The sequence below is a fragment of the Rhododendron vialii genome, chromosome 7a (genome assembly GCF_030253575.1).
Source record: "Rhododendron vialii isolate Sample 1 chromosome 7a, ASM3025357v1".
Classification (NCBI taxonomy): Eukaryota; Viridiplantae; Streptophyta; class Magnoliopsida; order Ericales; family Ericaceae; genus Rhododendron; species Rhododendron vialii.
The window spans coordinates 2344127-2415441 of NC_080563.1; the positions used below are offsets into that span (position 1 = coordinate 2344127).

The 71315-nt window shown below is 37.7% G+C and overlaps 4 protein-coding genes and 1 non-coding gene across 8 annotated transcripts; 3 read left to right on the plus strand and 2 right to left on the minus strand.

The window, feature by feature from the left end:
- Positions 1 to 5178: 5178 nt before the first annotated feature.
- LOC131334156 (MADS-box protein SOC1) lies at positions 5179 to 17152 on the plus strand. Of its 2 annotated transcripts, none has more exons than XM_058369042.1 (8): positions 5179 to 5283; positions 5870 to 6084; positions 14926 to 15007; positions 15302 to 15363; positions 15480 to 15579; positions 15720 to 15761; positions 15956 to 15997; positions 16607 to 17152. In XM_058369042.1, the coding sequence occupies exons 2-8, from the start codon at positions 5903 to 5905 to the stop codon at positions 16748 to 16750; spliced, it is 654 nt and encodes a 217-aa protein (XP_058225025.1). In that variant the 5' UTR covers positions 5179 to 5283; positions 5870 to 5902; the 3' UTR covers positions 16751 to 17152. The 2 variants fall into 2 exon arrangements, with proteins under 2 accessions (XP_058225025.1, XP_058225026.1); XM_058369043.1 differs by having other exon boundaries at positions 5270 to 5637.
- LOC131334157 (histone deacetylase complex subunit SAP18) lies at positions 8181 to 48551 on the plus strand. Of its 3 annotated transcripts, none has more exons than XM_058369045.1 (6): positions 8181 to 8193; positions 43163 to 43311; positions 44660 to 44692; positions 46310 to 46420; positions 46957 to 47052; positions 48026 to 48551. In XM_058369045.1, exons 2-6 carry the CDS (start codon positions 43183 to 43185, stop codon positions 48269 to 48271), a joined length of 615 nt encoding a protein of 204 aa, XP_058225028.1. In that variant the 5' UTR covers positions 8181 to 8193; positions 43163 to 43182; the 3' UTR covers positions 48272 to 48551. The 3 variants fall into 3 exon arrangements, with proteins under 3 accessions (XP_058225028.1, XP_058225027.1, XP_058225030.1); XM_058369047.1 differs by lacking the exon at positions 8181 to 8193 and having other exon boundaries at positions 43093 to 43311; positions 48026 to 48103; positions 48186 to 48551; XM_058369044.1 differs by lacking the exon at positions 8181 to 8193 and having other exon boundaries at positions 43090 to 43311.
- LOC131334154 (agamous-like MADS-box protein MADS3) lies at positions 27818 to 35600 on the minus strand. The gene is made up of 8 exons (XM_058369041.1): positions 35016 to 35600; positions 31944 to 32019; positions 31786 to 31847; positions 31161 to 31260; positions 30498 to 30539; positions 29882 to 29944; positions 29349 to 29494; positions 27818 to 28237 (listed from the first exon to the last, which is right to left on the minus strand). The coding sequence occupies exons 1-8, from the start codon at positions 35195 to 35197 to the stop codon at positions 28156 to 28158; spliced, it is 753 nt and encodes a 250-aa protein (XP_058225024.1). The 5' UTR covers positions 35198 to 35600; the 3' UTR covers positions 27818 to 28155.
- A 1412-nt stretch (positions 48552 to 49963) lies between the features above and the next one.
- Positions 49964 to 56800, plus strand: LOC131334152 (polygalacturonate 4-alpha-galacturonosyltransferase). The gene is made up of 11 exons (XM_058369039.1): positions 49964 to 50101; positions 50192 to 50342; positions 52204 to 52238; positions 52318 to 52377; positions 52510 to 52647; positions 52774 to 52837; positions 52926 to 52972; positions 53114 to 53448; positions 53773 to 54130; positions 54574 to 55161; positions 56180 to 56800. The coding sequence occupies exons 2-11, from the start codon at positions 50207 to 50209 to the stop codon at positions 56453 to 56455; spliced, it is 2037 nt and encodes a 678-aa protein (XP_058225022.1). The 5' UTR covers positions 49964 to 50101; positions 50192 to 50206; the 3' UTR covers positions 56456 to 56800.
- Positions 53573 to 53679, minus strand: LOC131334957 (small nucleolar RNA snoR100). Its single transcript, XR_009202357.1, has one exon. It is a non-coding gene; the product is annotated as a small nucleolar RNA snoR100 (small nucleolar RNA).
- Positions 56801 to 71315: the final 14515 nt, after the last annotated feature.

Consider the following 71315-nt stretch of genomic DNA (forward strand, 5'->3'; position numbering starts at 1 on the left):
GTTGGGTCTTTTCGTTTTCCTTTTGGTTTTGTAGCGGATGCTAAGTGAGTATGGCTGTACTAATTTCATATTATACTCTTTTTGTCTCGATTTGTTTGTCCCTTTTTACTATTTGAGATCTCTTACAAAATTGTCTCTATGTTTTAATTTATAATATTTTTTATATGCAATGTGGATCTTGTTTGATAGATCTCAATTAGAGCTAAAATATGATGTTTTCGAAATTATGTAAAACATTATAGATTGTGAGATATAGATAATTTTTTAAAAGACACGTATGTCGAAATTGGACAAACAAACTGGGACGGAGGAAGTATATATGTGTGTGTGTGTGAATTTTATTGTTGGTCAAAAAAAAATTAAAGGGGGTGTTTGGGAGCCTACTTTTTGGTTTTTCATTTTTAACTTTTTGGTTTTTTGACTTTTTGGATTATGGTCAAAATGTATTTTGAATTTAGTAGAGTATTTGGATGATATGTGCTGAAAGTCTTCACTATAATTTCTTTTGGCTAGTTAGAAAAAAAAATTACCTACCAACTAATTAAAGGCCCCCAAAAAACAATTAACTAAGTTACAATAACTATTAACTCAAATCCATAAAGGCAAAGAAAGAAATAAAGAAAAGACTATGAAATACAATATGTAATGTAAAAAGTTGTCAAGAAACGAAATTAATGGAGAAATTAAACATTAGGAACCAAATTAATGTTTTCAAACTGGAAGCATGCACTTGCACTTAATGTATCAAGCACAAATTAAATGGAGGGTGAAATGGTCTTTCAAGAAATGGAGTACAATGAGCAAGAATGGGAAAATGCAAAAAGGACCTCCTGAGCATAGTTGTCAATCTCGTACCATACCAGCCGGTACGTATCGGATTTGAGGAAAATCGGTACTCTAACACCTCATTACCGTTCCAAACTGCATACCGGCCGAGACAAGGTTACCGGAAATCCCGTCTGGTATTTTGCAGACTGAAATTTTTTTATGGGTATGATGTAATGTATTAACCAAAAAAAACAAACTTTCAGATTTTAGCAAAACGTGGGCTTAATTATAGTACGTGCGCGAGGCTCAAATCCCGGATTTGCACCTCCTACGCACGAATAACCCGTGACGCATACCCGGTTAATTAGTTTCCGAATCAGTTTTTACAAATTACCTTCGGCCACGGCCCATTTTCTTGAGCGCGCTAGACCTCTTATTGGGTCCTCATTCACAAGTCCACTATGCAAAGTCATTTAAGATGGAAAAGAATTTTGTAACTAGGCAATGTGGGACAAAAGACAAATACATAGGTGTTTTATGATGAATTGCATGGTATGAGGGATTTTTTTTAATTATAATTATATATAATTATTATATATATTATAGTTGCGGTAAATTTGAAACGGTACCCGATATTTGACCGGTACTGATACGTATTGTACCAATAAAAAAATCGGTACCCTGACCGGTATAGTATTCAGAACATTGCTCCTGAGCTAGTTTTCTTCTCTTAGAGCATCTCCAATCCAATACTCTATTTGAGAGTATCAAAATACTCTATTTTATTCATAAAGCGATTTTAGAGGAAATCACTATTCCTATTTACTCCAACCACAAACCTTCTATTTATTCATAAAGTGATTTTAGAGGAGATCTTCCATATTTTCTCCCATTCCTCTAAATATGGAGGATCAAAATTCCATCCTCTCAAATAGAGGAAGCTTGAGAGGATGGGTTGGAAGAGTTCTTTACTCTCAAATGAAGAAATAGAGCATGAGTTGGAGATGCTCTAAAGCTGAGTTTTGAGAAGTCGTTCTCCAAAATGGGTTCTTTAATGTGCCAGCTAAACAACAAAAATGAAAAAAGTTGAAAAAGAAAAGATGAAAAAGAAGGTGCCAAACACCCTAGTCCCTTTCTCAACTTAGTAATAGAGAAACCTGCAGCCACCAATTGGGTGGCTATCGATTCTGCACCAACGGATTAGCGGGGCCTACTTCGGGTCTCGCACGATAATTTGAATAAAAAATGAGAAGAATGGATCGATCATCTACACATATCGGAATGAACTGATTTGCAGTGGGCCCATAGTTTTAAAAAAAAAATTTATTGAACTGTTTGGATTTTTCGTGTGGGACCCGAAGTGGGCCCCGCAAGACCTTTGATGCAGAATTGGTAGCCACCCCGTCCTCGTTGGTGGCCATAGCAAAGTTGCTTTTCGAAAACTCTAAGGACACCGACGGAGGGAAACAGACCGTACCCACCGATAGCATGCGGGGCCCGAAGATGATCCGAGTCGTTCAATAATTTTTTGAAAAAAAAAATCCAAGCGGGCATGTGAAAAATCAGCTCAATCTGATATATGTAGGTACTCGATCTAATCTTTTATTTTTCCATTCAAATTTTAGGATCCGAAATCTGAATGAAAAAATATAAAATTGCGTCGAAAATCTACACATGCGCACTTTTTTTTTTTAAATTATTGAACGGTTCGGATTATCCGTGTGGGAACCGAAGTGGGTCCCACGTGCCATCGGTACGTACAGACTGTTTCCCTCCGTCGAATCCGCAGTGAACCCTACAAGACCGTCAGTGCAGAATCGATAGCCACCCGATTGGTGGCCGTAGCAAAGGTGCACGTAGAGCATCTCCAACCCATGACTTCATATTGGAGATATCAAATATTTTTTGAAGGTTTACGTAGCATTTTGGCATCTTCAATTTAACATCAAACCCTTCCTTTCCAACTCTTATACCAAATTCTTTTTATTTGATATCAAATTATCCCTCTTCAACCCTTAATGTCAATCCTTATATCAATCCAAACGATCATTTTTTGAAATTTGGCATGAAGGAGGGTGGTTGTCAACTTTGACAACTTTGCCATTCCCTTCAAAGCCACGTAGATTTTGACATCAAAAAAAGCTGTTAGATTGGATTGAATTTTAATGTCAATTGTTACCGTTAACATGTCCACGTAGAAATTGATCTCCCATTGGAGATGCTCTTAAGTTAAGTAATGGTTAAATTGGGAAGGGTGATGCCTGACGCGCCATTGTGGGAGGGTGGGGATGGAATATGAATATGCTTTAGAGAGAAAGCGACGGGAGAGAGAGGAGAGAGAGAGAGAGTGTGATGTGGGGTGTTCCCTTTTCCAGTCCAGAATCAAAAGAGTCGACGAGGAGATCGGAGAATCAATCAAATTACAGCTACGGAGTTATGTGTTTTCGATCTCTGATTGGGCAATTGGTGTACGAGGATGTACGACCCAATATTGGACATCTTGCTACCCCTGTACGGACAACTCCATTTCAAGGTCCCCCTTTTTTTGACACCACTACTATTCTTTTTTTTTTTTTTTGTCAAGCGGAAAATCAACACCACTACTATTCGGTCCTTCTCTTTCCCCCCTCTCTCTCTTCGGGGTAAAATTTTCCCTTTCTTCCTGGGACTTGGATACTGTTCTCCATGATTTTTGAGAATTGATTTTGACACTCCTCAAATTTATAACCACATCTTATAAGGGGGTGCCAAAATCAATTCCATATAGAGATTGGTTTTGGCACTGTCCTTTGGAAGTGCGATTATCAATTTGGGGAGTGCCAAAATCATTACCCTAACTTTTCCTCTTTACAATTACGGTCTTGCTAATCTTCGCCCACTGGGCAAAGAATAATATGCATATAATGACAAACAAGTTCAAATATTAATATACATTTTACGGATATCAATACACTCTTTTTGAATGTCGATACGTTTTTTATCCATTATCCTACTCTAATGGGCGGAGGTTAGCATTTTCCTTACAACTATGGCAGTACTACTACTTTTATTTTCCATCATTTTAAATTCGCGTTATATTGTTGGATTAATCATCCGTTTTCGACAAGATGAATCTAAGAAGTGATCAATGAGCTCTTAGCTTAGTTGGTATGCCTCCCTCGGTGGAGGCATGGTTCGAGCCCCATGAGGGGCAGTTTGGGGTTTAGGCCTATGGACATCCTGTGAACCCCCTGCAAACTAATATACTAACACCTTACTAACCCCCGCTAATGTATACAATACTGGCAAAAAATATAATCTAAGTGAAAAATATAACCAAAAGAAAAAAAAAACTATAGATGAAGAAAATACTAAAAACTGTAATTTTTTTTTTGGTCTGTAATGTCTTCTTATGTGAATTTTTTAATTTTGGTCTGTCTTTTTTTTACTTTTTTTATTCCTCTTATGGGTATGAATGATTAATCACAAAGGAAAGGTAAACCAAAAATAATGAAAAGTAAAAATAGAGAAAAAAATGATAGACACAAAATTAGGATGAATGATGCCAGAGAAAATTTTAATAGTAATACTCTAGTTGATCGTGCATTGGCTTATGCGATTTTAATAAGTTTATCTCAGAAAGAAGATGAGAACAATTCGAAACCTATTTTTCTTAATATAAATCATGAATTTGGAAACATGTTTGACGATATTTAAGTTAACAAAATTTTCGACATGATTGATGTTTGCTATAAATTTTAAAAATAAGTAATTTATTATATTACCGTAGTACCTAGGCCCTTTCGAGAAGGGCTCGATAAGACCGTCTAATCTCAAAATGAGTATTCCAAGGGTCTTTTTTTTAAACCACCCAAACACCTCAAAAATAACCAAAACAGATATAATAAATAAGAATGATTATCGAAATTTCCCCCCTAAGTATACGTACTTTTTTCAATTGACTATTGTTAGCTTTTAATGTGTAAATTAAAGAGATAAAAGAATAACATTGATAACAACAAAAGGAGTAATTATTCCAAACCCTTAGGGCATCAAATGACGGTATCCCGAATTTTTCTCTGTCACACATCTGTGTGGATTTCGCATATTTTATGACGGAGGCTATACAAATTAATGCATAGTGTAAAAAGAATTTAGGTCACCGCACGAAAGTGCCTAATGGGCATTAAATAATGGATTTTGATTTCCACGCGCTCCATTTTGTTTATTTAAAAATGGAGCTCCGTTAGTAAAAAATGGTTTGCGAAAATTAGTTTCGTAAATAATTTTCCCAACAAAAGAATCTGCGGATGAGAGAAATACTACTATAAAAATCACTGTCCAATAAAAGAATAGAAAGGAAAGCTATATGCTTTCACCCTCTCTCTTTCTATATCTATTTTTATCAACTTGGTAGACTTTTTCCATCCACTCTGGCCACTTGCCCCAAATTCCTTCATTTTTTTTTCCTTTTCCATCTAATTTTTTCTCTTTTAGGTTTGTTCTCTGGGTTTTCCAAATCAAGCAAAGGATTAGGTATTCCTCACAAATATTTTATTATTGTTGTCCCTTGGTGGAGGTTTTGAGGAAGTTAAGAAAGGGAAAAAAAAAGAAAAAGGAGAGAGAGAGAGAGAGTGAGAGATGAAAAAGGAAAGTTGGGTGTTTTTATCAGGTTTGTGACCCCTTTTCCCTTCCATTAATGATAATAACCCAAATAAAGGAGAGACTCTCAGAATCAAATCAATCCACCATCTCTACTTCTAAACACCTACCTGCCCTACCCCTCCTTCATCCCAAACCCCCCTCTCTCTCTGAATTTGTTGCTTCCTATATTTGGCCTTCTTGTTCCCCTCTGCAACCATAAGCTTTTTCTGGGTTCTTGCCTATTTGGTATAATTTATTTCCCTCACTTCACGCACTCTTTTTTTTTTTTGGTTTTGGGGGGTGGGGGGGGGGGGGGGGTGGGCAAATTACTTGAAACTCTTGTACACACATAGTTACATGTAGAAAGTATATATTAATTGGACGAAATTTTGGCTGTGTTGTTTTGATAGAAGAAAGTTCATTCTTTTTTTTTGGTGGGTTCAGTATTTGATGTGGTGGGCTGTTATTTTGGTTGAAGATTTCATAGGGGAGTAAGTACTATTTGGAGAAGATGGTGAGAGGGAAGACCCAGCTGAGGCGTATAGAGAACGCCACAAGCAGGCAAGTGACCTTCTCCAAGAGGAGGAATGGGCTTCTCAAGAAGGCCTTCGAGCTATCGGTCCTCTGCGATGCCGAGGTCGCGCTCATCGTCTTCTCTCCCCGAGGGAAGCTCTACGAATTCGCTAGCTCAAGGTATGATTTTTTTCCAAGTATATGTTGTACTTGTATTTACTAGGCCTGGTTTTTGGTGGTTGTTTTTGGTCTTTCATGGGATTTGGGGGTATTAGTTGGAATTACAAATGGTGTTCTGGGTATATTTGTTTTTTTCCATTTTTCTTGATTCTGATCATGTGATATGCAGTTGAGGGTATGGGTATTTACACTCACAGTAGGGCTCTAAATATGATCTAGGACTAAAACTTTCTATCAGAAAATCAAGGGTCTGTTTCTTCGATCTTTTCACGACTCCAATCAGATCTCTCCTATAGTTTTTTTCCCCCCCTCGGCCACAGAAAGATTTTATTAGAGCTCGGCAAGGGTACATCGAGAAAGGATCGAAGATGCATCGATCGTTACCGTAGAAACACATCCCAACTAAGTCGACATCTACTACATATAGCGAATCGTACGCATAAACAACCCAAAAGATCTCCCACAGGTTTTTATCTTGGGTTATATTTGCTTCCACCCCATCTCTCTCTCTCTCTCTCTCTCTCTCTCTCTCCGTTCCTCCTTCCCTTCCTTCCGTGGGGATTTGTCTGTATCGAGAAAGAAGACTCGATCTAGAAAAGAAGGAAACAATGAATTGACAAGATGGCTTGGTGGTACATACTGTTTTTTTTTCTTTTGATTATTCTTTTGCCGTCCTGAGATCAAATGGGGAAACGAATTAATGGGTCCAGTTCGGTACTCAGGTACTGTGTTAAACTGTTATTTCTTCTTGTATTTTTCTTCTTTTTAATAGTTTTGGAGGTACAATTTTGTTTGGTAGAGATTGACATTATTATTACCCAAAAGAAGAAGAAAAACAATATATTTCCACTAACTTCAGCCTTATAGATCTGTTGAGTCATCTTCCCATGATAGCAAGTTTTGTCTTTTGTTTTTTGTTTTTTGTTTTTGAACAGCTCCCATGGTAACATGAATTCTTGAATCGTTTTGAAATCATAAAATTCGGCATAGAAACACATAGTATTTGCTTAAAAATTCATGACATCAAGACAATAATTCGAAACATTAATGAATCTATGTCCGAATGTTAAGAATTTCTGTGCAAATTGTAAACGCAAGATTGATGTTATGAAAAGATGCACAAATGAATTAGGGCAATTCAAGGGTGCATATGGTACAATCCAAAATAAGCGAAGGTATCGTACCAACTCTTTGATGCTACATATAACCTAAAAAGAACATCAAATTACTTCACATTTGCTTTGTGGATGGATAGGCAGATGATGATGTCCGGGCATATTAGACAACACCTTGAAATTCGATCTAGGAGGTGCCTTTTAGGCTTTAGAGCCAATTTGGGGGACCAACTTACGATGAGTCGTGCGTTTTACATGGTATCATACTTTAAATATGTCCGTAGGAGATGCATTTGGAGTTAGAACCCATGTTCGGATGGAGACTAGGTCTGCGCATCTTGAAATTAATATTGAGCTTCTAGATGAGAAGGGCGAACCAAGGTGGGGCAGGTGGGAGTTGGGGCTCCCCAAGTTTTAAAGAATAATCTTAAAAACATCCTGTGACCTCCACTGATTACGAATAATCTTATTATCCTACCCCTATATAGTAGGAGTATCCGATTCCCTAACGAAATTTTTTTAATTTCATCGACTCAAAATTAATTTTGCGACCGCCACTGATCGAGCTACTTATTAGGTGCATAGATTTTGTTTCTTAAAAATGTCCTGGGATCAGACTATATGGTGGAGCAAAGTATGAATAAAGTGGGACACTGCCTGACACATATAGATTATTGGGAGTACTGTTAATCGAGCCATTAATTATTTAGTACAAATTTCTAGTAATTGAATATTAGTAATTATATATATTCACTTTTATGCTGTCAAAAAGTGTCTCGTTAATTAATTACTCGATCTTGAACAAATTAGGATCTCCAAAAACACCCAAAGAATCTTTCGATCAGTGAAGCAAACTATATGTCCAAACGTACACTTCCCAAATTATTTTTTCGCCTCTACTTACATTTTTTTCACCTTGGTTAGCGAAGAGATTCTCAATTCTGCACAAAACTATATGAAATAGTCTTCAAGAACTAGAGAGAGAGAGAAATCTCATTTCATTTCATTCTGATCGATCATTACAAAGCTAAGTCTCAAAGCTTTATATATATATCTATTGATTACAGACTAATTACAGAGATTAAACTCTAAGTAATCTTAACAGACTAACTGACAATTAGCTAATCAACTAATCAAGCTGACGTGGAGAGAGCTTGAGTTGCTTGAGCTGAGCCTGACGTGCTTGAGCTGAGATGCTGAGCTGAGCTTGAGGCAGCTGAGCTGCACATGCCTTTCCAATCCTTTACAGTTAGTTTTTCTTAATTTTTTTTTATGAAATATTAGTTTGCCTCAATGAGAGATATCGGAATATATATATATATATATATGAACCAAACTAAAAAATTTTGACTAAAGACAAAAATATCCAAAAAGTTTTTAGTTTCTGTTTTTGATCGTAGTGTTTTTTTTTAAATCTTTAGTGATCTTTTTTTAAAGCTGAGCCCCCCACCTCAACCCTGCAAGCAAACCACCACCCCCAGAAGTCGGAGAAACAGCAGCAAGTCTTTGTGGATGTATTATCTAGGCTTAGTTTTTGTGTTGTCTCTCTTGATGGTAGAATAGTCTTTCTGCTATTTAGGGCTACCTTATGTTTTCTATATATTGATACTGATACATGAAGCAGAATGCTTAACCAACAGAACCAACCAGCAAAGATTTGACTGGAAAAGAAAAGAAATACAATTAATAGTCCAAAAACACAAACCTCAAAGGACTTCCATATACAAGCATAGTCTTTCAATCTTTCAGATAACAACATCGATCAACAGCAGTAATTAAGTATGATCAAAACTGATCAACTCACCGGAAATAATTCTTATTGGAACACACACGATGGTGTCCGTATTTTCTCTATAGGAATGCATCATCAATCCCCTTCCTTGATGTATCCTTTCGAGTTTTGAATAAATATCTTTTTCGCCAATTATTAAAAAAAAAAAAGAGGCTAGCTAGCCAAGGAACTTGCTGAAAACAGCTTGCTGCGGGATTGCCAATTTGGATTTACTATAAATACTAATCTATATAATATCACCAATGTATACTTCAGCAAATGAAGCCAACCATCTTTGTTTTGTGTCTAAAGATTCTCCACTTCTAAATATCTTTAGGTATTGCATCTGCATTACAAATGCATCTCTAGGATAACTAGTTCTTTTGATGGAAAGAAGCACAGATGTGAAGTTTTTTTTTTTTTTTTCCCTTTTGCGTTTGACGGTCAGACGTGACCTGGCTAACTTACGCATACATCAACTAATCATCTTTCCAGTCCCATCAAAGACAGGTCATCCATGGCGGGACTAGAGAATTGAACCCAAAAACTGAACTTTGGTCCGTTATTGTGAATCGAACCATGGTCCTATTAAAAGTAGGGAGGTAGTTGTCCCCTTCCCTTCTCAAGGCTAACTACAATTCTTTCTCTCAAGGTTGTAGGCAATTGCAAGATCTCCCATATACTATACAGTTGGTGAAAGTCCCTTCGGGAACATCTAATAAAATTGGAATGATACAGTTCGTGAAACTATCGCGCCTTTCCTTAAGCTTAGTGCCCTTCGATTATTTCTCCAAAGTAATATTCAATTCCTGTTTGATCAAAAAAAAAAAAAAATCCATAACCTCGCTATGCCACATACCAAAGTTGTTCGTCCCATCAAATTTTCATCTTTAAATTTGGCATTCGAAACCAAAGTCTTCAACGAAGATTTGGTGAATGACCTGTTGCCAATTTTGTGGACGACTCCTAAGACATCTTGGATCCGATTTTCATAGACCACCAAGTGAAAAAAAGTGAAATCAACAGAACAAAACAATATATACCTAGGTCGAAAACCTCAAAGGCTTCCCCATTAATGCAAAGGCAAATGAATGCTTGTAAGGGTTACAAAGGAGAGGTTTTGCAGCAACCCCCTGTCATATCTCATCAAGCCCAAAAAGCAAGTTCTTCTCTTTCCCCAAACCCTAGTTTAGAGTACTATGTTTTCCTCATATGCAAATAATGAATCTCAATACAAGTACTTTACCGAAAAGTACTTCCAAAATTCTCAATATTTTGAAGGTGCCGAAACACTAAATTTAATTATAAATACCGCAAACACATAAGATAAATAAGATTATGTCAAAATTTGGGGAGACAGCAGCCGGTTTAGTGGGCATGGTTCTAGTTGATGCGAATTAGAGAGGTAGGTTTAGTTTTTGCGAAGAGCAGGAGTAGTCAGTAGAACAGTAATCGTGCTCTTCAAGGCTCTCTCATGCATTGTTTCTTCTATTGTATAGATTTCATCTTTTCAACGTATATTAATCAACAGTTCAAGTGTTTCTTTTCCTTATTGGATAGAAATTTTCAACACAGGAAAAAATAGCAAACATCCATGATAGCATACAATTTCTAGAGCTCAAATTGAGCTATGTAAGAGTAGGTCAATAACATTTAGGAATGGGACATTATTATACAAGTACAACAAGCAAATCTCTGGTTTCCTGGCGGCGGAATGGGGTGGTGTGGTAGGCGTGCTGGTGTTGCTGTGGTCAACGTTGGCGATGGCACCTCCTGCTCCGGTGGCGGCAGCAATTGAATAGGTTTAGGGTTTTTTGGTTTCTCTAGGTATGGGCTCAACCCATCAGGTGTTCGGGCTTCAACCCTTTAGGTGTGGGCTTTGGCTCTTAGGTGTGCCTTGTGGATGTTTTCGGTTGGTTCCTCGCCAATCGAGGACTAGGTCTCGGACTGACAAATGATTATTCTTAGCTTTGTTAGAAATACGATGCCGTTCTTTTTGTCCTATCGGTCTTTGTAATAATTTCAAGGATTAATAAAACATTTTTGCCTTCCAAAAAAAATAAATACAAGCCAAGAAAGGGAAAAAAAGAAAAGAAAAACCTATAAAGTAGAATAGATAGATTTGATCTCTCATATGAGTTGGATTAAAGTCAGTGAGCATGCACAACTTTTGATGCAGAACCGTGCTGGATAAAGGGGAAAAAACAGTAGTAATATAGAAGTAGAGAAATAAACTAATGATTGTACGGATACAATATTGGTATAATGATGAGATGATGTGTGTTCTGCCAAGTAAATGGGAGTAAGAACAGAAACCAAAGCCAGAGAGATTTGGAGTTCCCCTCTCCATATGGGGAACATAGTACTCCACAGTGCCCCCCCTCTCTCATGCATGAAAAGATGCATTTTCTTGGGGAAACAAGTACTGGGGGAAACTAAAAAGCCTCCACTTAAATAACAGAGAATTTGATTCTGCTAGGCTGTGGTTGTGATGTTTTGATTGGATGATATATATAACAACACAATGATAGTACTTGTTTACAATAATCAAAACCAAACTAGAGCAGCATGATTCCCACCCGGAATGAAAGTGCTGTTGGACACCTTGAGGTTTATCTTTTTTGAGAGTAGAAAAGTTGAATTAGCCAGATAATATATTGAGTTGTTTTTTATGAGACAAAAAGATTTTGTGAACTTGAGTGAAATAAAACGAGTTAGCTACAAAGAAAAATGAAAGTTATCGTTGTCGAAGAAGTCGTCGTGACATACCATCCGCAAATCAAGTGCTATGTAATCCCAAATACACCCATCGAAAAAGAAACGACTAAAAACGTCAAACCAACCATAACCATACGTAACTAATTATATGCGTTGGACATGCAACATGTTAGGAAAAATGCAGGTCGGATGATCCAGGGTACAAATTCTATTAACGATAAAATTGAATTATAGATTATAAGTTTCACAAACAGAAATCGAAAAAGAACTGAAGTACATAAAACGTACCGAGCCCTGAATCAGTCTCCTTAAAACATATTCACTGCATCACCGTTTGGTGTTGGAGGTGGAGTGAATTTTTCCATAACCTCTATTTATGGGGTAATAACCAGCTGGAACTTGTAGAGCCATGTCTAGATACAATGAACTACCGGGAGGCCTTTCGGTTGCCTCGGGAGACCTTCCAAATGCCCCAATATTCATTCGCAAAATCTGAAAAATTTCCAACACATCTGACGTCCAAAAGGAACACAACTATCTTTCAAATGGACCTCAAGATCTTCATCCATTTAAGCACCAAAATAAAAGGACCCATTGTACATAATTATGATGAACAATATACCCAGCAAAAGACAGGACCACCCATCATATTCACCAAATGATCTTGATGTGGACACTTCATAATCTTCTTTTTGGTCAAGTTTTTTTTTTTTTTTTGGTCAAGACACTTCATAATCTTTTTTTTTTTTTGCTCGGCAAAAAAGAACCAGCAAGCATATGGTGAGGTTCCATCAGCTGTAGCTATGTCCTGACAAAACAAAGTACACTTTGAACCTTTTGCAGTACTTAACACTGAAGTATTAGTTAACCAAGTCTCATTCTTGTTAGGAATTCTCCTTTACCTCCACAACCACCAAACCTCAGTAGCTCAACACCATGACCAACTGTTGGTTCGTCAAAGGTTGTCATCAACCTCATAATTTGCTTACTTGCTCTTTACACTTATTTTCCTCGTTACCATCTGGCGACAACTGCTATTCATCTCCACTCTTAGAGACTGAATACTACTACATTTGAGGAGCTCTCATAGGCTTTAGTTAGCAATGTAACTGTTTCCATCTGTCTCCGCTCTCATATATTGCAAAAAGTTATCGCTCGGGTAGAGCTCTCAAAAGCTAGGGTTAGCCGTGCAAGTTTTAAGTGGCCAATCATCCCAAAAGCTTAAGCTTGGCCCAATTATGTATATCAAGTTATCTGACACCATATTGTCTTGCACATGAAAAGGCAGACATTTTTCATACATATTACGAAAGAATGCAAAGGAAACAAACATAATGCATACATGGAAAAGATGCTAAAAGAGATACGCGAAGTCAAGACCTCTCCCAACATGAGCTTTAATATCATGTTAAGATACCAAATGTTCCAAAAGTTTAACCTGTTAGAAAATGAGTCTGAAATTGTATATTAAGCTATCGAATAATATGGTGGAGTAGAGCTAAGATATGGCGGGTAGGCAGAAGGATTTAGTGGTATGGTCAGTGAATGAGAAGTGTGGCATGAACGAAGGCAAGAGGTGGTGGAGAGAGAAAGGATGAAGGGGTGAGATGGCGAGGGGCAATAGTGAGTTCTCTTAAAGTAAAAGCACCCTTAATGCATACGTGCAATCATGTTTCATGTATACACGGACCGATAATCGTTACTACTTCAAAAAGAAAGAAGGGAGATATCGGCCTCTGACATAAAACATGAGACGAAAGTATGAGGTTGGGAGGTTATGGCAAGAGACTGAGGTGGGATGGAGGGGTGAGAATGGTGGCTTGCAAGATGGAAAGGGTGGGTGTCAACTTCACCCCCTAACTAGTAATTGTAAGGATACGAGATAGATATAATACAAACGTATCGATAGGACACAATGTTTTCAAAAGGAAATAAGGACACGGCCTAATTGGAAGATTTATTTAAAGAGTGAATATGCATTAAAATCGTAATTGCTAGATTGATTTGTATCACGACTATAATCAACAACACAAAAACAAATTCACATTCCTAGTTTGTTTCATAAATTCACCCCTTCTATCTTAGGGGTCTATTCGTCTGATTTGGGAGCATGGTTTCATGGCATAATGTCCCTTGAGGTCCTCAATTTTTGAAAGTGTAAGAGGCCTCTATTTTGGTGGAATAACTTTCTGAGAGCAACAAATTTGTGCATTTATCACCATTTTGGTGCATAAATTGCTAAGTTTTAGGTCTGCTTTCAGTCCTCCTTCATACCCCTATTGACTGGGGGATTACATGGTACTGTTATTGTTTTTTGATCGGCCACCTCTATACAGAAACTTCAATAACTCCAAGCATACTCTAATGCTACTAAATCACCATCTTTTTCACCTTGACATCTAGCATGACCCAATACCCTCCTCGTTTCAAACTTCACAGTTTGTTCATCCTACAATAACCATCACGACAACCATTGTCTTCACGGATGAAAGGAACTTCACAGTTTGTTCATCCTACAATAACCATCACGACAACCATTGTCTTCACCGATGAAAGGTAAACGTACACCTTATAAAAGTATGTAATTTTCTTTGTGAGAGTGTGGAAGAAATTAGAGAAAGAATTAATTGTGAGCGAGAAAATTCTTGTATAAATTCTTGTCTCAATTAAGTGTTTGAGTCAGAAGAAGTGTGAGTTGTTCTCTCAAATTGAGTTTCAGAATCACCAGTAGTAGTGATTGTTGTGCGTGCATTTCTTCCCCACATCCAGCCCTAGAATCATCGCTGTCGGTACCCATCCTTGAATCACCTTGTAGCATCCTTTATAAAGTTATTCACTGGGCACATTTTGATTGAAATGATATGTGTTGGTTCCATCAAATATTATGCTTTTCCGGGATAACGGAGATGGAATATAGGTTGGACGGCTTTTGCTTCTTGTCTCTGTAAAATTGCAGTAGAACCTAAACTGTGCTGGAGAAATAGTGGTCGATAAACTGGAAAGGGATGTATGGATTCGCGGGGCATGGGGACGTAAATAGAGGACCTTATCAACTTGTTAATGCCCACAACTAGATGTCATATTCTTCACTAGAATAGCCTTCCGGCCGGCCAGTTCCGTCTTTTGAGATTGAGATTGAAGTTTTAGTACTTCAGAAAGTGTTCAAATTTCTGTTGCGGTTATTTGATTTTCGAGGGTTAAGTGGAAACGTATTGAGTTTGGTTTGGAATTCTTCAGCATGCAGGAGACGGTACAGCGTTACCAGAGGCGAATAAAAGAAGTTCAAATTGACAAAACCTTGGTGGAACAAAACATGCAGGTTATCTACCCTATATGTTTGATCATATCAATTTCCTCTTCCGAATTTCTAAGAATGTCGTATTGTTAGCTGACCTAACACCTTTTTTTGACGTTTAGCTTCGCAATCTTTAGCAATATTGTTTAGATCACATGCTTATTGCTTTGAATGTTCTATCTCACTTGTGCTGTCTATTCTTTTCCCCTTTAGTAGACCGGCCACCTCTCTCCCCCTCCTCTCGAAGGGACGAACAAAAATATTTTGTGTTATTTTCTTGACGGTTTTCTAATAACGATTAGTGATTCGGATTGGCAGCACTTGAAGCATGAAGCAGCAGACATGTCGAAGAAGATAGAACATCTTGAAAATGCAAAGCGGTTAGAACTTGTTTGGCAACTGACCTCGTTCGTTAATGTCTGCCTGCAGAAACATGTTGCATTTCTAAACTCTTCTGGTTATGGATTCTTTTTTTTCTTTTTCTTTTTTATTATAGCAAACTCTTAGGAGAAGGTTTGGGGTCATGCACCTTTGACGAACTTATACAAATTGAGCAACAGTTAGAGAAGAGCGCGAGCACCATCCGGGCAAGAAAGGTTCGTTATTTGCTTGTGTTTGGAGCCATGACTATTGAATATCAATCTTCCTTTATGATGGGCGCAGATTGAAATTTAACCATTTTGTTTCTGCATGACAAAGCCTAACATCTTTGATTCTTGTTTTTGTATAAATTCAGATGCAAGTTTTCAGGGAACAGATTGAGAAACTTAAGGAAAAGGTAAACTATCAAAAAGATTACATGACTCCTCAAAAACATTTTGCTCATTGGGGTTTTGAGTTAAAAATCTGGACTATTTACGCTCTTTCTTCACGAAATTTTTATTTTTATTTTCCCGATAATACATTTACGAAGAAGTAATAATCTGATTTATTGCTGATAACCTGTATTCCTATTTCTTGCATCATATTTAGGAGAGAGCCCTAGCTGCAGAAAATGCAATGCTATATGAGAAGGTGATTCTCTTTCTCCACTCTGAGGCCTATTTCTTAGTGTTTTTTTTGATCCGCCTATTTCTTAGTGTTACCTTCTTATTTTTTTCGATAAGGGAAGAAATTTAATTTTAATGTAACTCAAAAAATTACAGAGTTAAAAGGAGAGGGAAAAAAGCAACTTGATCGAAAATACTTATCCCAACTAGATTGACACGTATATTCTGAACAAATCATACGTACGCTAGCCGCGATTCCATGATTGGCGAGTACCAAAACAACCACAAAATACAAGTAAAGATAAAAACTAGTTTTGGTATTCATAAAATCCATCACTATAACATATGGCTTTATAATGGATCTTTGGAAAAACGGATGCAAATTTTTTTATTTTTTATTTATTATTTTTGGAAATTCAAAATATGTCCTATGTCCCTTCTAGTTGAAGAATGATCCATGAACAATTCCTCAGTAACTTATGATCCTGGCAAACACATATTTATATTGGTAATTCATACTGGGAACTAGGTTTTTAATTTTCTGGTGGTTTAAATTTTAGGACAAAGCTAATCCCGAAAAATCGAGCTTCCACCATTACCATACATGAGAAAATCTAACTTGTTACATTTTCAGCATGGCCTGCATCCACAACAAGAATCAAATGAGGAAGGAGAGAATGATCAGCAATCCACAGAAAGTAACGAGAATTCGGATGTCGAAACTGAATTATTCATCGGACCCCCCGAGGGGAGAACCAAGCGAGTTCCACCCAAGTGACTGGGCAGCTGGAAATCCAGCCAAGCCTTGCGAATTTGCGAAAACATATATTTATGCGTATCTATGAAGAAGACGGTAGTCATTGTCAATTGTCGAATAGTTGCTTCAACTAAAAAATATTTTGCCCCTGCGCAAGCAATAATACTTTGTCAAGTGTAACATTTTCCTCTACCGATCGCTCCGGTAAATGGGAATTTTGTGCACTGCGTACGTACGACCTTTTTCTCGTTAACTTTGTTGTTGTAACTATGCCATTTGATCTGGCCCAAGATCGAAGAATGCTTCTGCAACTTATGTATATTGAGGAGCTAGCACTGCACTTAATTGAACAGTCTAATGTGCTTTTCTAAAATAATCTTAACGATGATAGCGTAAATCGATGATTGGCTTAGCTTGAGTTAATTTATTGTTTCCCCTAATTTTGACTATTTTTATTTTCCAGATGATACATTATGAGAGAAGTGTGTGAATATGAAGGAAAGCAATAAGGTTTCAAGGAAACTAGCTATGTGAAAGTATGTTAGCTTTGTTCTTCATTTTTTCATTTGATTATTGTTTTTGGGCAAGGTAAAAATTTTTATTAAAACAAACCACATTACACAAGACAGGGCATACCCTTGTCAAACAAAACCAAACAAATGGACATGCTAAAGGAGAACATTATAAAAACAAAGAAAAGGAACCAACAAAAAAAAATTACATGCTATCAAAAATTTTAGTTGGCACATTCCACTGAGAACAAAGAGCCATGTTAGGGCTTGACTTCTTGACTCCTCGCCAAGTACTAACACATGCCCGGATGTCAGTTCGTACTTTGATCTCCAACTGTTGAACAGAGCTCCAAAAGCTTTTGAAGATTCTGTCATTCTTTTCACCCCAAACATGATAAAGGAGAGCAGCCAAAGCAACTTTTGATAATGAGCACGAAAACTGAGGGCCATTGTTAACTTGAAACATACGGTCCATGATTTGGGGCAATCCATTGAAGGGACATTGAAACTTCAGGTCCTTTTGGAATGATTTCCAAAGTTGAGAAGAGAAAGAGCAGTGAAAGAAGAGGTGCTCATGAGTTTCCACAGTAGCAGAACATAGAATACACTGATCATTCATAGCCATACCCCACTTAAGGAGTCTATCCTTAGTAGCAAGTCTCCCTAGATTTGCTAGCCACAGGATGATAGCCCAGCGACGAACATGGTGCTTAAACCAAATGATTTTGAACCAACTAACTTTAGAATGCTGCCTTCTAATTACATTCCAAGTTGACTTAACAGAGAACTTCTTGTCAGATGTGAGGTTCCAAATAACTGTGTCCTCCTGAGATGGATGAGGAACAAAAGTAGCAGGAGTGGCCCTCCTAATGTCCCTAGTCACAGCATTTCTACCTCTTGGCCATTGCCAAGAGTGATGAGCAATTATGATATCAACTTTGGCATGAAAGTTCCTGCCCAAATTATAGCAGGAGTGACCCTCCTAATGTCCCTAGTCACAGCATTTCTATCTCTTAGCAATTGCCAAGAGTGATGAGCAATTATGATATCAACTTTGGCATGAAGGTTCCTGCCCAAATTACAGACAATTCTAGATACAAACCTCGCAAAAAAAGGGCCAAGTGAATGTCAGTTGTCCAACCACAAAAATGTATTTTTTCCATTTTCCACCACATTAGTTATCCAAGGATGAACAAGGGATCGTAGAGAAATTAATTTCCTGATTGTCCAAGAGCCAAAAGTAGGTATAGAAATGTTCCAAAGACAATGATCCTTGATTATGTAAGTGTGGATCTACTTAACCCACAAAGTATCAGCTTTAAAGGCAATAGCCCATAAGTGCTTGGCCATAGCAGCCTTATTCCAGTCTTTAAGGACTCTAAAGCCCAAACCACCTTCATCTTTAAGAGAATAGACATTAGCCCAAGTCACTTTAGCACCCTTAGACTTCATTTCATTTGATTATTACTATGTTATAGAGTTTGAGAACAATTTACAAATATGACGAAATGGGTTTTTGAGAAACCTCCTCCCAGTTGAGTATGTGAGAGTAGGGATGGCAATGGAGAGAGTTGGGGGTGGATACCACTATCCCCGTCCCCGATCCCTAAACCCAAATCCCTCCCCATCCCCGCCCTGATCCCCACTGAGGATTTATTTTTACCCTTAAACCTCGCCCCAAACAGGGAATGAGGATCCCCGCGGGGAATCGGGGATCTAAAGATTCCAAAACTTTTAAAAAAAAAAAAAATCACCTACCATTACAAAATACAAATCATGAAACCAAATTCAAAAAAAAATAAAAAACAAAAAAACAATCTAGGTTGCCATTACAAACCAAATGCTAAGAAAAACAGTTACAGTTGTTGCCATAGTGCCATTACAAATCAAATCGAAATGAACACAGTCACATATCTGTTGCCATAGTGCCATTACAAACCAAATTTAAATTAAAATAGTCACATGACTGTTGCCATAATGCATTACAAACCAAATTGAAATAAAAACAGTTTCAAACAAACAAGAGCAGTAGAGCATTGGAAACTCTAAAAAACGGAACACAAACAGTCAACTTATGTATATATATAGTAGGCTAGTGACAGTGGCATAAATAAATGAAACCCAAACTTTTTAATTCTTATGTATATATATAACGGGGACTTGGGGCAGGGTGGGGATGGGGCGGGGACTAACTCATATCCACCCCCTACTCGTTCCCCATTTTTTTTTAAAATTATCCCCATACTCTACCAATCTCCAAAATAATCCCCGAATCCCCTATCCATTTGGGGCGGGGAACGGATCCAGTCGGGTCTGCCGAAATTGCCATCCCTATGTGAGAGTGGTGTTTTATGGATGCGTGAAAAACATTGTGAACTTTGGAGATCTGCGCTGACAGAGTGAGATGTAAGACCACCTCTCCAACTCTTTCCAGGATTTCAAGAGGAGGTCTGATGTTAAACCTTTTATTTTGATCTCTCAATCAGGGCCGGCCCTGGGAGCAGGCCCACCAGGCAGCCGCCTAGGGCCTCCCCTTTTGGGCCAAATAATAGGGCCCCAAAATAGAAAAATATAATAAATATTAAGTATGTGAAATAATTTGCATTGAGGATCAAGTAGCCTGGTGGTAGAGCTGGGCAACGGACACGAGACACGATAACACGACACGAACCGGACAAGAAATTAGCGGGTCAGGGTTGAACATTTCTGACACGAAACACGAAAATGACACGACTCGAGAATATGAATTCTAAATGGGTTGGGTTCGGATTGAACACGCGAGACACGAAATTGACACGATTAACACGGTTACTAATCTGTGTCACCTATTAACACAAATGTATATACATAATATATGGTATATCTGTAATTTTATATAGAGTTGGGTAACAGACACGATAACACGACACGAACCGGACACGAAGTTAACGGGTTAGGGTTGAGCATTTCTGACACGAAACACGAAAATGACACGACTCGAGAAACACGAATTCTAAATAGGTTGGGTTCGGGTTGGGTGATTTGTGACACGAACCCGACTAACACGATACGAACACGACCCGACACGACCTGTTACCCAGGTCTATCTGGTGGTGAACTGCGCGCAACTGGAACAGTGGGTCTTGAGTTTGATTCATGTCTCCTTCCGTTTTTAAAGTAAAATTTTGGAGTCTTTGACCTAAAAATGTTTCGAAAACAACCCTAAGAATTCTCGAACTCCAAACCTGGTGGTTCTAAAGGTTCATACAACAACATTGCCACCAAACTACAAACTTGCCTAGTTTTCTTTATCAAAAAAATAATTAATATACTGAAATGTAAAGCCCCATTTTCAAAACTCTGCCTAGGGCCTCAAAATTCTCAGGGCCGGGCCTACTCTCAATCAAAGGTATTAAACCTCGACAAAGCTTTGTGAATGGATAAACCTCTGAACCACAAAGAGAAGATATATACTGTATTAAGAACTTAACCAACCATGCATATCGATGAATTGAGTACAAATATGCCATTTTGATCGAGTACATTCTCAGGGTATTACTATTGAAGTACTCTTTCCTATCACCAAAAGGAGGAAGAAGAGAGACAACGTCTTGTATCCGAAAACTTGCCGTTCACCTTATCAATTCGATCTCAAGGGTCGATACGATCATATATAACTCAATTTTTGTGTCCATGGATTAGATCGATTCGAAAGTTGAGGTAAATGGGTAATTAAGTGGTGGGTGTAAAAATCCACAATGGATTGTGTTCTTCAAATCGCACGTTGCTTTCTACCATATCGTTTCAAAACTGGAAGAAAAAAAGAAGACCCATTAGCCGTTGTCAATAGAGTTGAAGTTATCGAAAGTTTGGTAGTAGTTAGTATTAGAGCATCCTTATTACACTAGTCAAATTTTGGGCCAAATTAATCTCCAAAAATCACTTTCGGAAATTAGATAGTCACTTTTTCACATGTAATTACACAGAATCAGGTTCTCTATTCTAACTTTACTATATCAAACTATTTCTTTTTTCTACTTCTAAAAAAGAATAAAATTAAAACAAAAGGCCATGGAAAACAATCATATGTATTAGGAGTATATAATGGTAATAAGTATACTATGGAGTAGCAGTGGCAACTGGCAAGACAAAAAGCCCGGGCCGCTGTAGCAATTCTGCTTTTGCCGTGATAATGAAGCGAAGCGAGACACGTGCAGTGCATATTTTGCCCTTCCACTTGGAGGGAATTGGGGTTTTAGTGGGCGAGGTGGGATAAAATATTGGGGGAATTACGGTTCAGTGGAAAACGGGGCAAATAAGTCCAACCACATGGGACACTTTTTAGGAATTAAAAACTCCATGGAAAGAGAAAAAATAATGCCAGCTCATGGTATTAATAATTTACTCAGACAAAAATATCCCTCTATTGTAACACACACTCAGGGAGCAATGAACACACATTCAGGGAGCAATGTACACACACTCAGGGAGCAGTATTATATGATTGAAAGAGCAATATAATTTAATTAAAAGTGCAATATTATGTGATTAAAAGAGCAGTGAAGCTACGTCCACCGATTCCCAAGTCGCTGAACTTCCATCGATACCTTATACATGACGCCGTTTTGGATTATTATTTTTTTGGTGTTGAAACATTTGGTTTTATCCTTCTCTTAGGACTCTTCAACGAGAGCCCTTGACTAAAAAATTAATTATGATCCTTTTGGATAAAATGATAAGAAAAATAATATCTTTGCAATGGTTCAAACGGATTGAAAATCGGAACGCTTAATTTTTTTTCATTTGGTTTTATGGTTCTCTTAGGGCTTTTCAACGAGAGCCCTAGAATTAAAAATTAATTATGATTCTTTAAGATAAAATGATAAGAAAAATAAGATCTTTGCACTCATTTAAAATGATTGAAAAATTAGAGCACTAATTTTTTTTCATTTGGTTTTATGATTTTCTTAATACTCTTCAACCAGAATCCTAGAGTTAAAAATTAATTATGATCATTGAAGATAAAATGATTAGAAAAATAAAACCAATTTTTTTTAAATAATCATAATTAATTTTTAGCTCTAAGGCTCTCGTTGAAAAGCCCTAAGAGAACCACAAAATCAAATGCAAAAATCTTATTTTTTTGATCATTTTATCAAAAATGATCATAATTAATTTTTAACTCTACGACTCGTTGAAGAGCCCAAGAGAAGGATAAAACTTAATGTTTAAACAAAAAAAAAAAATCCAAACTCATATTCAACTTAGATCCATAGAAGGGACAACTTAGATTTATAGAAGGAGCAATTTAGATCCAAACCCAAATTCAACTACATATCGACTCATGATCTCATACAATGAACAAATTAGGTTCATAGAAGGGGCAACTTAGGTCCAAACCCATATTTAACTTAGGTCCATAGAAGGGGCAACTTAAATTCATAAAAATGGCAATTTAGGTGTAAACCCAGATTCAACTACATATCGACTCATGATCTCATAGAAGGGGCAAATTATGTTCATAGAAGGAGCAACTTAGGTTCATAGAATGGGCAACTTAAGTACACAGAATGGGTAACTTAAGTCCAAACCTAGATTCAACTAAGGTCCATAGAAGGGGCAATTTAGATTCATAGAAAGGGCAACTTAGGTCCAAACCCAGATTCAATTACATATCAACTCATGATCTCATACAAGGGGTAATTTAGGTTCATAAAAGGGACAACTTAGATTTATAAAAGAGGCAACTTAAGTCCATAGAAGGGCAACTTAGATTTTTATGGTTTCAAATGGGACGCGGAGGCTCTGCTGTGCCTCATGGACCAGTAACCCCTACCCACACCAAAAAAGGGTACTGTTTTTGGAGGGAAAAAAATTTTAGGCTTCATATTTGCAATCCTATGGAGCAGAAACGTGATTATAAGAGTCTTAGAGATAAAATTTAATTATGTCTCTTTAAAATAATATAATCAGAATAATAAGATCTTCACACTGGTACAAACGGATTGAAAATTGAAGCAGATAATTTTTTAAACTGTATTTTTAATATATAAACAGTCTAAAAAAATTAAGTGCTCTAATTTTCAATTCGTTTGAACAAGTGCAAATATCTTATTATTCTGAACATATTATTCTAAAAAGATATAATTAACTTTTGTCTTTAAGGCTCTAATAATCATGTTTCTACCCCATGAGATTCTAAATAAATAGCAAATACTTAATTATAAGAGTTCTAGAAACAAAAGTTAATTATGATCCTTTAGAATAATATGTTCAGAATAGTAAGATATTTGCACTTATTCAAACGGATTAAAAATTGGAGCACTTAATTTTTTTAAACTGTTTATATATTAAATATATAGTTTAAAAAATTATCTTCTCCAATTTTCAATCCGTTTGAACCAGTGTGAAGATCTTATTATTCTGATCATATTATTCTAAAGAGACATAATTAAATTTTGTCTCTAAGGCTTTTATAATTACGTTTTTGCTTCATAGGATTGCAAATATGAAGCTTAAAATTTTTTTTACTCCAAAAACTATACCCTTTTTTGTGTGGGTCCCTGTGCCACGAGCCACACCAGAGCCCTGCGTCCTTTTCAAATGTGTATGGGTTATATTAGTCTTTTTACATCATCTTTCCATGTATGAGGAATTGTTTTTTACCGTTTCATATTGGGGCAATTTCCAGAAAACCTGTTAATGGGTTAAGAATTTTTTTCTCCTGGTCCCACTGAACACGAATTCCCCCTAAAATATTCCCAAGTGGACAAGTTTTTATGAAATTGCATAAAAATGAAACGGACAAAAAGAAAATTTTCATACATGAAGTTGGTTTGTAGTCAAATTTAGATTTAGACCTAAGTTGTTCCTTGTATGGAACTAAATTGCCCCTTGTATGGACCTAAATTGCCCTTTACTTGACTACTGTCAAGAACATCTATTGGGTTAAGTAGCTGTTATCTTCCCCTAACCCATTTAGCTAGGAAACCCCTTATATGGACTTAAGCTGAGTTTCTTTGGGCTTTTTGAGTTTTTTCTTATTTTGTCGTGTTTGAATTTTTTTCTAAATTTTTAGTTTTGCGTCAATTTTTTTTGACTTTTTGATTCGTCCGAATCAAAAAAGTAAAAAAATTTTACTTTTATCCAAATATTTTAATACTTATCGTCAGCCCAGTGGACTGACAAAAGCAAGACCGTATTTTGAATAAGGACCACTTTAAAACTCAAAAAGTCACTTGTCACTTTTTGAGTTTAAAAGTGGTCATTGATCAAAATATTTGAATAAAAGTAAAAAAAAATTTACAATTCGTCTCGTCAAGACTTTTTAAAATTTACAATTCTATTTTAATTTGTCACTTTTTTTATAATTATACAAAATCAGACTTTTTACTTTTACTCTCCACTCAATAAAATATTGTTTCTTTATTTACCCCTAAAAAAATCCGTGTAAACGATAGATCTTAAAATAGTAAAAAATTACTGTACTTCTCAACACAGCTTTCTATCACACCCGGTTGGAACAATCCAAAAGAAATAATAAAATAAGTACTCTTTAACCTATGCACAGTGACACGTTAGAAAAAAAAAAAAGGAATTGTAGCTATTTTAGATTTTGCTGAGTTGTGAACGAGACTGATATTGGGCCAATTTTGAAGGATTTCTCGCTACAATAACGAAGAAGGCTGGTTTGACCAGCCTGATACGGATGCTCTAAGAGGAGAAGGGATTATTGGGCTCGAGGCTGGTTCTACAATAACTTCAAGACACTTGGAAACTTAGAGGAGAAGGAATTATTGGGCTCGAGACCGGTTCCACAATAACTTCAAGACACTTGTATTTCCAGTACCGAACCTTTATGTTTGGAAGAGAAACTAATTAGAGAAAGTAGAGTACATGTTCTTCGTCACATCGATCTATTTTTGCTTCTTAATTTCCTCCCTCTTTCTTTTAGGTTCCAAACAAGAAGAGGAGAAATGGAAATTACTTTCGTCTTCCTTCCCAGTGCAGTTTCCAATCCAAACAAAGACCTTCGCGTAAAAATCGATTCGTGTTTGGCATGTGATTGTCAAGGTTTTGGGTGTCAACATAGTTGGGATGTTTTGTTCGATGCCACTTTCCACGTATTTCCTTTAGAGCATCAACAGTGGAATAAGCAAATACGAATAATCAAAACATGTCACATCAGCTTTTGATTATCCATTTAGAAGTTGCTAAAGTTAGCAATGTCAAATCCCACATTGGTTATTTTTTGCCCATAATCAAAATCAATGAGCCCTCCAAATTTTTTTCCTTCATTTCACGCATATTTTTTGAAAAAGCGATTTTTGAAAGGAAAAAAATAGTTTATGTTATAAAACAGTTAAAAAAATTAGTTTTTTGAAATAAAAAATAGTTTTTCAAAAAACACACTTTGTTCACTTAAAAAATGTAAATACAATTTTGAGAAATTTTGAAAGAATTATATTTACGCAAATAGTTTTAAAATAAAAACTATAAATACAGTTTTTTAAAAATATATTTTGTGTAAAAAATAGTTTTCTATAAAAGAGTTTTTAAATTTCAAAAACAGATTTTTGAAAAACACACTTTATTTACTTATAGTTTTTAGAATTTTTGAAAAAATTGTTTTTTGTAAAAAAAAAAAAGTTTCTGAAAAGAATAGAAAAAAAATCTGAAAATTACAGTTTTTTAAAATTATTTTTTGAAAACATTGTTGAGAGAGAGAGAGAGAGAGAGAGAGAGAAGGTTTTTGTGTAATGTTGATGTACTTGATTGAGAGATAAAATTTGGTTATTGACAAAATATTGCTAGCTTTGATTATTGAAAAGCTAAAATTTGATGAGTTGTTAAGAGGTTGTTAAATTTGGTTATTCCAACGTGAGCACTTTTTTGATCCAACATTGCTAACTTTAACAATTTTTTGTTTTGCTTATTCCACTGTGGATGCTCTTAGTCTTTGTAACTATCTTTTCAAATAGGGAAAGACTACAATACACACTCCTTATTTGAGTGTGTATCATATGCATCCTCCAAATGTTATGAATTACAGAGAAAATATTACGAATCGTATTGCTAAAAAGTTATAAATCGTTTAAAGGTTACAGGATACACCAAAACTTTATGAATTATAATGAAAATGTTACGAATCGTATTGCTGAAAAGTTATGAATTCTAAAACAAAAGTTACAAACGCGCTAAAATATTATGAATAAACTATAAAATAGGTGCATATGGTACACCCTTTTAAAAAAGTGTGAATTGTAGACTTTCCCTTTCAAATATTATGAATTTTTTTTTGCTATTCAAAAAAAGTCGACAATCTAGTGGGGTTTTTTTTTTTTTTTTCTTTCTTGAATTTGGGCTGGGGTCAGAGAGATTCAACTCAATGGACTGTCTTTTTTTTTGGGAAAATGACGGCCAATGAGGTGTTTAATAATTAATACCCGTCAAGGACATTTTCAGCATTAACAATTGTTCTTAGTATGTCATTGGCCGGTATTAATTATCAAAACAAATCCTGGACCGTAATTTTCCTTTTTTTTTCCCATAGGAAAAAGTAACATTTTATTAAAGAAAACTTGACAAAGAGCACATCAAATTGGTTGGGTGGGTGGGTGGGTGGGTGGGTGGGTGGGTGGGGGAAGGGGAGGGAAATCCAACCAACGGTTGGATGAAATGCCTTGTGGGCCGAAACCCAAACACCTAGAAAGGGCGGAAACCCAAACACCTCAAACGGCCAAGCCCCAACAGGCCAGGCCCAGAAACAAAACACCCTAAGGGCCAAAGCCCGAAACAACTCAATGGACTGTCGGGCTGCCTTTTGTACCAGTTAAGGAAGGAGAGCCCATGAGCTGGCGAAGTTGGGCCAAGCTCACCAGACTGGATTGGTCTAGATTCCAGATTAGCGTAACATAACATAATTAATTGCAGGATTAAAAGAGCTGTTTGGGAAATTCTAAATTCTAACAGTCGTTTTTTTTTTTTTTTCCCGAAACGACTGTGACATTGGGCCTGAAAATACGGACAGCCCCCTTCACTAAGGCTCGCTCGGGCCGAAGGAACATGGGCCAAGTAGACGGTCCAACTGTTCATCAAAACCTATTATGGAGTCCTGGAAACGTAGGGCCAGGCCGAGCTGAATCGTGCCTGACCCGTGAAGTTGACCCATCAGTCAGCTGGATTCTTTGTGGCATCTCAGTGTCGCGTTCTGAACAATTGCTCGGCCACATGAACACCGAGTTCATTCACGACGTCACGTCGCGCACTTGCTAACGTCACGGGCCTCGTATCCAGCATAAACTTATACTTGGGGAGTAAGTACATACAGTCTTTCTATAAACCCTAAGGAGATATGCCTTTTCTAGATCTTAGATGTGTACTCTTGCATTGCCTCTCTCCAGTTGAATCCAACCAGACGGTGCTAACCGGTTCTTTGTTTTGCAGACTTGAGCAAATCTATTCGGATCCGATCCGAGTAGAGACAAATCCATTGGGGGCAGTTTTGTTTTCCTTCTTTTTGGCAGCTTAATTCTTTAGTAGGTAGTTAAAGTGAGAGTGTAGGAAATAAGAATGTAATCCAACCTCAAAACTGACGTTTACACCAAAAGAAGTGCTCCCTTTATAATAGAGTAGTAATATATAATAGATGTAACATATGACCATCTAACAGTTACATTTGCCTAAATATACTCTACTGATAATGCAAAAACTTGTAATCCATCCCCATGATGGGGTGGATAAGAGAACACTAGCTCACAGATTGCATTTAGTAGATATGTGTGAAATACTACATTGCAAAGAGATAAAACCATAAACCATTCTTTTATATGGTTATTATTACACAAACAAGCAAGAACATACTCTATGAAGTCATATATATATATATATATATATATATATATAGGTGTACATTTAAAAAAGTTCAGATAGACTTCAAAGCACCCAACCCTGGACCATGTTACTCTCACCAGCCATGCTCCTTGGAACAGATGATTCACCATGAACATACTGATACCTGTTTTCGAAAAGCATGCAACAATAATAGAATTAGCTTTTCATTTTTGGATTTTGCAGCAAAAAACACCTTCACAAACTAATTAAAGATAAAATAAGCACAATGACTAGATAGAAAGGCAGCTAAAGGGTACGTAGACTATACTTTAAACCCTTAAAATTTGCCCAAGCCTCACTTTCGCTCTTAAACTTCAAATTTGTGCATTGTGACAACAAAAGCTGCGATTATTTTTGTCGGCGCGATCTAGTAATCGAATTCCCAAAGAAACTACATGATCATGTGCACCGAATCCAAGGACAATGCGGGCAAATCATATTACTCTTGAAGGAATGCCATGTGGTAGTACTCCATGTCTCCAAGTGTATTGTGAGATTAGTAAATTACCGTGGAACCAATGAGTTTTTTTATTGGTATTTCATGAGAACAAAAATGGTGTGGTGTATCATAAATGGTGTGAAATAATGCTTCAAGAGCACTCAATAACCAATAACCTCCCAATACGTAACGTCAGAAAAACTTCAAGGCCACGTGGCAACTTTTTCCCAATTACTCCCTCCGTCCCAAAATAATTGTCCTTTTTTGGTAGTCATGCCATTTGCAATTTTTATTTTTATTTTTCAACTTATAATATTTTTCAAGAGTTTAAAAATTTTGTATAATGGAATTAATTAAAATCTATCAAACAAAATCTATATTGTATGTAAAAAATATTATAGATAAAATGATATAGACAATATTTTGAGCCCTCCTAATTAGTGAAAAGTGACACTAAATTTGGCACGGAGGAAGTAGAAGACTAAATGGTAGTAGCTTTAAGGTGCAAAATGGAACTACCCCAAATTTAGTTGTCTAGAGTCTCGAGACCATCCTCTCGCTATATATATCACCACAAAAGGGCTTCCACAATGTATGTGGAGAGAGAGAGAGAGAGAGAGAGAGAGAAAGAGAGAGAGATACCCCAAATTTAGTTGTCTAGAGTCTCGAGACCATCCTCTCGCTATATATATCACCACAAAAGGGCTTCCACAATGTATGTGGAGAGAGAGAGAGAGAGAGAGAGAGAGAGAGAGAGAGAGAGAGAGAGAGAGAGAGAGAGAGAGAGAGAGAGTACCCTATTTGCAAGACTGGTTCATTATTGTCGCAGTCCATGGGATTGGATTGACAAGGGTGAAGAGCAAAGCTGGTGTTTCCAGCTGATGCATTTGCAGAATTCCACGGGAATGGAAGGGGTCTAAGACCTTGCCCTTCTGCCTGGAGCTGAAACATAAATTTCACAAAGACAAAGCAATAAGGGTTGGCCCCAATCCTATCATTAACAACCTATATGCCAATAATCATCTACACCACAATCAACATATGGCAATAGTCGAGGTGTGCGAAAGCTATCCCAGAGGCTTGAGTTATAACAAAATGATTATCACTCTCCCCTCTTACGTGAAATGAAAAGATTACCCTTACATGTGTTGTTTTTTTGACACACTTTTCCCCTTATGAAGGGTAACTGTACAAATTAAATGAACATCGGTAAAGACCAAAAAAGGAGGTGTGGATAAAAAGGGAGTGCGAAAATCACTTTTCTTAACATGAGATGCAACTGAAATAAGTAGAGGACAAAATTTTAATTTCAAGAAACAAAAATATTACCGATGACAACTCTAGCGAAACCTTCATCTTCAGCTGCTCGTTCATGTCTCCAAGCTGACGCTCCTTCAAGATTAGCAATGCATAGCATAAAATCACATAAAGAAGACAAAAAAATTACTCCCAAAATCACTGTTAATAGAGCAAATTAGACAGGAAGGTAAGCAAATTATGCAACGAGATATACTTCTCGTATGATCAAAACGGATTTTTGGAAAGCACATCCTTAGTTGAAGAAGAAAATAAACAAGGATCATTCCCGGATGAAAAAACATCCTACGTATGGTAATTCCATTTTGAAGTGGTTTTTTTTTTTTTTAATTCGTGATAGATATTGGTGAAATCAAGCTTTTTTTATTTTTATTTTATAAAAAACAGTAAATCTTTTGTACGGTGATTTAATTGTGAGAATCTGTGCACAGAACCTTCTTCAACATCTTCGATGTACTTCTAGTTCTCAAAATAATACGAAAGAATATCAGTGTTAAATAAGAGGAACTTGGTACTAGATGGATTGTCTACAATTTGAGAGTTAAGATTTTAAAAAATTCGGATTGCGTCTCTACAATTTGGAGTACAGTTGTTACTTGTTAGAATAGCACTATAAGCCCGCGAGTACCTTTCTCCTGAGCTCTTCCATTTGATCTATCATAATCTGTGTCTGCATTTTAAACAGAAAAAAGGAGAAATTTGATCAATGTGCTGTAGATGGATGTCAAAAGCACATATGTAATTCGGTATCTACTTCGATTTCTTAGAGAAGATGAAGGAAGCATGAAATAGAAATAGCAGAATAGATCGATGAGGCATGCAAGCCATTCGTTTCATTTAACCTTTGGGGCAAATGACATAATGCACACCATTTATTTGGGTAAGTACGAACGATATGCACACCTTACATTCACATTGAAAATTCATGGTTTTTTGTCTGGAAAAATTCAAAACATGAGATCATTATCAAAATTGGCCCAAAAAACAATGATCTGGTTAATTTCTAGGCCCGCAATTTGTTATGAGTTTATGTACTAATTAATGCCATGAACTCATACACAAACAGTACGACTTTAAAATAGACTCAACAGGTGCATGCCGTCTACACCTAAATGAAGATAGGGTTATATAAAGTTTAGAAACTCTTTTGTGATCACTCAGCTTGACAAATTTTATCGTAGCAAAAGAATGGTCCCTTTTTATATTAGAATAGATGGACAACTATGAATATCATGCGGAATTTCTTGGTGAAGTGTGAGCTGAGCTAGCATTTGAGACAAGATTCAAGTACCTTTCTTTGCCTAGTTTGGGTAAGAGCTCCTTCCAGCTGTTTCTCCAGATTCTGCAACTCCCTTACACTCAGGGGTCCTAGATCTTCTCCAAGCAAGTGCCTTAATTCAATTATTAGTACGTTACCCGTTAATTGCTAGCATAGTGTTACAGTATTTCTAATCTTGCTAGGCCTCTTACCCAAAAATAGTTATCTTTTCGATGCAGTTTCAGGATTAGAGAGATGGAAAACTTTTTCATTGGTTATTTTGAGAAAAGACAAAAGAGAAACTCTTCAATTTTGTAGAAGAAATGGTCTTCAATTATTTGAAAATACCTTTTTAATATTTTCTCAAAGAAATGGTTTTAAAACCTGTCAATCTATCACACTTCTAGCAAGTTATTTTTATTTTTTTTAAATAGCAACAAGTTTATTGCGGAAATCCTGATAAGGGTACATTTTGAGGAGAAGGGGAGGGAGAATCCAACCAAAGGTTGAATGAAATAAAAATTTCCCATTAGGAAAGCTGATTCTGATTTCTTGCCAGAAATCTAAACATAACCCCTAAAGTTTCCTAGCCACAGAAATGCAAAATAAGGCTCTGAGGAAGATCTATATAATTAGATAAAATTAGAAAGCTCACAACCTTTGAGTGCGCTGAAGCGATTCGTACTTCACCCTTAACTTGGATACCTCTTGGAACCAGCTCTGTATTGATTCGAAACATGACGTAACCATATAATATCATACCGAGTATATTAATTCGTTTCAATAAGAGATTTCTACAGCGAAAGAATCAATTACCTGGGTTTCATGTTCCACAGTGTTGTCTTGAGGATTGAAGGAGCAACGTTGATACTTCTCAAGGGTTTTGGTCATACTGAAAATAGAACACATCTATAAATAGCAGCCTTCATAAGCCTATTAGTCCGTACAGGAAATAAAATAACTAAACAGTTTACAAACCAAAATATCAGATTCAAGAATTCCCGGCAGGTTCATATTATCAGATTTTTTTTTAATCGGCAACAAAATTTATTATTAGAAACTCGACAAAGAATACATCGAAAAGGACGGATCTTTTGGGTAAGGAAAACAACAATAGCACTCGAACCCCATAAACATAGGTTGATGTATTTGTACTTTAGTCTCGTTACTCAAATATTTGAGAAACTTGATAGGTAGTAAGAGAATGGATATCAAATCCGTTGCGCAAAAAAGAAAAGAAAAGAAAGAAATAAGAAATTTACCCATCACATTTTTAGTTGGGTGAAACAATCAATTGCACATTTCTTGCCTTTCTACATAGGCACTTCATAGTTCGCTGGACACTTTTCAAGTTTAGAAACCTTAAGTTTTTTTTAGCATTTCCAAGGAAAAACTTTTACTATCATACTTGCCTCATCCATGTTGCAATTGAATGTAGCCTCATGACACAGTTGCAGCTCCTTGTGTGGCTAAGAAAGAGAAATTGCCTGTACTAACCATACTTGACCAGACCAGACCAACCTTTCATACTCCCTCTGTCCATTTTTTAAGAGTCTCACTTTGTAAGTTTAATTTTTTATGGAGACATTATCATTACATTCTAAAAGTTATAAGTTTTCCTACTTACCCTCTACAGAGACATCATCGTTATACTTTTACTCACTAATTTTTCAAAATGAAATATATTTTTAGGGGCAAAATAAAAAATGTATTACCAATTTTTACTCACTAATTTACAAAATGGACATTTATTAAAGGAATATCCCAAAATAAAATACTGAACTCTAAAAAGGACGGAGAAGGTAGACTTGACCACCTCCCCTACCGTACATTACCAGGAATCCACGGTTACCGCTTACCAAATGCCATTACTTACCCAAAACCTGGTGTATGACTCGTTTATCATGCTACACCGTGTATAGTTACAATTTTTCAACATGTATAGAAATGCGCCAAGCAAAAAAAAAAATGTACACAAATATGTAAAATTAAGGATGATTACTCATTCACGCCAATGGCTAACTTCATTTTTTACTCAAGTTTTGCTTTAAAAAAAAATTCAAAAATACCATCCAAATCGGCCCCGGCCATTGGACGCGCTGGAAGTTCTAATAGCATCTTTAAATTTGGGTAAAGATGCTATTAGACGTTATTATCATGGCTAGAAATATTGCAAGAAAGTAAGAAACCATATTTCCATGCTTTTGTTTTAGCAAAAAAAAAAAAACGCATTAAAAAAAGTTTGAAGGAAAATTAACAAAATAAACTATTATAAAAATAAACTGTAGCAAAATTATCTTGTTCAGCTGTGATAGCTTGAGCTATCCAAAGATTAATAAAATTATTTTTTGCTGTTTAAAAAAAAAAAAAAGTTTCCATGCTTTGTTTGAATCTAGAGGACATCCTAAAAACCACAAGGTAAAAGGTTGAAGCTCAAGCCATTAAATGGTACTACTCTTTCTTTTTCGATGGTACTGTTTTCAGATCATAAGGAAGAAGAAGATCTAAAAAAAATTGAGAAAGAAAAGCAAGGTTTTTGTTTTGTCTAACCAAACAACTTCGTCGAGAGAAAAAACACAAATCCCACAAAAAACAGAATTTAACTGGAAGTAAAAATCACAAAAGGAATCTGTTTCCAAAGATTAATAAAATCTTTTTTTGCTATTCAAAAAAAAAAAAATGACAAACACGTAAACAGCCTTTTGCGCATTCTTTAACTAAATCCGGTTGTTTTTCCTGGTGAAATACTAAAGTCTGAATTTCTCAGATACGAAATTGTTCTGCAGAAAATAAGGAAAAAATTATATTGACATAAAACCAAGCAAAATTTACACAAAAAATCTCATCAACACAGACATGTTTTCTAATGATACTGTAATTGGGCAGAAAAGAACAAAAAGATAAAAGGAAAAACAATAGAAATCTTTGCACAAACAAAGGAGAACAAATCTTCGATTTCTTGACCAAAAACGTAGAGAGAGAGAGAGAGAGATCAGACATTACCAGCAACAAACCCATTGCAGTTTTTTAGCTTTAAAAAATCCCAGTATGAGTATTATATAACCCCACTTCTCTTTAGTTTTTAGCACTTCATGTGCCATCTTTTATCCCAACATCCAAAAGTTATACGGAAATGGTATTGCAAATAAAGATGTATGCAGAAATTGCAGATTAGAAGAGGAAAAGTTATCATTGAAGCAGAGATGAAGAGAGAGAAAAAGGAGCTGAATCAGTGAAAAAACCACCAGATCTAAGAACGAGTATAAGATAAGAAGACAAAATTTCAATCTCAGATTTTCAGATGCTACACACACACACACACATATCGAGAGAGAGATGAGAATAAAAAGGGAAACCCTAGATCTTGCACAGAGGTCCAACAGGAGGGCGGAGTTTTGGGGAACAACAAACCCGTCAGTTTTTTTTTTTTGTTGTGATATTTTCCAGAAGAGTGAAACGTGTCGATCTTTCATTGGGAGAATCCACACACAGAGCATATCAATCTAGTCTAGAAACATTATGGAGAGAGAGAGAGAGAGAGAGAGAGAGAGAGAGGTGTAACTGCAAGGTAACACCAGTTTCACCATAACAGAACGGTCTCTGTGTGTGTGTGTGTGTGTGTGAGAGAGAGAGAGAGAGAGAGAGCACGCTAAACAAATTTCACGAGACAAACATAGTTGAGATGTTTGGGTTCATTCAACATGTTTATAAATTTAAAAAAAAAATGTTATCCGAAAATCATTAAATTTATTTTTTGCTGATAAAAAAAATCAAATTTCAGGAGACCAAAAGGAGATCCATACCTCCAGAACGAAACAAACACACCACAATATTTGCAATATTTTCGTGGATTATGCATTTTGGAGATTACAAAGACTCGTGAAATACCCGGCGCTGCCGAATTCGTAGAGCTTGCCGCGGCTGGAGAAGATGATGAGAGCCACCTCGGCATCGCAGAGCATGGAAAGTTCGTAGGCTTTTTTCAGCAAACCATTTCTCCTCTTCGAGAAGGTCACCTGTCGATTGATCTTGTTCTCTATCCTCTTCAGCTCCACTCTCCCTCTCCCCATTCTCTCTCTCTCTCTCTCTAACAAAAAAGTATCCCTTTCTCTCTCTCTATGACTCTATATGTATGAGACGAGCAGTAAGGAAGCACCAAATGTATGTGTGTGTGTATTTATGTCTCGTCTCAAATTCAATTTGTCCTCTCTTTTATGTGTTTTATCTCTCTCTCTCTCTCTCTCTCTCTCTCTCTCTCTCTCTCTCTCTCTCTCACTAGAAGTGTGTATCTATACATGAGAATGGATTGGTGGAGGATATAGAGGGTACAGGAAATTCCTTCTCCATGTAAGTGAAAGACAGAGAGGAAAAAACTCAACTTGGATCTTCACTTGCAACAAAATAGAAATACAGGAAATTGTTTTTCTTACTTTATTCTGCTTTGATACTTTGTTTCAGGAATGCCCTAACTCTCTCTCTCTCTCTCTCTCTCTCTCTCTCAATAGGGCCCGTTCGGACAAATAAGTCACAGTAGCTTATTTTTTGTTCTTATTCAAATTTTTTTCGTATCACTTGGCTTATTGTCATTTTTTTGGAGATTATTGCATCCTCACGATAAGAGGAATCTAAAAAGTAAAATTTTTTGACCGAAATTCAATTTTTTTTGAATAAAAACGAAAAAATTGGCTTATTGATTTACTTTCGTTTTTATTCAAAAAAAATTGAATTTCGGTCAATTTTTTTTACTTTTTAGATTCCTCTTGTCGTGAGGATGCAATAATCTCCAAAAAAATGACAATAAGCCAAGTGATACGAAAAAAATTTGAATAAGGACAAAAAATAAGCCATTTTGGCTTATTTGTCCGAACACCCCCTAACTCAGTGTACAGACTATACTGTACTACAGAGTTCTCTCTTTTTAACCCACGCGCCTTCATCATTCTTGACGTCCAAGTTGCTTTATACTCCTCCGTTCCGGTTTAAATATTTTTTTACGAAAATTCGTACATTTTCAAACTCTCAAAAAATACCATATTTCTATAAATTAATGTTTTTTAACACCAAAGGAAGTACTCAAATATGAAAGGACAAAAACATACACTTATTATTACTAAAAGACGAGTTTATTTTCCAGCAATATTCATTTCCCGCAATATTTTTCAACATAAATAATAATAAACTTTTGATCTGACTTTTGTAATTTTACAGTACAGTATCAATACTTTTTGTTTACAAGTGGGAATGAAGTCTGATTCAATATTCTTAATTAGTTTGACATGACTTCGACGATCGATAATAAAAAGGAGCTAATGTAATCTGTCCTCTTTCTCCATTCGACACAACTAATGTGAGAGATGTGAATGTACTGATCGAATTACACAATTGAAAAGTCATGTAAATATCTTTGCATCGTTTCTTTGTGCTCTTGCTTATTTTATTCTTCGTGTTTTAATCTGGATCGTCCAACACGCTTTTGGACGGTCCGAATAGGCTGCTCGGACACTATGTGCGCACGGCCACGTGGTACCTCACCAGGCACCCGCTCCATCTTGTTTGTGTGTTTGGTCGAATTCACAACAATAATTTGTACAGGAATCACAGAACTGCATGAAGTTTTTAATGACTTGCACAGCTTTATCCAAATTCGAATAAGTAATAACAACATGGAGGCCAAAAATCTCTAACCTCTTTTTTTTGGTTTCATCGGATCAGATGAGACATAGGCACTTGGGACCCTCAATATATTTTGATCAAAAATAGAACCAGGATTACTGTGTTCTTCTACCGAACTAATCTGCATTTGGACCAAACGTGGCATTTCCTATAAACACGACCCCTAACTTTGCTTTGGAACCGGCTCCTCTCATATTCGCCTCTCTCCCGTTACCATCCAGTTTGCATTCTGTGGGCCCATTCTATGTTTAGTTGAAGGTCTTGTGTTCGACTGAATGGGATTAAATTAATTGAACGTCTTGTGTTCAAATCCTCTGCACCCGGGCCGGGAGGCCATAAATGGGATAAAATCATATTCTTTGGGGCCAAATTAAACTGGAATTAGAATTCCGTTTGCCGAGCCAAAAAAAAAAAAAAAGATATACCGTAATTAGAAAACATGCAAGGGACTGCCCCTAGAAATAACCAGAGAGTAAATTCAGGTGACCATGATCTTTCTTTTCTATCATTTCATATGTCACAAGGGGATCAGGTACCCCACTTGGACCCCATTATTTTTTTTTCTTTTTAATTAAGGTTTAACTGTCAACAATCACCTAGCTCCATTGTAGTACTTGAAGCTGAAACAAACCAACCTTGCCAATGGGTAGTAAACTTTAGTACACTTTCTATGTGATTTGACTTAGCATCTTTAGTTTAATTTGTTCATAACCTTCTTTCTTTTTTTCCATCTCTCAGCTGAACCGGCCACCATGAACCACCGGAGGCCTCCGCCTCTCACTCTCCGGCCTATTTGCACATCCACAATTCACCACCACTACCTACCTCCCACCGGCCACCACCATGACTGCCCCTTGGTTTCCGAAATGGAGAATGGAGATGTTGGTTATCAATTTGTGTTTGAATTATAATCCTAACTCATATAGCATCTTTAGTTTAATTTGAGTTCACTAGGTCCCTAGCAACCTTTTTTTATGTTTTTCCATCTATCAGCTGATCAGCCAGCCGCCATGAACCAACGGAGGCCTCGCTCCCTCCGGCCTATTTGCACATCCACAATTCACCACCGCTACCTACCAGTACCACCCCACCACCATGATCGCCCTTTGGTTTCCAAAACGAAGAACGGAGATCGTACGTGCTTATCTCAATTTGTGTTTGTGGACGTGATAATATGTTAACTATACTGGCATGAACATTAATCACGTAATTCTTAATTACTCACCATGGTGCATGTGAAAAAGCAGCCATATTGATTGCTTCGTAAAAACTGTTATTGACAACTTTAGGAGTAATTCTTTTGTCAAATAGTATGTAGTAATTAATTAATGTCAAGATTTTCAAAGCCCTGGCTAGCTTGTTTCAGTTTAGGCTATATAGTACAGTAGCTTGTAACTCTCACATTTGAGCCATGCAAATCAGATTTGGTGCGAATTAGCATAGCAAATGGGAGAATCAAATTAAGTGTTGCATCAGTTTACCAAAAAGGTAAAACAATTGACTTTCTAAAATGCACAAGTGATAGATAGGAGTGCTCCTTATACTACAGAGCTTGACACAATGTGATGTGTATGGTGGCAGACTAGCACATGCATGCCAACTCTTTTAGTACAATGCTGAAACTTCCCCAAAAATAAGGGAAAGAATATTACCCCAACAATAATGAAAAAACCCAAAGGTTTAAGAGGATGTGAGGCCCTACACCATGAGAGATTATTCAGTGTCCTTGGGGCCCAAGCCTCTTTCTGGCCACCACACGCTGTTGTAGGATTCTTACACTTAGTCTTAAGCTCTACAGAAATGTGTGATTAAAGAGAGACCCGTGACACCACGTGACAGCGTGGGCATCACCGGCCACTTGTCAAGAATGAATCACATGTGGGGGAGCGATCAGATCCAAGAAAGAGAAAAGCTTGTGAAGGTACCGTTGGATATAATAGGTGGTGAGGTAAAGGTGCTTCAACAAAATGAGGCGGCCACCAAATTAATTTAAGGCTCAAGAGGCGGCCCCGCCTTAGCCCCTTAGAAATTACAAATTAGGGACCCAAATTATTTTTAGTATCCAATATTTGAGCTTAAAAATTTTTCAATTCCGAGCATGTAAGCCAATAGGAAAAATTAGGACCCTTTGTTTGAAATTCACCTTAGGCCCCCTAAATGTCAGAGCCGGCCTTACAAAATGATAAAGAAGCTTCAAAAAACAAGGACACTCCAGAGGAACATATATCTTGATCTACTTTCAGACGCCTTCCTTGTTTTTGCAGATAAATTAAGGGAAAATGACGGTCAATAACGTATTTTGATAATTAATACCCGTCAAGAATATGCTAAAAATATTTGTTAATGCTGAAAATGTTCTTGATGGGTATTAATTATCAAAACACGTCATTGGCCGTCATTTTCCCATAAATTATTAAGTGCAAGACATTCTTTTCTTATATAGCTAAAATGGGTATATCTCATAGAGTATCATAGTTTAAAAAAAAAAGTGTTGAGTACCGATCAATCTTTTTTCTTCTTTAAATCCAAGCTAGTTACTTTTCCCCTTGAAATTAAAATCCATGCATGATGCCTGCTATATACACCCCTGTTTTTTTTTTTTATTACCAAAACATGTTTGGTGACAAATCAAAATCAGTCCCTTGATCATCTCTTGTTCCGTGGTTTTTTTTTTGGTTTGTTCGAAGGTCAAGGATTTTTTGGGCCAGTTTACACACCCTTCAACTAATTTCCTCCCCGATTCAGTCAAAGGAAGGTCATCCATGCCGAAACTAGAAAATTCACTGTACATTTTTTCCTCTTGGCCTGACTCCAAAAATCAAATTAATCCTGATCAATTGTGATGAGAACATACGCATCAACCAACCAGACTGACCCTCGGGCTCTTGAACCATGGAGTTGCTATGTGCATAAAGAAAGTTTGCCCCATTTCATGAAATTCCAATCAAGTACTCCATGTAAAGTCCAATCTCATCAAGTCTTATATATCCAGGGCCATTGTAGTCTTTTTAACTTTTTGGGCTGCTAGCAAATACTAAGATAGAGTATTTGCAGTACAACCCCCATGCCATTTGTTCTCTCAAACTCTGATGGTGCTTTAACAGAATTGGGATGACTATGTATACCCACTTTTTTTTCAATTTCGTGATTAAAGCCCCACAAACAAGCACTTCCCACCCTACTTCCAAGAATTTTACCACAAAGAGTCACAAATAGGATAAGAATTGAAAATTTTGGAATAGTAAAAGGTCAACAAAAAAAGAACAGTGAGGCATTTAAGTATGGCACATGATCAAATTGCCCCATATGGACACCAGGCACCTATTTCTTGTACCACAAAAGCTATGGAGGAATCACATCCGGTACAGTTGGCCTATAGAAATTATAGGGGCTGTGGTAGTGGTTAGGGTTTCCCTTTTGGTGGGGGTGGTCTTGATGGTGGTGAAAGGGGTTTTGGTTGGACTTTTTCCATTTTCGGCCAAGCCTTCTTTATCAGCTGAGCTTTCAAACATTCAATGGTGTGAGGCTATAATGGTAATGGGACCATATTGGAGTACCCCAGTCAGAACAGGACTGTGTTGGAATGATCATTCTGTCTTCTTTTTTTCTCAAATCTTTTAAACTCCTTGGAATAATTGTTGCAGTATTTATTCCTTGTTACACTATTGTGATCAGTTAAGCTTCTTGGTTTTAGGGTCAGGGTTGTGAGTTAGCTTCTCTAATAGGCGAAATCGCCCATGATTGCAAGATGTTGCCAAGCAAGATGCCGCCGATCACCTTGCCGAGCGCATCTAGACTGTCTAAAAGTATTTTTAATGGTCCGAATTAAAAAAACGAACTCTTTTAGGAGAAGAATTTGTTTTCGATTCGGACCATTAATTATCGAGATGGATGGTCCAAATGCGCTCGACAGACGCTTGGCAGGGTCCCTGGGTCCGCCCGTGAGGGGGCATCGGTCTAATCGTCTTCCACTAATTTTTTTAGTGCAGATCATCTATGATAAGATATGAATATGTTCTCATAAATGTCGGCAAGTGATTCATCGGAGTCTTATTATTTAGGAAAAAAAGAGAAGGTTTACTCTAAATAATAAATTCCTCTGTTATCTCGTATGTAATACAAAAATGTTGAAAATTGAAATCACGTGATTATTATTTTAGTAATCATAGGAATCTGCGTGATTACTGCATTAAACTAATTATTGAAAATACTATATAAACTGACCAAAATGAACGACTTCTTCATCATTAGTACAAGACTTGTGATCATAGCCCCGCCGAACCTACTAGTTGACGGGAAAGACATTGAGACCGTACAACGAAGATGAGTAATGCTTTGTTTGGATTGCTTTTTTTTTTTAAAAAAATTAACTTAAAAAACACTGATTATTCATAATTTCAATCATTACTCACCTCTATCTCCAATCATTATTTTTATTTCTCTCTATCTTTTTCAATCATTACCTTTACTTTCCATCATTTCTCTCTCCACTCACAACCCTACAAAAATTTTCTAATTTTTTTCAAAAACTCATCTAAATACAGCATAAATCATTTCAATGAGAAAAAAAAAATTAAAACCATCCATACAAAGTTTGAGAGAGAAAATTCAGACGGATGGTTTGAAAAAAATGAGATGGAGAACAATCGACATTGATGTTACTCCCTCCGTAGGGCCGGTTCAAGGGATTTGGATGCCTAAGGCTAAATTATGGGGTGGTGCTCTACGTATTTTTAGAGGTAAACAACAATGATAGAAATATTTCTTTGTATTACCACTTTAGACTTCATAATGCATGTTAATGGCTTTGTCACTAGTGGCCAAAGTAACCGGCTTGAATTCTACTTGACTTGGTTTCAAAACCTAGCAGTTCCAATAACATTATTTTTGGGAAAAAAATATTTCAAAAATAAAGCTGCCCAAAAGACTCGAATTCGGACACTCCATATGGATTAAAATCAACTTACCACTGAGCTAACAAAGACATTTGTGTTATAAAACGAACAAATAATACATATACTAATTTACAAATAATATTGGAGTGCCCCTAAAATTTAAATTTTTTTAGATGCCCAAGGCTCAGGCCTCTTGGACCTTGGCCCTGTCCCTCCGTCCCATAAAATTTGGCACTTTCACTATTCAATTGAAAAAATTAATCATATCTTTTAATCCGTAATATTTTTTATAAGCAAGATGGATCTTATTTGATAAATTTTAATTTGTTCTATTAAACAAAGTTTAAAAAATCGCCTAAAATATTATGGGTTGAAAGATATATGCAATTTAAAAATAACACGCATTCTTGAAAATGTCCAACTTTATGAGACGGAGGGAGTATATCTGTTGCATATTTGCAGCCTAGAATCTAGGTTGGGCTTTTAAAAGCAGCTACCAGTTTGCATGGCATGCGGTGAGCCCTGGCTTTCACCGCAGTAGTACTGTGTAGGAGTGGTTCATATGGGGTTGGGGACCATCATGCCATCACGGTGCTTTAAGTTTCCTGGAATGTTATCCATGGTTGGTGAAGTTGAAATGAAGATGGGGGCACAAAGTACCGCATCCAAATTCAACTCAAGATTTTTTTTTTCCCAAGCTTAATTCAAACGATTACGAGGTTATGTTACGAAAAGTTTATGTAGTGTGCGTGTGCAGGAGAGAGAGGGGGAGGTGTGAGAAGATCGAGTTAAGAGGTTTTAGAAGGAATAATCCAACAAAAAAATATAAATTACTAGCCAGGTAACAACATCCAAAAGTATCTCTCCTCTCTTTTATCTCTCTTTCCCCCGGGCCACCATTACCTCTCTTTCCCCCTACCCCTTCCTTCTACGTCTCTCCCCGCATCCTTGTTTTGTCGGTTTGTGCCTCTTTTCCGACGATGTTCGTGACTGTTTCGCCGTCTTCTCCGTCGGATTCTTCCTTGGCTGAGTCCGATCTCAGGCTTAACGGCCAGGCGTTTTCGGCTGCAGGCTGGGAACGTTGTTTGGGCGGTGTGGTTTCCCTCAATTTTTTGCGCATTTTTTGATAATTAATACATGTCAAAGATATTTTCAGTATTAACAAATATTCGTAATATGTCTTTTGCGAGTATTAATTATCAAAACACGTTCTGGATCGTCATTTTCCCAAAAAATTGACTAAGGAAAAAGCCCCTTAATCTCCGCATGGACTGGACTAGCTAATCTAGTCCAATACAAATTGGGCCAGATTCTTTTTAAAAACCTCGATTCATGGGCTTGGCTCGGGGGTGCAATTGGGCTTGAGCACTGTGCAGTGTGCACCCAAAGTACCTAACCACTGCTTTAGATTCAGCTACTGTGAGTGTCTCTGATTCTTGTGGCTGCGGGAGAGAAATCTAGAGAGCGAGAGAGAGAGAGAGAGAGAGATGACAGCAGTCGGGGAAGGGCAAAGAAGACAAGGGAGACCACCTCCTCCGCCCAGGGGCGGGCTCCCTGGGCCCCCTCCTCAAATGGCTAAGCCCGGCCCTCGCTTCGAACCCGTTGATCGCGAGAAGGTTATCTCTCTCTCTCTCTCTCTCTCTCTCCTGCGTATGCATACGCAAATATAAATATGTATGTACTTGTTTATAGATTGTTATCTACTTACTTGTCTGCTTCTGTGAGTTATATACGGTTTTGAACTCTATTCGTTGCTGTTTTCTAGGGTTTCTGTTCACGGTGTGTAGTTCAATTTTTAACTGAAGTCTTGATGTTAAAGTTTTTTAACGCTTTTTTCAGATTTAATGGCTCTAGTTCACTCTGTTTAGCTTTGAAATCAGAATTTAGGTATGGATTTGGTTTCCTTTTTTTTTTTTAATGGAAAACCTATCTTGGGATGAGAAAGGGGAGAGGGGAGTCATCTTATGTTAGAACTTGTGGCTCATATGTTAATATGAAGAGATACTAAAAAGTTCTAGAAAGAGACCAGATGCCGGAGTGGAGCGGAACAAGTGGAGCTAAGCGCAACGGTACAGGAGTATTTTTGGGATTCAGGCCAAATACCGGATTAGGGTTAGAATAGAGTAGGTGTAAATACTCTATGTTGTAAACCCTGTTTCAGTTGATTGAATAAGAAAATGACAGCCGCTCTCGCTCCCGTGGACGTACCCGGTATTGGGGAACCGCGTATATCCTGTGTGTTGATTTCTTTACTGTTTTCTATTCGCATATCGTGTGTGTGTTGATTTCTTTACTCTTTTTGAAGTTCAAAAACAAACAGAAGGACTTGAAAATTGAAAAGATGCTAGCTTTGTTGGTGTAGTTATGAAGGAAAGATAACATTCTATTGAGGATTCAGTTTATCGTCTAGTGCTTACTTTCTTGTTAGATAGGGTTCTCAATTTCATATGCATTTTTAAAAGAAGGAAACATAATGCATTGCGAATTTGTTCTGTGATCTTGAATAGGTTAGGAGATTTACGATTCCGAAGCTAGACAGAGATAAGGGATAGAAGGAATTTGTCCTTGTGTATGGGGAAAAAAAGGGTTATATATGGAGACTTATACTAATTCAGACTGGTTAACAAATTGGCCAAGACAAACTCGTGAACCGTGTGATACTTACAATTTTAGAAGGGGAAAACAGCTCTCATCTAGTGTTAGAAGTTAGAATCTATGAGGAAGTATTGTGTTTTTTCTGACACCACATTTTCATTCCTTTTCCAGTGACAGCGCGTGCGTGCAATACATGCCCAAAATCTTAAATGAGATATTTGGCTTCTTGTTTCATGTTAATCGTGGCATGGGACCTTTACACTTTTTTTTTATTTTTCGTCTTTTTTGTGCTTTAAGCCATTAATTGAGATTTCAGTTTTGCTGATTCATTGTCTATTCATGTTGACATCTTATTCCATTCATATGCAGACTTGTCCCTTGTTGCTTCGAGTTTTCACGAAGGTATGTTCACCCTTATTCCTCTTGCTTGTACTTACACTATGTTGCTTGTGCATCATCATGTTCTATCATTCTATCCCTATGTTGTGTGTTGAGCATATAACTGTTGGGAACCTGAATCTTGCCCTATATATTGCATGAAGGTAGTAGACCAGACAGAATAAACATCGCTTCTGGTTTTGAGGATATATGTAATTTAAATTTTTTTTTTTTTTGCTATAACCAGTTGCTGAGAGCATTATGGTGTTGTATTCATTGGTTTATGCCTTATTAATAGGAAAGGCATGGAGGTGGTGAAGCATGAGTCTCATTAGATGTCAACTTACCTTTCTCTTTCCCATCAAAAAGTTTACCTGAGTAGTTCTGTCTACAACTGCTAAGATAGTATCATGTGCCATATGTTGTAGTAGAGTTGAATCTAGCTTCCCCTTAGCTGCTGAGTTTTAGTCTGTTTCTCGTCTTCTTTGGCTTTGCTAGCATTCTTTGCTTTCTCTACAGTGAGAGTACTAGTAGCTGTTGTCGGAGCTTAGACTGGCTACTGACCAGCATCCGTCTCCGCATTAAATTAAGTATAGAAGTGCAGTTTGTAATCAAACTAGATATCAAGTCTATACTTTTGATTATGGCCAAGTCATTAGTGCAGCATATCTATGATAGGTCCTCTCCATAGATGATACTCTGTAGGTTCTCAGTCTTTATTACAGCACTAAATACTAATTTTCTTAGCTATGTGAAGAAGATTGTCAAGGGCTCTCTCCATTTAAGTTCTAGTTTTTGGGATCTTAAAGATCAAAAGACGCAGAAATGTCCATTTTCTTTTTGCTTGTTAGCGGAACGGTAGGAATAATCATTACACCTAGCAATAGAATAGAATAAGATGTTTGAGGCATATGTAAGACTATATAGACATTTGCCCTCACTGTTTAACTACAAAGGATGCATAGATTGGGGCTTTGCTTAATATGGCCATTTTGCGGTAGCTTCCGGTCAATGACAATCATGGTCTTGTCATCTACTTCAACTTTTTGAATATCATATAGTTCAAACTTTGCCTTTTTTAGAAAGAAAACTATCTTGCTTCTGTCTCTACGCTAGTCATTGTTTTTGCTCACATCCTCTTCAAACCTCTTTGAAAATGTTCTACTGAATGAAAAAGTTTTGTATAGTTGTGAAACAAACAAATAAGAAAAATCATTCTTCTTTTGACACCTTCTTTAAATTGAAGTTAATAATACTTCATCTATGGTCATTCATTTTAGCTTTGCCTTGTTTTGTGTAATGTTCTTAGGGCATTCAACAGCCTTTTGGAGTGGTGCTTTAGAGTAGTTGGATTCGTGCTATGTGTTATTGGGAGAAAAACATAGTGCTCATTCTAGTGGTGTTATCGAACGCTGTCCTTTTCTGTGTATATTAGTCTTATTTCTCTCTCTCTCTCTTACCCACACAACATCCGCCTTGTTTTCATTCTTACATCGCCATATGTGGTTCTCTCTCTCTCTCTCTCTCTCTCTCTCTCTCTCTCTCTCTCTCTCTCTCTCTCTCTCTCTCTCGTGTGTGTGTGAAATGCAAAAACCGAGTTACGAAGAGAGTTTTGAGTCCTTTTCCTTTGGATTTTAACAGATTGGAGGTCATCATACTGATGAAGACTTTGCAGTGAGAGGCAAGGAGCCAAAAGATGAGGTCCAAATTTATACGTGGAAGGATGCTACACTCCGTGAGTTAACTGATCTGGTATGTTGAAACAATGTTCTGCGGTCCTCCTCCTCCTTGCTGTTTGAATTGTGTGCGCACATGAATAACCAACTGGAGAAGATTTCAACTTGTCATGACACAAACAATCTAACACCAATACTTGGTGTGCTTTCATGTATAAATTTCCCTGTTTGAAATGAATTAACTCAGTATAGAATGCCTATCTATACTGACAGACATTCTATATTGAGTTGGACTGTTAAATTACTTCATGTTTCACCTGACATGGGCATTGTGATTTTTCTGATTCTGACCGTGGGATTCAAAGTTTGTAAACAGAGTGGCCAACTCTGTTGTTTCCTGTCAAACAGGGTAACGAATTGCTTCTTCAGAACTGGTTGACATTGTATATCCAAAAGAAACTATTAAATCTGCTTAACAAAAGCCTATTATGACGTGCCCTTTTATGCTGCATTGAAATTTTTTAAAACCATTTAGTCGTACTATGTATACATGATCATGTAATTTATAGTCCCTTCTCTCTAGTCATCGTGTTGATTAAACATCTTTTACAGGTTAAAGAGGTAGCTCCAGAAGCAAGGCGAAGAGATGCGATGTTATCTTTTGCCTTCGTTTATCCAGATAAACATGGGCGCTTTGTGGTGAAAGAGGTCTCTCTCTCTCTCTCTCTCACACACACACACGCACACACACGCACACACAGAATTTTGTGCGGGTGCTAGCATCAATATGTAAACGCAAGACAACTCATACTTGTCAGAGGCAGAATATAGCACTAACTTCTGTTGCGTTTGCGTGTTCATTAAGGGTTGCCTAAGTAGTTCCATTAATCCTAACAAGATCCGTGCGAAAATCTCTAGAATGACCAATTTAGGCCCCAGTTGACAACTTCTTTGGAGTTTTTTTTTTAAGGCATCATTTTGCTTTTGTGAATATTTTTGAAATTTGTCATTTTTTTAACTTTTTCTGCGTTCTTTCCAAAAGACTAAAGTGCCTCATTTTAGGGTTGTAAATGAACCAAGCTGTTCGTGAACAGCCTGGTGTTCGTCTCGTTTTGGGCTCGTTCAAGCTTGGGTCATTAAGTTTTTATTGAGCTCTAGCTCGAGCTCGCGAAAATATAATAAACAAGCTTGAACATTAACATGCTCGGCTCGGCTTGGCTTGAGCCCGTGGAAAAATTAATAAACAAGTCTGAACATTAGCACAATTGGCTCCATAAGGTTCGTTTTCTTTTAACAGAAGGAGATTACTTTACTTCTTATTTATTCAAAAGTAACATATTGCTTTGCATTACTCAAAAACTATAGTATATTGTATCACTATTCGAAATAGAGGCTTTTTCTTGTTACATGCACATGCATAATCAAAATTTCCCCTACTATGCTATGTGAGTATACATATATGTTTGTGATTGACTGCCTCGGCTTGTGCTCGGCTCATTAAGTTTTCACTATGTTCGAGCTCGTCAAAATTTTTGATAAACAAGCTTGGACACGGCACAACTTGGCTCGGCTCGTTTACAGCCCTAAACTCACATTTATGGTTCATGCTCGACTGTAAATGCACAAAACATTTGGAAGGCCGAAGGCCTAATTGTGTTATACTTTCTAATGTGTCCTGAAGGTGGGGAGAACCACTTCTATTCCAAATGCGAGACGGCCCGACAGTGGTGGCAAGGCATTGGCTGAACTTAGCTTCCAGGTACGAAAACATCCTCTTGCTGCATGCTTTTGTCTGGACCTCTTGAACTTTGCTAGTAATTTTGCTTCCAACATATTTGCAGATTGGAGATTACTTGGATGTAGCTATTCTGTAGAGGAGCTGTCTGCTGTGTTTAGTATGCGGTATTCATGTTCTGGTTGCTCGTGATTAGTTAGACTTGCGGAAGGATTATCTGGATCATCTATTTGCGCTACCTTGATTCTCAGGCGGGTTTTGTTATTTGATCATTGTTGGGATAAAGGTGAATCTTTCTGGCATAATCTATGTTACTATGTGGAACCAGGGTATATTGTGTATGGGCCACTTAAGCTTGTGTTAGGCCTCTGGGCCGAGAAAATATCTTACTGTTATCAGGGGGGATGATTTTTCAAGACTATTGGTTTTGAGCATTTGCCAGGATAATTTTCCGGCATGTCAATTTCTGAAACTTGTTTCTTGTGCCTGTGGTTTCTTAACGAACAATGGGTGTGCAACTGAGATGGATGTGACAACCACCCAGTGTAGGCTATTCTGGTTTGGGTTTTCGGGACGTTAATGGTAGAATGGAGGTGGGGCAACAACTGTGGTAGTTTGGTTCTTCCTTTCTTTTCGTTAGTACATGTGAGAACATCATACTCCTATGAGTATTTGGTATGACCAGGAGGGCAAGTAATGCGGAGGTTTGAACCTCAAGTTCATTGAGTACTAAGCACTAAGCTAGGGATTAAGGGCATTGCTCCTGGGTCAAGTTGTAGTTGTGGCACTGGCGATGGGCGTGGTTGTAGATTGGAAGTTGCAAAAGGTTTTTTTTTAAAAGAAAAACTGAAAAAGTTCGAGGTTACAACAGGTCGATAATTGTTGATTAAGTAATCAAATACATTTGGTACAATAATTTTGACAACGATAATATGGCTGAAAGGGAGGATGTTGTTAGAAGAAAAAGTACTTTATGCAGTCGATAACCTCAAATATTTAGGATTAGTGAATGTGCATAAGTTGATTCGGTACGGGCTACTCTATAAAAAAATCTTGGGACAATTAAGTACACAAAACTGCCGAGTTGAGTTTTGTTCACTCTCCATTTAAGAATGTGAATATTACCCTCTTTTTTATTGGTTAAAATGGTGTGGATTCTATTACTAAAGTGATGTCATGTTTATCAAAAAGTATATTGCATGTTAAGCATGGTATCACTTTGTAGTGGATCCACATCATTTCAACCACAAAAAATGAGGGTAATGTTCACCCTCTTTTGAACAAAATTGCACTCCAAAACTTCATCTAAGGGCGTCCACTGTGTTAAAGTGCGGACTTTCCCTTTGCCGATCGAATTTCGATAATTCGAGCTGCTCAATGTAATTAGAACGTGATTTTAAGAGTTTCTATAAAAAAATTTCTTAGATGGAGCCTTTCCCAGTCATTTTTTGGCGATTTCTCGCGAACACTTTTAAAATCACGTTCTGAATATATTAAGCGGCTTGAATTATCAAAATTCGATCAGAAAAGAAATGTCCATACTTTGCTGAGTGCGAACGCTCTTGTAGAAAAGGGACTGATGAAGTGAATATGTTGTCGTTTTCTTTTTTGAAAGGCTTTTATGTTTGTCGTTTTCAACTACCCAAAAATTCAGGCCGTCGGCTGAAAACGAGAGGCGTGGCCGCGTGGGAAATACGACGTCACATTCGCAATTCTTTGAAGTTTGAACCATACTACTCCCAATTACTACTAGAACGAAAAAGAGAGAAAAATTTAACCCCAGAGCCAGAGCGAATAGTAACACATCACAAATCCAGACGTTCATTCATATCCTCTCTCTCTCTCTCTCTCTCTCTCTTACCTAGGGCACCATCTCCATCTCTATCCCCCTCTCTCTCTCTCTCTCTCTCTCTCTCTCTCTCTCTCTCTCTCTCTCACACACACACGCTCACGCACATTGCTTCTCCTCGTCGCAAACCACATGTTCTCGACATTTTTCCATCTAATGCCCTCGTGATTCAGGCAAAATCTCTCTCTCTCTCTCACATCATGCGCATTCTTCTATTCACGCAATTGATCATGTTTCTAAAAGCTCTGGTTCTTCGTTTGCAGGCGCACGGAGAGGCAATGGCATCCAAGAGGGGACAGAGGAACAGAGGCGGGGGCGGATCTCGCTCCTCGATTTTGGTTCTCGTATTCTTCTCCCTCCTCGGGACTCTTATTTTCTTCGTTGGACGAGGACTCTCCACTTCTACTTCGATTGGTCAGTATTTCAATTCATACGCACAGATTCTTGATTTTTTTTTTTCCGCCCCGATCTGATTCAGCATGATATGGCTTGGTTGTCAAACTGCTTTTGGGCCTCGTCAACATTAAAGTTCGGCCTTAATTCACTATTGTGACATTGAATTTTCTCCGCCGTAGTTTTGAGTGTGGTATTATTTTGGTGCTACTGGTTAGGTTATGTTTGCGTTTGCATATAGGGCTTGAAAGTTATTTTGTTGGGATTCTCGTAACTACTTGTGCGGTTGACAGTCTTTTCTAACCTTATGAGAGTGAGTGTATTGTTGTTTTTATTATTTTGCTGGGAACAAGAGCGGGGGAGAACGAGAAAAAGAAAAGAGGACAAAAACACTACAAAGAAGCAAGAAAGACAGCCAACTCCTCATCTAAAGCTTTGGCCACCAACTCTGGAAGTTCTTCCTCACTTAGTGATCCTTCGAATTCCATCGGAAAAGCCCAAGCAGCCAGTTCATGAGTACTTTGATTTGCACTTGGAGTATAACCGAACACTACGAAGGCATATCCAAAACAAGCAGCCTAATATCCTTAACAAAGTGGCTATCTGACAGGCAGCCGAATATCCTTAACCAAAGGGGCTATCTGCCACTAGAGATCCTCTTTTGCATTCTGGCTCTGGCAAGCTTTAACTACTTTGAGGGCATCCCCTTTGTTAGACTTTGTCTCATATCGCTCATCTAAGCCACCAAGCTTGGTTAATATAATCTAGAGGTTATTCCACCTATTGCCAATTGGTTTTAGGTTGGAACTCTCTAAGAAATCTAGCACCCTTCAAAAGTAGCATTTGACCATTGATCTTCAAGCGCCCGAATAACTGCCATACGAGCAGCTTCTACCTTGGCTGAGGCGGCAAGAGTATGCTACACCCGCTCTAGTTTTAGCCTGTAGAACCTTTCCGGAGTTATGTGAGCTAGGGTAGCAATAACCATTTTATCATTCTTACACGCAGCATCAAACTGAATTTTAGTGGTTAATATACGACAAAACCTTATATTGCTTTTTGATAAGTACTACCACTTATAATTGTGGTTTCTCCAAAACTGTGGGATTTTCTGTCGTGAAAGACTTGACGAATACCTTCCAGACACAAACCGTGCACGGTGCGTTTAGTGGTGTGCTGTTCATTTCGCATGAAAGTAAGCTTTGATTCTTGTATTTGTACAGTTCTGGTTCCATGGTTTCTAAAGGATTTTTGAATACTGCCTGATCATGAGTTCTGTTCATTTATTGATGGAAACCTAAGCCATAATGTTAACAATTAACAACTGGAACAGAGCATCTGGTAATTGTGGTGTGTATAAATGATAACAATTTTATAATTTGAAACAGGGAAATGACACAAAATAAGATATTCATTCCAACATTCAAGCACTCAGAAGTTGATGTTTCACTATCATGCTTTTGCTATGTATATGAGAATTTATCTGAGTTCAACATGGCTCAATGAATGCGCTTGGTTCATTTCCTTCACTATATAGGTCTAATATGTGCTTGTTTGTGGTCCATTTCATTCTCTTTGAGTTCTAACAGGCGCGTGGTTAATATTCTAACTATGGCTCAACGAATTTCTTTTATAAGTTGTGATTATTTACTTGTTTAAAGCAAAATGATGACATGTCGTATGTTTTAGGATACCAATGCATGAGCTTGTGGCTGCAATGGTGTTTTCAAATACCAGTTTATCATGTAAATCTTTGGATGGGAATCGAATCAAGCACAACCTTTTTTTGATATCTATTTTATTCTGTTATTCTCCTTATACTTCAGTTGGTTTCCTTCTTTATTATATCTCATGGTTGTGGATCTATATTGTCCTTCTGCAGGTCGAAATAATGCTTTAACTGGTTCAAATAAAGAGGTATTTCATCTACTAATTGTATACTTGTTCGCAATTCCGTGCTGCTTTCCTTACTGAGTTTAAAATGCTGAATGTGCAGGATGTAGATTGGAGAGAGAGGTTTGCTGCACAACACCTAAAGTCCCTTTTCTCGAAAGAGGCAAGTTCGATTTGATGGTTTGGGCTATCCAGTTCTAGTGCTCCAGCATTCTCAGCTTTTACTTTGTAGTTGTAGTTTCTCACTATTTTTCTTCTCGTCTGGTGGTGCACTGATTAAGCAAATATATTTCAGGTGATTGATGTCATCACAGCCAGCACAAATGATTTGGGACCTCTGAGCCTTGATTTTTTCAGAAAGAATAATTTTTCTGCTTCTTGGAAAGTTGTTGGAAAAGAAACCGCGGTTGAGAGTAATGCCACTTCTGTTGAGGTCAGGATGACTATCAGCTTTCGGTTTGAGTTTTGTGTTTCTGCTTTTTTCGACCTTTTATGATGAAAAGCCTATCAACTTACAGTCATTGACATCATGTGTTCTGTTTGGTTATTTTGCTTACAGAAAAATCAAATAGCTGCAATCATCAAGAAAGAACCCCCTGAAGGGAAACAGGATGATTCTTCAGGTAATAACATAGTTCTTGTGGCTTTTGGTCCCTTAACTGCTTAGCCTAAACGAATTGTGCATTGACAAATAGACATATTTCCTTTCAGAGAATCATTCTCACTTTGTTGATACACCTGCGAAATCAGCAAGAAGGGTATGCTCTAGTTATTTTAGTTCCTTTGCATCATTGATAGCATACTTAACACTCAGGTTGTTGTCTGCATATCTCTGCTGTTTCTTAACTGCAATATGTTATTTGAGTTTGTATTCTCTTCTGTTTGATCTTATTTTGCAGCAATTGAGGGATAAAAGACGTGAAAAGCGCGCAGCTGACTTGCTTAAACAAGATGATGAAGTAATTGTAAAGCTTGAAAATGCAGCCATTGAACGTTCTAAATCAGTTGACTCAGCAGTTCTGGGAAAGTACAGTATATGGAGGAAAGAGAATGAAAATGAGAACCCTGATACAACAGTACGCTTGATGCGTGATCAAATAATTATGGCGAGGGTGTATATAAGCATCGCAAGTATGAAAAACAAACATGACTTGGCCCAAGAACTACAGAATCGGCTCAAAGAAAGTCAACGTGCTTTAGGGGAGGCAACTGCAGATGCGGACCTTCCTCGCAGGTAATAGGAGAAAGATGGTATTGTCCATTAATTTTCTTTTCTTTTTCCATGATGCTCTCAGAAAGTTTTGCCATTGGAATAGCGGCACCCTCCTATACCTCCGAAAATTGACGAACTCGAGGGATGTTATGCCGTGGAACCATGTTCTCAAACCAAAGCCGGAAGGCATTAGAGAGGGCAAGCCTAGAGACCGATTCAATTTCTGTGCTCGTTACCTTGCTTCCTTCATTCAAAATCTAGAGCACCATTAATGCACATAATATCTACAGATTTAAGGTTTCTGAAATTTTGTTTACTTGTGACCAAAAAATATGTCCATTACAGTGCACCCGAGAAAATCAAAGCTCTGGGCCAACTGCTCCCAAAAGCTAGAGAGCAACTGTTTGATTGCAAACTCGTTACGGGAAAGCTGAGAGCAATGCTTCAAACAGCTGATGAGCAAGTTAGGAGCTTGAAGAAGCAGAGCACATTCCTGAGCCAGTTAGCTGCCAAAACTATTCCAAATGGAATTCACTGCTTATCTATGCGCTTAACCATAGATTACTATCTCCTTCCATTTGAGAAAAGAAGGTTTCCGAAGAGTGAGAATCTGGAAAATCCAGAACTTTACCATTATGCACTCTTCTCTGATAATGTATTGGCTGCATCAGTTGTTGTCAATTCGACCATCAGGAATGCTAAGGTGAGGACCCTGTACCATATTGTATGTGGTTTCTCTTTGTTTGAGTTTCATTACCAGCAGTGACTTCCCAGGGAGCAGATGTTTATACGTTAATTTTCTTCCTGAGCAACGAGTGTATTCACATATCTTGGTATAAGTGAAACTCTTGATGATAAGTCGGCATCTCGTAATGATAAACGCAGGGAATGATGCAATTGTAGAATTTTTTGCAATTCACGTTGTGAAAGAAAATGAGAATCATTGAAAGTTGCTTGATAATCCATATTGTTGGCAGTGAAACTGATAAACCACATTGGTGCCCTCTTTCACTGTTGAATATCATTAAGAATGGTCCATGTCTTGCTTCAATGGTTAAAAAGTCATGGTTTTGGATATAGGCTCTGCTCCAAATTTTACTTTTTTATTTTCCTTTACTAACTTAAGTTTGCCACTTGGCTGTGCAGGAGCCCGAGAAGCATGTATTTCATCTTGTCACTGACAAACTGAACTTTGGAGCTATGAATATGTGGTTTCTGTTGAACCCTCCTGGAAAAGCCACCATCCATGTTGAAAACGTCGACGAATTTAAGTGGCTCAACTCATCTTACTGTCCAGTTCTTAGACAGCTAGAGAGTGCTTCCATGAAGGAGTATTATTTCAAGGCAGATCATCCCACTACACTTTCTGCTGGCTCTTCTAATCTCAAGTATAGGAATCCCAAGTACCTTTCAATGCTCAACCACCTCAGGTTTTATCTCCCTGAGGTTTATCCCAAATTGGATAAGATCCTTTTTCTTGATGACGACATTGTAGTCCAGAAGGACTTGACAGGATTGTGGTCAGTGGATCTTCATGGAAAAGTGAATGGTGCTGTGGAAACCTGTGGCGAGAGCTTTCATCGTTTCGACAAGTATCTTAACTTTTCTAATCCTCATATTGCTAGAAACTTTGCTCCGAATGCATGTGGGTGGGCATACGGGATGAACATTTTTGATCTCAAGGAATGGAAACGGAAAGATATTACCGGCATATATCACAAGTGGCAGAATATGGTTAGTTGCGCAAACCATTTCTTTTCAGGCTTTTTGTATTCTTCTTGTATTTGTCACCTATGCCTCTTGGAGCACACAAAAATCTTACAGATTGCTAATTGTCTCAGCGATTATTTGGTTTCTTTTAGTACTTTCTCTTTAAGCCGTGGTTGGAGTTGGGATTTGTGGAGGGAAACCATAATGAATGGGAAATAACATTGCTTAATCATTTTCCCGGTACTCGAAATAAAACATTTTTTTGAAACCTTTTTTGGTTAAGCTGGTAGATGTAAGTTTTTTGTTTCGTTTCGTTCCTCCGTTGTGAATTAAACGCGACAATTCTGATGAATTTGAAGCGAACTGTGTCTGTTTGTTGATTCACAGGATGATATGTCACAGATCGACCTGCCGTCGATGCAAAAGTGGTTGAGACTCCAGTTACTCGGAGTTTCCCATTGATGGAGGCATTCTCACATCCTATTGCCTTGGGTAACAGGGTTCCTGCCATTACCATTTGGGATTGGCCATGAGAATTACATTCACTTTCAAAATCACGTTCGAAATGAGAAAATAAACTGCCATTTTTCAGATAGTTCAGTTTCTTTAACGAAAAATGAATAATCAATTTCCGTCATTCCATTTTCCTCTTCCTTATAAAATCTAGGATCCAACAGATCCTTATAAAATCTAAGATCCAACAGATCCTATCTTCTGTTTACCCCCATAAAAAGGGTAAAAAAGGGTAAACATATCTCATCTTGTACTGAAATGAGAATAATACTTATACGGATGCTTGTTTTGTCAAGTTTTTGTTGTTTTTTTGTTTAAGTGAACTTGTCACCTAGGGGACATGACCCAGGATTATAGTTTCATTCCCTCTAATGGAGAGAGAGTCGTGTTTGAATATCTCTACCTTAACTGAATTAAAAAGAACTATTCACTTTTTTTCCTATGGTAACCTATAGTCTGCATAGGGAAAAGCATTTGTCCGATGTTTTGAGCTAGTATTTATTTATCTCTGTTTTTGTGGTGGTGTTAGAATGAAGATAGAGTTCTGTGGAAGCTTGGAACTTTGCCTCCAGGACTGATAACGTTTTATGGACTAATGCATCCGCTTGAGAAGTCGTGGCATGTGCTTGGTCTGGGTTATAATCCAAGCATTGACAGATTAGAAATTGAGCGTGCAGCTGTTATACACTACAATGGAAACATGAAACCATGGCTGGAATTGGCTATGACAAAGTACCGGTCATACTGGACCAAGTATATCAAGTTTGATCACCCCTACATTCGGAGCTGTAAACTGAGTGAGTGAGTTGAGGGTGGATTACTTAGGTACAGTAAATTGCTCTTCCTCCACTCTCCTTCCCTTGCCTGGTGTTTCATCTGTCCAATTCGATGCTTACTTCAGTTCAATTTAGTTTAGGACGAAGGGAGGGGTTCTACCTATTATGTGCCGTTTCCCCATACCCTAATCCTCAATTGTTTATTCTTGTGTGATTGAAATTTATTTCTTTTCGTCACCCCCTCCCTCTGGGGTTAGTTTAGCTGTTTGACCTGTAACAATTGTCTCCTGACGTTGCTTCTCAAGCTGTCTGGTTTGGACTGGAGAATTGAACCTTATAGATTTCAATGGAATATGATTTGTGTATTCTTTGAATGGCAGCTCTCATTTTTGTGATATTTAATGTGCATCGACATGGATTTCTTATGTAGTTGGATTAGCTTTTTAGTTATGTTGGTTGGTCCTGTCACTGTTTGCCTGTTCTTTCTTTCGTTCGTCAATGCTTTTTAACAGATTTTGTGAATGAGTGAAGGTACTTTAGCTGTTTTCTTTAATACACATCGCAATTCTATTTCCAGACTCTCTCGAGCATTGCGCATTTTATTTGGTTGTGCTTGCTGGTTCATGTTATTTCAGGTTTCATCGGATGCATTGTTATGTGGAGGATTTCATTAATCTTTCAGCAATTTATAATATCGTTGTGTGGTAATCATATTAGTGCTTTGAAAATATTTGTGCAAGCAATGTCAGAAGGAAGAGCAATTCTTTTTTCTGAAAAGAAGTTTCACGGTGAATAGTTCGAGGTGCTCTGTATTGTAGTGAACCCCGTAAAATTTCAGTTAAATTTTAGTTGATCTGTCTAATCTACTCTTTTAACGCTTGGTTTTGACATTTCGATTATCTTGGTTTAACAATCCGTATGTAATCATATATGTGCGAATTGTTTCTTCAGTATGGTAGAACGTACTTATATACAGATAGATACACGAGCGCTGTTCCTGCATTTTCCAATTTGTCCACTTGGGTTTTCCATTTCTCGTGTCTCAAACAAAGTCAATGATGTCAACTTCTCTTATGTGGCGGGCAAGAATGAGTTAATTTGTAGTATTGCATGTTTTACTGCTTACATTCCAGGTTTTTTGTTTCTTGGTCACATTTTGGAAGAAACTAATGGAGTACTACGATTCAAATCCTACCCAACTCATCAAGAAGGGTATGAAAATCTTCGCCGTATGTGTTGAACTCAAATTCACTGCACCTAAGTGCATCAACACAACTGTTAGACCAAGTGCTCTGCTTATATATTCTAGCTAGGACCGACGTTCTGAATCGCGCTTCTGCTCATGAATTGCCGTAATAGGCGAAAAACTGATTTCTTTTTGCTGCTTGTTATGAAAAAGAGCTGCTCAAGCATCCTTTCCGGCCGCCTAATGTTTTGGTCCATTAACTGAAGTTGCAGTTGTTACCAAAGGGTTGTTTGATAATCCAAATTTAACACTTAAAATTGAATGAATTAAGTTGATAACTGAGTTACTTAATTTTGACTGAACTCATGTCCTTGCATTCAATTATTTCCTCATCCATCACTACCCTCCACACTGCCGCAACTATCATTGTCGTTGCCACCACCACCACTCTACCACCCCCACCATCTCCACAACCACTATGGCCGCAACTACCACCATTGCTTCCATAGATACCATCACCACCACTATCACAACCATCACGCCCACCACCGTTGCCACTACCATCGCCACTCGACCACAAACACTCTATCGTCGCCGCCGCCACCACCACTCCACCACCACCACTACCCCAAATATATGATGACCATTAGTAAAATCAAAAAAGTATCATCACTATGACTATGGAACTAAAATGAATTCATTAGTATTTGTTTTAATTCAGTGCTCAATATGTTTGTCAAACAACTTTTCAATTTTGAGTTTTCCGCGATCAAGATTTTACTAAATTGAACCTAGAATTGATCTCAAACAAACTTTTAACGAGTAGCTTGCATGATTTGTTGAACAGTTATAGTCCTCCCTCATCAATATCCCACTGGGAAGGTTCTGGTGCTCCAACACCAACCTTTTCAACAGGTACTTGAAACAACTAACCACTTTCGAACAACTTCTAGCATCTCCCAAAGTGTATAGAATTTGATTGGATTCAATGTCTCTAGCACAAAATAATAGCAACCCTTTTCTAGCCCACTTTCCAAACTTTTCCTCATCTCTCTCTCTCTCTCTCTCTCCCCCCTCCATTACCATTGGCAGATTCACAGATAGTACTTATGCTCCCCAATATCTGTAGAAACTGAACAATCAAAATGCCCACCAGTACTCTATCCTGTCAAGTTCCTCTCTGTCCACTGATCAATCTGTCAAATGAATTTTTCGGTTCGATAATGCGTGTACGGTGTTTACACTCGATTGGTTTGTTTTTTGAAGTAATATTCGCGTTGTCTGTTCTGGAACTACAACTTCTGTTGGCTGTGATTCAACGTCTACTCCCATTTCTCTCTCTTCAAATGGTGGAGGCCGGCCCCCAAAGCCCTCCCATGAAAAAGGCCAACTTTTTTCTGTTTCTTCTTCTTATCTCTGTTCTTTCCTAGCTTGTACTACTATGAATTTTCTCTCTCTTATCTGTTTTTTTTTTCCTTGTACCTTAAGATTAATGGTTTTGAGTTTGTACCAACTCCAACTTTCTTGATGTTTATATGCCGATGTACTATAAGAACAAGCTTACTTTTGTTTTCGGCACGAGTTTAATGTGGGATATGGCTTGGACTACAGAGATGCAGTCCACGTGAACGCAACAGTTGGATAGTATTTTTCATGGTCTAGATTTGTTCTCATATTTATACCGGTAAAAGTATTCAACAGATCTAAATCATTTGTTATTAATATGAACGATTCAAATAGAAGTGCACACGCTTCTCTGCCGTATGAATTCAATTATTGTTGGTCAGTGGAGCCAGCTAAGACGTAAGCCTCATAAATCACAGTATTGCAGTACATGTGAGTATACCTTGTGGTCTATTGAACAGCTTATGAGCCATCATTATTATTGGTGCATGGATGGATTAAAGCAATGTCGCGTTCATTGATTGTGAACATGAACGGCTAAAAACGAACTCATGTAATCGACTCCAATTGAGAGAAAGGCTTGTAGAGCGCGAGCTGTGTTGTTTTGCCAATTTTGTAATGCGTGATGCTAAGACATGATATTAAGGGACAAATTTTTAATAACAAAACTACTACAAAAGCTTAACGAGAAATAAAAACGATGAAGTCAGGATTCAGTTCAAATACAAAATGTTACAGTTTCATCTGAAAATGACCTTTAGGCTCCGTTCCAGAACACCTTTTTAAAAAATAAGTACTTATTTCACATTTTTAAACTTAAAAATAATATAAATGAAAAATAATTTTTTAATTTTTTTTTCACCGTATAAAAGATCTCAATGAGATATATCAAATAAGATCCATATTGATAGGAAAATTATTTACGTAAATACATGATTTTTAAGATTGAAATTGCCTTCTTAAAAAATAAGTACTTATTTCTGTTTCCGGAACGGGGCCTTAAAGTGTTCTAGATCTCCGTTTAAATGCCTGAGTTGCGAAATTTGAAAAAACAGGTAGTTGAGTACTACATCTGGATTCCAAGTCAATATTTGGTCTCAAAACATCCATGCATAGGACCCGAAAGCGACCTGGTTAGTTCTTGTTAAAAGTTCATCTGTTTTTTCGTGTTCGTATAAAAAATGGGGTGATTATATGACCTAACTTATGTGTGTACTTTTTACTCGTACTAATGTGTCATGTCAAAACTTTAATCCTATAAATACTTTTTTTTTTGTTCTATATTCTTGTAACCATACGTACGTTGAAAAGTGTTGAATATAATTGATGTAAATATAGATTGTAATCAATAAGGAAGATATGCAATCAGTCAATTAGGTAGGTAGCATAATTAGTGATTCCATCAGTCAATTAGGAAGATATGTAATCAGTCAATTAGGTAGCATAATTAGAGATTCCTTTCCTTATTTTGTTTCGTTATTCCCTCTGTAATCAGTCTATATATTAAGCCTCATTGTGAGAAGAATAAATAATCTTGATCGAATATTTCAACATGGTATCAGAGCGGATTCTAATACCGCATTTGATTTGTCTTCTTCTCAGTAACGATCAATAGATCGTCTTCTTCTCCTTCTGTTAACTGAGGAACAATACCTCACACTCGCCGATCACCGACGCCAATTTTCGACTGGCGTGACTTTCTGTTTTGGTCGGAAAATCTCTGTTCTGCATGGTGTGGTGTGTTCATTGGTCAGATCTACAATTGTTACTCGTCGCTGATCTCCGGCGACACTTTGGCTCGTTGTTTGCCAATTCTCTGTTCGCTAGTCTCTGGTAATCCCTTTCTTTTTGGATTTCTTTTCTCATGGGTGATAAAAACAAGGAATCCAGTGCATCCAACATCAAGGAAACTGTTAGGGATCCATTTTATCGTCAGAGTCTAACTACTATTAAATTAAATGGATCCAATTATCTACCATGGTCATGCGCTGTGACTGTCTCTCTGCGAGCAAGCGGTGAGACTTCATTTATCACTGAGGCCCCATCTATTGATCCTACTTGGGCTCAAAATAATGCTTATATAATGACTTTACTTTGGAATAGTCTTGAACTTGATATTTTCAATAATGTTGCTTGCCAAGAGACATCCAAAGCTGCTTGAGACACTCTACGAGAGTTATACGCCTCAGATCAGAATATCTCTCGTATTTTTCAGATTTACCAGAATATTTTCTCTTTCCAACAAGGAGAGATCAATTGATGACTACTTCTCCACTTTAAAAGGGAAATGAGATGAGTTAAATGTCTATCAACCTTTAACCACAGATCTCAAGATTCAACAGAAGTACAGAGATGAATTTCGGGTTACCAAATTTCTGTCCAGACTTCATCAGGACCTTGCTACTCTTGGTCCTCAGATTTTATCCGGTAAGGAAGTTCCTACTATTGGTGAGGCCTTTGCTCGTATTCGAAGGGCTGCTACTCATTCTTTTGGTGCAGATCATCCAACTCGGTCGGCCTTAGCTGCCCCACTACATGCTCTATTCCATTCTCTAGGGATTCTAGTCTTCGTAATTCCCTTCACAATCATGGTCGCTCTTCTGATCGGGGTGGTCGACGTGGCGGGCGTGGTGGTCATGGCATCAAGAAATGTACTCATTGTAATGCAAGCAATCATACTGTTGACTTTTGTTAGAAACTTCATGGCAAACCAGCTTGGGCTAATCAGGCTATATGTGAGGAAGAGTCCCCTGCTGCGGCTGGTGTTACTTTTGATCAGATTACTATCTCTAAGTCTGAGTATGATTCTATTGTAGACACCCCAATCTGGTTTCTCAATTGTTTTACTTCGTTTTTTTCGGTTTCTTTTTTCCCCGATGATGAATCAGATCGAAAACAGTCTTGAGAGTGAAATGGTTTGAGCTTGGAGTGAGTGGAGTGATAAGCACCCAATAATGCATATTTTTGGTGCTTAAGTCCTCTAGTATGTTATGTTTGTACATATATGTTGTCATTTTTATGTGATATTGCACGTAAGATAGGTTTTTGTGTTTTTCAGGTAATTCGTATAAATAAGGTGCGTTTGATCGTCAAGGAATGCTCCAGGTGCACCCAAGTACTCAAGGCTATGTGCCACCCCATTGTGGTGCTCAAAAGATGGTTTGGAGGTTGCTCGGGTCGCCCAAGAGTCAAGGAAATTGAAGAAGAAGTGAGGATTTTACTAAAGCTACTCATCTTCCGACGTGCTGAGGGTAGAATTGTCATAACTTTTGATGTACAAATTATTTTTGATCCAAACCACTTGGGTTAGAAAGTAAGCTCGACGAGCTTTCCAGCGGTTCAAAGAACGCCTAAATCCGAGTTCGGGAGTGTCCGGAGTGAGCCTGCGAAGTTGCCCAAAAAATCTGTCAAGTATGAACCGGTACTGGCCAATTCACAGTACCGGTACATAGAGTCCAGAGTTCAATTTTTCCAGCCCGTTTGAAGGCCTTGTACCGGTACTGGGGGTTGTCCAGTACCGGTTCATGCTGCAGAATACAGCCACGTTTTTGCTGTTTTTTCTACTTTCTACTTTTGGGTTATTTTCCACTTTTGGCTACTTTTAAGATATTTTTTGGGATATTTTGTGAGAGAGTAAGGCCACCTTGTATAAATAGGGTCTCCCTCTCTCATCTTTATCGAGTAGTCTTTTATCATTTTAAGTCTTTTCATTTCCTAGGAACTCCATTAAAGCTTCAAGCTTTCTTAGTTATTTCCTTCAAGAACACTAGTAAGTCTTTTTCGTTTGTTAATTTCTCGTTTATTAAAGTTGCTTGTATGGACTAGATCTTTACTAATATCAAGTTTATTTCCGTTTTTATCGGTTAATCATGTTTCCTTTCTTAAGCATGTTTTCTAGTCTTTTTATTATGTGTGAGTAATTTTTCGGTTAAGTCTTGGGCTAATCTTTCCCAATGACTTAGGTTGTTATTTGGTTCTTAAAACTTCGGGCTTAAAATCATGATTTTCGGAATTGGATTAACCTAGCCATTTTGGTCTAAGTGAGGGGTGTTAACTCTTGGTATGAAGTTTAGTCAAGCGGTCTTGGCAAGCGACGTACCGAGGGCTCGTGGCCTCCTACGTGTTAGATACATTAGCAAAAATAGGTTTGTTTAGTTCCGTTTAATCACATCTTTTGATAAACGTAGTCATTAAAGTTAAATCTTCCGGGCGTGAGCACGCGGTCGTGACTCTCACTTGAGTTATAATCGAGAACCGGTAGCGGCCTTTGTCAATGGATGGACGATCCCTAGACTTGCCTCTTTTAAGTTAATTAAGATCATTTCTAGTCTTTTCCTTAGTTTTCACTTTTAAAGCAAAATCAAGTTGGCTGTCTTGAACGCCGCACTCTACCATATAAACCTACAATCCAAACTAGCTATATTTCGATTCTCTGTGGGTACGATCCCGGACTTCCGGATATTATGCTATCGACGACCTAGCCCTACGCTTGAGGTGTTTCAACCTTATTGGAAGGCGAGGTTCGGAGGCTAAGCATTTTTGTGGAGCCCATCCTAAACCCAAAAACCCTAAGTCAAAACCCCGTTCTTAGGGTTGACCGTCGCACGATCAATTGACTCTCTCGCGTGATGATGTACCTGCCAGGTGTTGGTCAAAGTCAAAGCCTTGACTGTTGACTATCGCGTGGGTTGGTACCACCGTCGCGCGATGGAGTCACTCCCTCGCGCGATGGTCAATACCTGTCACTTTCACCTTTTTTCAGCTGGATTTTGTGATGATCAAGGGGCCACTGTCCTGAGGAACCCTGTTTTCGTCGACTAAACAGTGTTCTGCAGGTGTATGGGTTGCACCACCCTCACAACCTTTCCCATCACCTTGTTGGAACCCTTCTACACCAAGCCTCTTTCAACCAGCCTTGTTGGCTGGTTTTTCCATCAAGTTAGCCACCCACTACCTTACTCCCTCATTTTGTTCTATAAGTACCCCCATTGTCTTTCAAGAAAAGGGTTACAAAAAATCAAGCAAAAGAAGGCATACAAACCCAAATATACTTCATATTCTCTCACTCTAGCCATCACCATACACTTATTTCATAAGCTCTACCACCTTGTTCAATCCATTCTCAAAAACACTCAAGCAAAGGTATAATTCCTGCTGTTTACTGTTTTGATCCCTGAGGGGGGCTGACAAGGCCAAGGCTAATGATCAATATCAGTCCTGGCTCTAAAGTCAATAGGGCTACAAGAGCCGTGTTACTAGCAAACTCGCGCACGAGGGACCCACTGTATCGCGCGACTGTTCCAGTCAGCACGTGATGGTCCTCGTGGGGATGGGATGCTGGTTATTTTTCTGTTTTATAGTTTCTTAAATCACCGTGAAGTATGTTTAAAACCAGACCCACTGTCTTGCATGCTAAAATTTGTAGTTTAACTTAGAACTCTTTGTCATTAGCTGGGGAATGCCCCTAAGTTGCTTCTGAATATGTCTTAGAGCCCAAGCATATAAAGCAATTCCTGGAAGTCCAATCAGGATCAACGCGCGATGGTTTCATTCCATCGCCCGATGGTTTGTTTATTTCCAGAAATTGTCCTTGCATGGGGTAACTTGGTCCACGATCTTTGGTTTAATACCCCCACTGTTTAGAGGTTGTATCTCAATTTCATTTATTCTGTTGTAATTATTATTTACTTTCAGTACTCATAAACTGCTTGGTTTGGTCCTGGGTGTGCACTGGTCCTTCCAAAGCCCAGAAGGAGGTAAAATTGAACCTGCTGGTAGGACATTAACACTCGCGCAATGGTGTGGGATTGTCGCGCGATGGTCGACTTGCATGTACGAAGTTCCATGCATGCAAGTTGGCCATTGTCTGTGACAAATTCAAACCAAGGCATTGTTTTTGATATCCAGCCGCAGTTTTGAATTTTAACTCATATTTTTGTTCAATATTTCATCCATCCATACTGTTCTTATATCACATCCTGCAAAGGTGTTACAGTTTTAAATCCTCGATTGACTGTTTCCCTGCCCTAATTGGCTAAAATTGGTTAATAAAAGAAGAATCGCAAATATTTTCACAAAATGCCTAAGTAGAGACCGATCTCCGGATTGGGCGAGAGGGGTGCCATAAAACCCTTTCCCTCTTATAATCTGGCTCCCGAACCCAGATATGGTTATGACGGACTGGTTCCTTAACTTTTTCAAATCAAATTAGCACGGCAGGTGCTTCGAAATACGGTTCCTTAGGTGTCGGACCTTCAAAACCCGAGTGGCGACTCTGTATTTTTGAGCGCGAGCAGCGAATCTATATTTTTGAGCGCGTGCCGCCTCTGCTCGCGCTCCCTCGATATCGGGCCCTCGCGTTTGAAAATCCAAAAATTTTCAAGGGCATGCTGCCCACATCTATGCTACAAAAGGCTATTGCATCTTCTTCTTCCATTGCGACCCATGTTTCATCAGGTAATACATGTCTACAATCATCTTCCCATACTCCATGGATTCTCGACTCTGGCGCCTCTGATCATATGACAGGTGATTTGTCTCTTCTCATTAATATTGTTACGCCCTCTGTTCCTCAGTATGTTACCATTGCTAATGGTACTAAAACTCGTGTTCATGGCATTGGCACATATTGTGCATCTAGTCTTACTTTCCCTTTTGTCTTGTATTTACCTGGATTTCCTTTTAATCTACTTTCTATTCACAAACTTACTCAAACTCTTAACGGTTCTGTCTTTTTTTATCCTTTTCATTGTGAATTTCAGGATTCAAAGACGAAAAGGATGATTGGTGGGGGGGTATGAGAAGAATGGTCTGTATTATCTCCAGTAGCCTTCCAACTATTCTCAGTTATCTGCCTTACACTCTGCTACCACACCGTTTCAGTGGCATTGTCGTCTTGGACATCCATCATCTGTCAATCTTCACTAGATAGTTCCTCATTTACCTAGTTTTTCTACTTTTAATTGTGAAACTTGTGAACTCAATAAACATCATAATATGTCTTTCCCTTTAGGTACTGATTCTCCTAGTTTATAACCTTTTGCTTTAGTACATTGTGATATTTGGGGACCATCTCGCACCACGAGTTTATGTGGTGCTCGATATTTTTTTACGTTTATAGATGTTTTTTCTCGTTTAACTTTGGTATATCTTCTTAAAGATCGGTCTCAAGTATTTTCTGTCTTCTCATCTTTTTATTCTGAAGTTGTCAATCAATTTAATGCCAACTTACGAACTTTGCAGACTGATAATGTACAAGAATACACTTCTAGTCCATTTCAGCACTTTCTTGAGACCCATGGCATTATCCATCAAACTTCTTGTGTTACCACCTCTCAACAAAATGGGGTTGCTAAACGAAAAAATCGGCCCGTTTTGGCAGTAGCTCGTGCACTTATGATTCACATGCACGTTCCAAATTTTTTTTGGGGAGATGCTGTTCTCACTGCAAACTATCTTATCAACAGAACACCGTCTCGGATTTTACGTGAAAAATCTCCTTATTAGGTCATGTTTCCTGACAATGATTTGTTTTCGCTTCCCCCAAAAATTTTTGATTGTGTCTCATTCGTACATAATTTATCCCCCGGTCATGATAAGCTTGATCCTCGTTCCTATAAATGTATCTTTCTTGGTTACTCTCGGACACAAAAAGGGTATAGGTGCTACAGTCCCTCATTGCGTAAGCACTTCACTAGTGCTGACGTGACATTTTTTGAGACTGTTCCATATTATTCTCTCGAAGGTAATCAATTACCAGCACCCACATTGGCTGATCCTACTCGCCCACCTTCTCTTCCTCAGATTGCTACTCGACCACAAATTCAACAGGTCTATGTTCGTCGCTCTTCCGCTACCATTCCAACAGCCTCTCCTGCAGATACTCCTTCCTCACCCACACCATCTTCTCCATCGTCTGCGGATCCGGATGATTTTTGCCTATTGCCATGTGAAAGGGTAAGCGTTCTTGCACTTGCCATCCTATTTCTCTTTTTGTGTCTTATGACTGTTTATCTCTGTCTTTTCGCATTTTTCTGTCTATATCTCCTCTGTTGTTATTCCCAAGTCGTATCAAGAAGCTCTTAACCATCCTAGATGGCGCTCTGCTATGGAAAAAGATATGCATGTTTTGTCCTTAAATCATACTTAGGATCTTGTTCCTAAGCCTTCTGGAGGCCGTATTGTTAGATGTTGTTAGGTTTTTACTATCAAACAAAATCTTGATGGTACAATCAATCGACTAAAAGCTCGTCTTGCGGCCAAGGGTTTCACTCAAACCTATGGGCTCGATTATATAGAAACTTTTGCCACAGTTGCCAAGCTCAGTTCGGTTCGGATTATTATCTCTCTTGCAACAAATCTTGATTGGCCTCTCCATCAACTCGATGTCAAGAATGCCTTTCTCCATGGGGATCTGTCTGAGACTGTCTATATGGCTCAACCACCCGGTTTTGAGTCCAAGGGGGAGTGTGTGTGTCATCTTCGCAAATACATATATATGGACTCAAACAGTCCCCCCAAGCTTGGTTCGATAAGTTCAGCAAATTTGTTGTCTCTCATGGCATGACTCGAAGTCAAACTGATCATTCCATGTTCTTTAGAAAAAACAATCGTGGAATTGTAATTCTCGTGGTTTATGTGGATGATATCGTCATCATCGGCAGTGACAGTATTGGGATTCAGACATTGATTTGACATCTTTGTTCTAGCTTTCTTACAAAGGATCTCGGCAAGCTTCGGTACTTTCTTGGCATGAGGTTGCTCGCTCCAAAGCAGGCATTAATTTGTCACAAAGGAAGTACACCCTCGATATCTTGAAAGAAACAGGTTATATTGGGTCAAAACCTGTAACCACTCCTATGGAAACTAATCTAAAGTTAATGCCCGATGATTGTGAGTTGATTGATGATCCTGAAATGTATTGAAGACTTGTGGGCAAACTTATTTATCTCACTATTACTCGACCCGATATCTCCTATGCTGTTAGTATCGTCAGTCAATTTATGACTCGCCCTTGAGTTCCACATATGGAGGCAGTCATTCGTATTTTGAAGTATCTTAGAAATGCGATTGGGCGTGGACTTCTCTACAAATCATCGGGACATCTTCGTATTAAGGGATATACCAATGCTGACCGTCGATCTACCATTAGCTTTTGTACCTTTATAGGTGGTAATCTTGTGACATGGAAAATTAAAAAACAGTCTATTGTGGCACGTTTTAGTGCTGAGGCTGAATATCGAGCAATGACTCATACTACTTGTGAGTTAATTTGGCTGCACACACTTCTACAAGAGTTTGGGATTCTAAAACATGGCCCCACTCCTCTTTATTGTGATAATCAGGCTGCTATCCACATTGCCAATAACCCAGTATTTCATGAGAGAACTAAACATATCGAAGTTGATTGTCATCTCATTCGATTAAAGGTGGAATCTAAAGCTATTACCATTCCTTTTGTCCCTTCAGGCTCTCAACTTGCAGATATTTTCACCAAAGCACTTTCCAAGACTTCCATGGACTCTATTTGTCGTAAGCTGCGAGTACACGATGTTTACGCTCCAGCTTGAAGGCGGGTGTTGAATATAATTGATGTAAATATAGATTGTAATCAATTAGGAAGATATGCAATTAGTCAATTAGGTAGGTAGCATAATTAGTTATTCCATCAGTCAATTAGAAAAATATGTAATCAGTCAATTAGGTAGCATAATTAGAGATTCATTTCCTTATTTTGTTTCCTTATTCACTCTGTAATCAGTCTATATATTAAGCCTCATTGTGAGAAGAATAAATAATCTTGATCGAATATTTCGACAAAAAGCAAGAGACAGATGATGAGTTTAGACAGAAAAGAAAATAGGGTACTTGGGATGAATACTGTTAAAGACTATTAATAGACATTACCAAATCTATTCAATAGAAGAAGAGAAAGGAGAATGCTAGCTTTGATAGATCATAGATGCATGAAGAGTACTATAAATGTAGGACAAACAAGGGTTAGCTTAGTAGTCAAGGTTTAAGACTTAAGGGTTCGTTCTCTCTTAAGGTATCAAGTTTGAAACATTTCAGGTATTATCAGCTATTGATCCATTGGAGCCGGTCCATGCGGAGCTTTGCTCCAACTTCAATTGGGCTCTTCGCAAGACGGTGAAATTGGACCTCGAAAATTAGTTGAGGTACACGTAAGCTGGTCCGTACACCTGAGTTATAAAAAAAGTATTCCTTAAATTTAGGACAGTGGACACCAACATATCTTACCAGAATCCAGTTGGTGGCTGAAGGCATCTGTGGTAAAAATCTCTCTCTCTCAAATCACCTCTAAAGTCCATGCAAATGTATATTATTAGAGATTAAATTCCATCCGGCTCACCAGGAAAACCATATTTTTTCGCCCCACCAATCAGTTTTTGAGAACTCAGCAGTTAGCGGGTACATTTCACTGACACCGCCTGGATTCTAATAGAATCACACGCCATTACTCTCCAAAATTACAGTATACTCCCTTACTTTATATTAACTCTTTATATCCAAACAAAAGTTCATGACATCAACTTACATGGACTTGTTAATAATTTTTGGAGTGAATTTGTAAGCTAGTGAAGACCATTTTTTATTTTATTTTGTAATTACTATCATTGAAACAAATTCAAAAAATCAAATATTTTGGTGTGAAGTTTAAAAAATATATCTATAAGAAATTGGGCTTGTTTGGATGCGGGATAAGGATTGATGGTATTATTTATGAAGGAGGATAAAATAGTAGAGGGTATTGGTTAATAAGAGATGACCCACATTGATGAAGTGCAATTTTGTTCACCTCTCTTAAAAGGGGGTGAACATTATCCTCCATCCTATTGGTTGAAATGATGTGGATTCTTCCACAAAATGATGTCATGCTTAATTTACTTTTTGGTAAGCATAAAATCAATTTGTGGTGGGATCCACGCAATTTCAACCAATAGGAAGGAGGGTAATGTTCACTCTCTTAAGTGGAGAATGAACGAAACTCAACTCATGTTGATGTGATATTTATGGAGGGGGATTATATAGTAATTGGGTTGGATGAGGTATTAAAAATAAAGGGGTAAAATAGTACTAAGTTTGGATGAGATATAAAATATGGGGATAAAGTTATTTTGTAGTTGAAATGGAGAAGAAGGGGATATTATTTCTGCCTTATCCAGGGGTATTAACTAATAACACTCCAAAATCCACCCATAAATAATACCCCCGCAGGGATATTGGTGGGTCTTGCACAAGAGGGGCCTGTTTGGATGCGAGATAAGGATTGAGGGTATTAGTTATGAAGGGGGAATAAGATAATATGAGGTATTATGTAAGAAGGGTGGACCTACATTAATGTGACGAAGGGATTAAATACTATTTGGTTTGAATGAGGGATAAAATAAGGGGATAAAGTTATTTTGTAGTTGAAATGGAAGAGATAGGGGGTATTATCCAGGGGTATTACAGACACCTCAATCTGGACTTTTTAGATTAATTTACTTTTGATTTTTGATTTTCCAATGATGAAACAGATCAAGAGCACCTCAGGAATGTCGAGTGTTTGAGTTTTGAGCGTTTTGAAACGCCAATAAACTTTCCAGAACCCTACTGGCACGAGCTGGTTGAGAATCAACGCGCGCGAATCAAAGTGCCAGGTGTTGGTCAAATGGTCTTGATTGACCGTTGACCAGCACGTGATCATTTGGACCTACGCGCACGCGTCCACGACCGGCACGCGTTGGTTAAAGTTGCAGCCAACCTTATACTTTTCATTTTTGGAAGGTTTTTGAAAGGTTTCCATTTATGGAGGGTTTCTATTAATGGAATATTTCTGGATGGTTTCCATTAATGGAGGGTGTTCTTCCTATAAAAACCCCCGTCCCCTTCACTATTTCAATTAAAGGGTTAGAAAAAAAGTTACAAAATCTTACACTCTATTTTCACACCTTATTCAACCTCAAACATCAAAACTCAACATTCTTTCAAATCAAAAAATCAAAGGTATAACACCTTTGTATTGCATATTGTTCTGATCCCTAAGAAAGGCTGGCGGGGTCAAGGCTGGTAATCAATACCATGCTCTAGCTCTAAGGCTAGTAAGGTTTCAAAAACTGTTGTGGTAAGAACAAACACGCGTCGGTCATTCGCTCGTGTGTGCAACTATGTGGTTGCGCGCGCCGATCTGCATGGGAATTGGTGTCTTGCTGTTTTATGTTCTCCTTTGAATATAGACCACTGCAAGCATGCTAACAATCAGTTTACTATTTTTTCATGTTCAAACTACTAGCTCG

Bases quoted from the DNA above. Each gene is read 5' to 3' on its own strand.
- LOC131334152 (XM_058369039.1), top strand. From the start codon at position 50,207: ATGGCATCCAAGAGGGGACAGAGGAACAGAGGCGGGGGCGGATCTCGC. The intron at 52,239-52,317 runs GTATTTCATCTA...CTGAATGTGCAG, and splicing joins TAACTGGTTCAAATAAAGAG to GATGTAGATTGGAGAGAGAG. The intron at 54,131-54,573 runs GTGAGGACCCTG...TTGGCTGTGCAG, and splicing joins CGACCATCAGGAATGCTAAG to GAGCCCGAGAAGCATGTATT.
- LOC131334154 (XM_058369041.1), bottom strand. From the start codon at position 35,197: ATGGGGAGAGGGAGAGTGGAGCTGAAGAGGATAGAGAACAAGATCAAT. The intron at 32,020-35,015 runs GTATTTCACGAG...TTCTATTTTCAG, and splicing joins TACGAATTCGGCAGCGCCGG to TATGACCAAAACCCTTGAGA. The intron at 31,848-31,943 runs GTAATTGATTCT...GAATCAATACAG, and splicing joins CTGTGGAACATGAAACCCAG to AGCTGGTTCCAAGAGGTATC.
- LOC131334156 (XM_058369042.1), top strand. From the start codon at position 5,903: ATGGTGAGAGGGAAGACCCAGCTGAGGCGTATAGAGAACGCCACAAGC. The intron at 15,364-15,479 runs GTTAGAACTTGT...TTTTTATTATAG, and splicing joins CATCTTGAAAATGCAAAGCG to CAAACTCTTAGGAGAAGGTT. The intron at 15,762-15,955 runs GTAAACTATCAA...CATCATATTTAG, and splicing joins TTGAGAAACTTAAGGAAAAG to GAGAGAGCCCTAGCTGCAGA.
- LOC131334157 (XM_058369045.1), top strand. From the start codon at position 43,183: ATGACAGCAGTCGGGGAAGGGCAAAGAAGACAAGGGAGACCACCTCCT. The intron at 44,693-46,309 runs GTATGTTCACCC...GGATTTTAACAG, and splicing joins TGCTTCGAGTTTTCACGAAG to ATTGGAGGTCATCATACTGA. The intron at 47,053-48,025 runs GTCTCTCTCTCT...TGTGTCCTGAAG, and splicing joins GGCGCTTTGTGGTGAAAGAG to GTGGGGAGAACCACTTCTAT.